This window comes from Prosopis cineraria, unplaced genomic scaffold (assembly GCF_029017545.1).
Source record: "Prosopis cineraria cultivar Desert tree isolate PC_DT_omini unplaced genomic scaffold, ASM2901754v1 PC7, whole genome shotgun sequence".
NCBI classification, from domain to species: domain Eukaryota; kingdom Viridiplantae; phylum Streptophyta; class Magnoliopsida; order Fabales; family Fabaceae; genus Prosopis; species Prosopis cineraria.
In genome coordinates, this window is record NW_026555338.1 from 7956199 (window position 1) to 8028287 (window position 72089).

The 72089-nt window shown below is 34.7% G+C and overlaps 3 protein-coding genes and 1 long non-coding RNA gene across 16 annotated transcripts; 3 read left to right on the forward strand and 1 right to left on the reverse strand.

The window, feature by feature from the left end:
- The first annotated feature begins 22860 nt into the window (after positions 1-22860).
- Positions 22861-24519, forward strand: LOC129316449 (uncharacterized). Its single transcript, XM_054960877.1, has one exon. It carries the CDS (start codon positions 22861-22863, stop codon positions 24517-24519), a length of 1659 nt encoding a protein of 552 aa, XP_054816852.1.
- Positions 24354-25457, forward strand: LOC129315390 (uncharacterized). The gene is made up of 4 exons (XM_054959037.1): positions 24354-24568; positions 24657-24861; positions 24962-25152; positions 25244-25457. The coding sequence occupies exons 2-4, from the start codon at positions 24710-24712 to the stop codon at positions 25384-25386; spliced, it is 486 nt and encodes a 161-aa protein (XP_054815012.1). The 5' UTR covers positions 24354-24568; positions 24657-24709; the 3' UTR covers positions 25387-25457.
- A 4091-nt stretch (positions 25458-29548) lies between these two features.
- Positions 29549-56015, forward strand: LOC129315699 (prolyl 4-hydroxylase 1-like). 13 transcript variants are annotated; one of them, XM_054959651.1, is made up of 11 exons: positions 29549-29567; positions 31064-31111; positions 32108-32176; positions 33322-33374; positions 34003-34068; positions 34622-34696; positions 53723-53797; positions 54293-54363; positions 54451-54505; positions 54732-54821; positions 55600-56015. In XM_054959651.1, the coding sequence occupies exons 1-11, from the start codon at positions 29564-29566 to the stop codon at positions 55657-55659; spliced, it is 666 nt and encodes a 221-aa protein (XP_054815626.1). In that variant the 5' UTR covers positions 29549-29563; the 3' UTR covers positions 55660-56015. The 13 variants fall into 13 exon arrangements, 12 of the variants coding, with proteins under 12 accessions (XP_054815626.1, XP_054815627.1, XP_054815624.1 ...); XM_054959652.1 differs by having other exon boundaries at positions 32114-32176; XM_054959649.1 differs by lacking the exon at positions 29549-29567 and adding an exon at positions 29697-29760.
- LOC129315700 (uncharacterized) lies at positions 36668-39214 on the reverse strand. Its single transcript, XR_008594565.1, has 4 exons — positions 37422-39214; positions 37184-37351; positions 36855-37110; positions 36668-36767 (listed from the first exon to the last, which is right to left on the reverse strand). It is a non-coding gene; the product is annotated as an uncharacterized LOC129315700 (long non-coding RNA).
- Positions 56016-72089: the final 16074 nt, after the last annotated feature.

Sequence of the window (72089 nt, forward strand, 5' to 3'; positions counted from 1 at the left end):
TGAGAATTTTGTGCTCCACATCAACAACTCCCTCATTCACATTTTTCACTCATCTTCCTCCTCTATTGATCTTCATCTTTTTCTCTCAAGAACACCCATGAACCCAAGAACTTCTTCCACCACTTTTCCACTATAGACCCCTCCATTTCACCATCCAAATACACAAAAATACTCTCTTAACACTCCACACCAAAAAAATTCCATCATCTACTTCATTTCCATCTTAGCTAAATCTCAAGATCTTCATCCATAGTGGTTTTCAAAGTTGGTCAATAGGGAAAAGTTATAGGGATGCTAACAAGGCATGGCTAGGCTTGTTTTCTATTCCTAAGATGCATGGATGTTCTCTCTTTGAGTTCTTGGATTTTGAGAGTTTCTCTTATCTCTTTCCTCTTATTTAATTCCTTGAATTTTGATGCTTATGACATTGTAATGATAATGGTTGTTGGAATTGAACTTTGTGATCCTTGGTTGAGTATTATATGAGGTTATTATATTGTTTATTTGCCAATTGAGGTGCTGTCATATTGATTTTGGTGCTGTCCAAATCTTATTTTATTTAATCCTTGTTGTATTTAATTTCTAATAAGGTTTATGAGCTTATAAGTCATGGTTGTACATTAAGCATACTTAGGGCTACCAAATTGTAAAGTTTTATAAAAGGAATTTCTCAAATTCTTTCAAAGGAATCCCAATTTTAGCAATTCAAATCTCGAACATTGTTTAATAATCTCCAATCAGAGTTTTGAAAGTAAAGCGAAAGCTGAAGAATCAATTGGGACCCAAAATAATGGGTTTTAAAACTCAAAAATAGATTTTGTGCAGAAAATGACACATGCGCTGCGGCTTATGGCATATGCACCAATGCTTGTCTTCTCTGTGCCATATGCCACGATGTGAGACACTGTGTGCCACGATGCATTGCATGGATTTTAACAATATCAGTGCTGTCATTTGACAACACAAGGAGCAAACTTTCGATGCGTCCTAAATCTCCGTCCGATGTCCAATTGAGGTAGTTTTGGTGTCTACATGATGCGTTCGCCTAGCTCTAGCTAATGGCACCAATTTTCCACTCAAACTCGACTTCTATAAAAAGTTAGATACCAAAACCCATTTTGATAACTTTTCACAAAATTTCACAAATGGGGTGTCGCAACTCAACCACGCGTGCCAATAGCTTGCACCAACCGTCCGATTACACTCAATAGACTCTTGTGGACTTGTGCAATGCACTACGTGCAATAAAAAACACTTATATCGCAAAATCACTAAACCACAATTTTCCTAAAACATAAAGGGGCAGGAAACGTTACACAAAATCATTAATTTCATTCTAAATCTTTCAAAATACATATGTTTCTACTTGCATAAGTATTTTGGCCCTATCCACGAGTTTACAACCAAAACTTACTAACCTAGGGCACAAAATACACTAGTTATACACAAAATCATGCAAGTAGTGCATAAATCATGACAAATGATCCTAGTTGGCAATTACATTAACAAATATACATGAAAGTAATAAAAGAGAGGCTATAGAGGATTACTCCACAATCTTAGACCTTTGTATGTTTTTCTCAACTCAGATTCGATGAGCTCAATCCAAAAAATATTAAGAATTGAGGGGATAAGGGCTAGTTAGGTTCAAGTCCCTCGTAGAACAAGTGGGACAGTCCCGAATCAATCATGGGATAAGGGCTACCTCCTAATTTCAACGGTTGGTGCCAAGGCTAGGTCCCAATTCCAATGATCACTGCCATACCATATGTATTTAAATCAATATACTCCTTTCCTTAGGTGAACTCCCGCCAATGATCATGCTATGCACATTTATCACATATTATGCATTTCAATAATTAATTGATGACAATTAATCTCATATAACCATGTAATACATCACAATTCTCTACCTATAATAACAAATCACAATCACTTTCGTAAAATACAAAGGGTGGCATAATCAAAGTTTTCTTTCCAAAAACCATTTTGCAAATCAAATGCTTTGCCAATATGCATCATTAATTTAAATTATAATTCACATTTCATAAACACAATTAACATTCACCTATAAAGATTAAGTTTTCCATGGTTACCTCAAATCTTTAAGAGGTCAAAGGTTTACCCCTCATTATACCAACTTCCCAAGCTTCTCCCAAGCTTGATTGGTGCCAAAAACAAAACTCTCTACATCCATACCACAAGAATATCATCATTGTCTAAATCTTGAAAATTTATCAACATATAACTCCACACACTCTATTATTAACTCATAGTCACTACCCATTCATACCCAATGGGCTCATTAGGTTCTATTAATGCGCATTATCACTAATAACACCTCAAATCATCATTAATGCACGTAAACCTCTCCCAACTACTATATTTATGTTAATTTTTAGATATTAAATGCTCCCATGGACCCACCACAACTAAAATCATCAAATCATCATCAATGCGGACTGACCACGCGTTGCGGCATGTGGCACAGAGGACAATTCTTCACTTTTTCTTCCTCTTTCCTTACCCAGGTGACCCGCCATCTATCCAAAACCACTTTTAGGGCTGAAATCACCACAAATACACTAAATTAAGCCCCTCTGGCCACACACTTCATTAACTCACTAATTACCCTCATTAGGTTAGTAAACCAAGATTAAATTTTCCTAGATGTTACATGAACTATGGTTTGCCTCTTCACATACTTGTGATAGAGGTGTCGTTGACTCCTAGTTGCACCCTAACTGGCACTAAGGAGTTACCAGACTGCTCAGATGTCCTATAGTAACAGTCTTATAATATGCTGTGTTAGATTACCCATGGTAATAGCCCATATAATGCCGCACCAGATGTCCCATAGTGCCCAGCCGACCATATGAATATTTCACTCGCTTCTCCACACACACACACACATCCCTACATATCGTGTGTGAACTCCAACCCACTATGATCATGCTCTTTTCAAAATGTTCACTACTCGTCTACATTTTCATAACATATACTTCCATATCATATATATGTATATATATCCATTAAAATCAATGACTGTTCAAATTCTATTTCACAAACAAATCTTCATGCTAAAACCATTTTCAATATTAAATCACACATAAAACTCATAAAACAACAATTTCTCATTTTGTATTTACTTCTACAAAATTATAATAGTTAACAAATACAATAAACTATATGGTTACCTCAACCCTTTTATCCAATAGAAACATTTACCCATGTAACGTCCTTACTCAAATCTCTCTCCGCTTACTTACGCATCACATACTAGAATTGACACAAAATTGGCATTCAAAGTCAATTTCACTATTGACAAAAAGTGTCAATTATTGCAATTAAGTACCTAATCATTATCAATTCCACAATCCACTCTCGATTATGTGTATTAACACTGATTACTCCTCACAACAAGCTTTAACCTTCACCTTGCCAAATTTATCTCACTACTCTCTCTATAGATTAGGGAAAATTGTGCTTATAGCTTTAAAGCTTTATCATTCTGACTCAAACTAGTTACTAAGTTCTAGTTTAGTTCCAGAGTATTACTATAGGGTAAGAAATCAACTCCTCAAGACTCTTAAATTTAATTTCTCACTAGTTGAAACTAAGAGAAAATAGGGTAGAATCGGAGGTTAAGGTAGTACAAGACTTACTTGATAAGTAATAGGTCAGAAATGTCGCTCTAACTCTTGATTTTACTTGCCCCAATAGACTCCACTTCTCCACTCCAAAACCTCTTCATCTTATTTCTCCCTTCTATTTCACAAGTTGAAAACGTCCTAACTTATCAAAGTTCTACATCATGCACTATAGCACACCTATCCCCTACTGCGACGCGTGGCACAGTGAGAAAAATCCTCACTATACTTACATGCTTTGCTTCGAATTTCACTCTTCTGTATATATCTATTCAAATAACATCCCAAGGAGTCAATATAACCTCTCACTGTCTAGAACCCTAATCTCATATTAAATCACAAATTTATTCCATAATCAGTCATTAATGCATGATTAAAAATTTAGGATGTTACATAAGTTGTTACTTCTAGTCACTCAATGAACTTGGCAGCTTCTCAATTAGGACCTACAATTTGATATCTTTGTCATCTTTCATCTCCCACTTATAGTAGTTACCCATTACAAGCTTTTGTTTCCTAACATCTTTAATAGTGTACTTATTAATGAGAGACTCTTAGATTTTGTTAGCCTCCTTATACACACAGTAGGCATTAAACAAATAATTAGATAAAGAACTAATTATGGTATGTCAACATACCTTATTTGCATAGACCTAAACATCTTTCATAGCTTGAAGAACATTTACAAGGGGCTCGGTTTAAGTCAAAGCAACATTAATTCTTTTTAAAATTCTTCCCATCAAACACTTCTATTTTAGAGATGTTTAGGAATGGCTTAGGTAAGGGCATTGCAATTAGAATGTAAGTGTTGCCACCACTAGAACCAATTGCAACATTCATACCCTCAAGAATAATGTGTTGTTCAACATGCTACATTACTCTTAAGATTATTCACGATAACAATGTAAAATTTGTTTCAAGTCATGCCCAAGGACAATGTCCTTAAGAGTAATTTTGGTACAGTTGTTAAAACTCCACAAGATTAAGCAAAACCCTCCTATAAAAATGAATAGGGTGACAGAACAGTAGAAATAATTCAGAAAAAAAATTGAACTAAAAAAATACAAGAGAGGAGGAGTATTGCTAAAAACAAATCAAAAGCTTTGATTTATCTCATACACACATGGCTATTTATAAGCATGATATATGCTACATGAACAGCACCATTATTTCACCGGTTTTAACAACATAAAACTCTATAATTAACCCTTAAAGAAATAATGTTCAAATAAAAACAAAAGAATAGTTTGTGAAATATGGAAATCAATACGAGCAAATCCATTTGAATAGGCATCACTACTTCACAATTTGAATAAAATAAAATATCATCAAAGCATGCATTTTGGAACATTGCAATTAAATGGCCTATTTGAATGGAATAATCAGATGGCCTCTTAGAATATAATAATAGAAAGTTAAATTGTGGCTAGCGTTTTCCCAACAAGCTAATCAAGGAAATAAATTTATTATTTTAATTTAAATTTGAAGTAATGTAAATGAAAGGTTTTCTGAAAAAACTCTTTTAAATAAATGTTTTGAATTTTTATTAGAAATATTTTCACAAAAAGTGCTAAGATGTCTCCTCTCATGTGGGCAATAGGGACTTATCTTTTGATACACTCACACAGTAATTACAACAATTTGTCATCATAATGGAAATTAAAATTTTATGGTGAAGAAAAGTTTTTCCCCACATCCAGCTATCATATAGATGTGTTAAATATTTTAATTATTATTAAAATGAAAAGTCTTGTGTTATCAAGGTGATACTTGAATGGACCAACGAACAAGACAAATAGAAAGTAAAGTATGAAGAATGGCCTCATAAAACAAAGAAATGATAATAAGGACATTGAAGATGCAACCTAAGCTAACTAAAATGTCCAAATTAATTGTTCATAATAGATGACTTTTGGAATACGTTTCTATAATATATCAATTCTTTATTTCATTAGATTGGAAACTAAAGGTTTATTATGAAGACAAGTTTTTTCCCATCACTAGGCTACCATACATATGTGTTAAATATTTTAACTATTATTAAAAGGGTTAATGGTCAAAAATATCCCTAAAGTGTAAACGAAGCATAAAAAATGACCTTAAACTCAACTATGGGTCATTTATAATCCTCAACCTCAAAAAATTGTTAGTTCTTCACCTTGCTGTTTTCTCTATTAATTTTTTGCATTAATAGGGACCATATGTGAATTTTCTTATATTTGTTTATTATAAAATATTTAAAGTGGATCCCACCATACATTTTTTTAAATATTTTTCCCTCCCTTTCTCCTCTCCCTCCCCTATAACTCGTCTCCTCTTCTTTATCATTCTTCTCATCTTTGCAACTCAACCTTGACACTAGAACCAATGCCAACTTCTAGACCACATTCATCATGCATGATCATCACCGTCTTTGGAGCTAAGATTAGCATCACTACTAATGATATTTCTACTAACACCCACCTCTAATCTTTCCCCTTATTTTCCGTGTCATCGTCACCTACCTCTACTTTCTCTATCTTCCCCCTCCTCTCCTAGCAATGAACGACCTCATCACCACTCACAACAAACCCACACACACACTCTCTCTCATGAAGAAGACATAGAAGTCAAAGTGGTGATGAAATGGGCATTGGTGTCATTGAAGCTTCATTTATGTCCTTAATCTCATTTCGTTAACTAAAGTAAGATTTAATTTAAAAATGAAGAGGAAGAGGGAATGAAAGGGGAGAGAGGGAATGAATGATGATGAAGGTCATAAGTAATGTCACACTTTTGAGCTTAGGACTTGATTGATGAGAGCAGTATGCTTTAACCAGCAAACCCTCCCCATCTATAACTTCGTCCACCTCCCATATCAAACCCTCCCCATGTACTTAATTCATTTATCTCATCCATCACTTATCCTATCATGCAAGGTTTTAACCGTCACTATATCATACTACATTTTCTTCCTTTCCTCTCTCCTCTCCCCTTTCCCTATCATCATCTTCCTCCTCTATAATATTCAATGCCACTCTCAGCTTATCATCTTGGCCAAACATGCATGCTCCCCTCTTTCTCCCCTCCCCCTCTCTTTACAACTCCCACATGCTTTTCTTCATCTGCTTCAAAAATCTCTATACAACTCTTAATGGCCTCCCTCCCTCCGACAGCAATGCCAATGCCACTGACAACCAACATGTCCCTTCTATTTATGTAACATCTTAAATTTCAATTCTAAGAACTAGTTGCTAATCAGTGGTAAATTAGTAATCAATTGATTGAATGTGGTTTGGATGTTGCATTAGTAGGATTAAAGGGTAAAACGATGATCCAAGACATAACACGAGAGCAGAAGTGACATTGGTCTCACTGTGCCACGCGCCACAGCATATTATGCAAGAATCATATAAAGCTAAGGTGATCAACTTGTGAAATTAGAAAAGGAAGTGTTGGGAAATGCAATTGGAGAGGAGAAGAGGTTCTCATTTACTAGGGCAATTAATATTTAAAGGTTTAGAGTCTGCTTCAATTACTGAATTATTAGGTAAGTATCACGTAGCTCTACACTTCATTTTTACTCTATTTTTATTGAATTTCATTAGCTGAGATATCAAATCATGAACTTTTAAGGTGTTGTAATCTAAAAGAAAGATTTAAAACAAGATATCGAATACAGAACTAAGGTTTTGTGACTAGCATGGACTTGAATGGTTAAGCTTTAAGGATTTAGGCGTATTTAGCCTAAGAAAGTCAGGTTAGATGGTGAAATTCGGTGAATGAAAATGTTAGGAGGTTGTTATGGTCATTTGAATAGCCTATAGGGCCAATGACTATAGATAATGGATTAATGAATTCAAAAGGCATTAATGACTATAGATAATGGATTAATGAATCCAAAAGGCATTAATTGGGCCATTGTGTGTGTTAAGGGATTCGATTTAGCCGAATCAATACTTATGTGGAATGTTGAGAATTGATTAAGGGGTACTGTGTTGTGTAGATTGAGCACTTAAGACATTATTCGTGAAAATCTACGTCCCTAGGAGCTTAGTGTGATTGGTAACCCATAGTAGCAAAGGTTAAAGGTAACTAGAGTAATCCTTTTACTTGTTTGTTTGTGAAATTATTTACACATATTTTTATACAACTATGTGCATTGTGTTGTGAACTGATAGAGTAGTGGCATGTGAAAGAATATGCATACGAGTGTGTGAGTATTAATTGAAATGAATTTGAGGTGGCATGTATATTGACATGCATCACATCCGCAAGAATACCCTGGATTATGGTAGGGGGACACAGCCCTATCATGAGGAGGTTTAGGAAGTCTTGTTGATCCAAAGCATAAAGCTTGACTCCATCAAGATGGACCTAAGAGAAGAATCCTGATGATCCAGAGCGTAGAGCTTGACTCCACCATAATGAACCTAAGACATAGAATGATCCATGAGGTTATCCTAAACTAAGGTAGGGGGTCGTGGTCTTACTCTATAAAAGGCTAAGAAGTCCTGATAATCTAGAGCGAAGAGTTTAACTCTGCCATGACAGACTTAGGAGACCACCCATATATGAAGAGGATTAGCTGGTCTGAGCAGTAGTATGGTGGGCCCTATTTCATGTGACTAGAAGTCTAGGTTTAAGCGTAGAGATTACTCGACTATGTAGAACTAGGAATTCATTTGCATGAGCATAATGAGATTAATGAGAATGAAACCCTATATATGTATATGATATTTATTTAATTGAAACACATGCTACTTTATTGCTTGTTTATGATTTTGCTTAATAACCGATAATTAGGGTTACCTTCGAGTTACTGGGACGTATGTTTCACTCCGTTACTTTTAAACATAGGTAAAGAGAGCATAAGAAGGCTGGGAAAGAAAGCAAGGGAAGAGTAGCTTTATTTGGTAGTAGTATGACTACCATATGTATAAATGAATATACAAAGTTTTATCTAGAGTTTGAGTTTGCTAATAGGATTTATGAGTAAGTGTATACATGAATTGTAATGCCCTCATTGATATTACTATATGCTCTACTACTTATATTACTAATCAATCCAACATCATTTAATTTGAAAACTCTAGGATCCCAAAATAAAATAATATCAACATCATTTCGTAAATTACCCAAGTTATAAAACCCTACACATAGCGAAAACAATATGTAAAAGTGCATCAAAGGCCAAGAAAACATGTGTATTATAATCAAATCAAATCAAAATAGGGGCATTGTGCCGTGGCTCATGTAACATGCAGTACAACATATGGCATAAAGACCACAACATGACTCTTTGTGCCTTGTTCTGTGGCATGCGGATACATGCACCATGGCACACACACTTGAATCTGTTGTCATTTTGCAGATTCTAGTGTGAATTTCATATATGTATCACTTCCACATCCAATGTCTGATTAGGGTAGTTCAAGAGTCTACATGAAGCTTGTTTCAAAATTTAACTAATGACACTGGTTTCATTTCAATTTGATATCTTGTTTAAAAGTTAGACACTCAAGTGCATTTTGATCATTTTATGTCAAAATTTGCCACTTGAACATCAACAATTGAAACCATATGTCATTAGCCACTTTTAGGGCCTTAATCACATCCAAATGGACAATATACACTTGATGGACCAAACACATAGACAATATAATACATATACACATATTTGGCTTGTAAACCGCCCATATCACACTTTTGGGCAAAATCACATTTTTCATTCTCAATCTCATACAAGGCCAAATTTCATATACACTTCACATATTTATTATATCTTCACACAATATACTCCATCCACTAGCTCACATTCTCATTTCACCACATTCACACAAATACATAAGGCTAGGGAGTTTAAAATCAACAAAACACAATATTCACCATATCATGCACATGTTTTGAATCCTAAGGCAACTTATACACATTCTAATCTAATAACACACAATTTCATTACATTAAATCCTTACAAAAGCTTAAATAAGAGGTCTCAACTTAGCCAATGTCTTTCCCCTTTGAAACATTAGTACCAGAACCTAAAAAATATAAATAATCATAGGTGAGATAAAAAATCTCAATAACCAATATAGTTCCTTAAATGTTTATTATCACAAATAACCATGCCAAAGTAAAAAAACTAAGGTAATATCAAATATATATCAAAGTATTTCCATATAATTACACACTAGCATGATCATCTAGCCATCAAACCTCCAATGCTCCCTGACACAAAACTATAGGCTCTACTAGATCAATCACTCATTGATTTGAGCACACTTTTGGTAGTAGAAACTCCCATCCAAAGGTAATCTAATCCACCTACAGACTATAGTTTCCCTTTTCACATACTTGTGATAGAGGCATCGTTGAATCCTAACCGTACCCTAACAGGTACTAGCGAGTTGCGAGACTATCCAGATGTCTTATGGTAATAGTCCTATAGTTTGCTATACTAGATTACCTATGGTAATAGCTTATATAATGCTACACCGGATGTCCTATAGTGCTAGCCCAACCATACAAAATTTTCACTCACTTCTCCACACACACATCCCCACATATCTTGGGTGAACTCCCACCCCCTATGATCATGCTCTTTTCATAATTTTCACTGCTTTCTTTCACATTTTCATACCATATACTTTCATAACGTATACATACATACATACATACATACATACATATATATATATATATATTCATTCATTCATTCAAAACTACAAATTCTCAAACTTTCTTTTCATAAATTCTTGTCATGTTAAACTTGTTTTCAATACAAAATTCATGCATAAAAACTAACTAAATCATAGTTATACAATTACTTCTACATAATTATAATAGTTAATAAACATAATAAACTATATATTTACCTCAACTCTTCTATTTACTAGAAATGGTTACCTGTGTTCCAACAACCCTATTCAAGCTCTTTGAATTTCATGCGTCACACAATATAACCTACACAATTAGACACCCAGAGTCAAATTTACTATTGACAAAAAGTGCCAATTTCAACAATTGAACATTTAATCACTATTACTTCCTCTAAATACATTCATTCATATGCACTGGGACTAATTACCAGCCATTAACCTTGTCACAATTAATTTTCTCTTACTACACTCTCTCTAGATTAGGGTAAATTGTGCCCATAATTTTAAAGCTTTATCGTTCCGACTCAAACCAGTCACAAAGTACTAGTTTAGTTTTGAAGAACCTTTCTATTACTATAAGGTAAGAAACCAACTCCTTAAAACTTTCAAATTCAATTTCTCACTAGTTAAAACTAAGAGAAAACAGGGTAGAATTGGATGTTAAGGCGATGCGAGACTTACTTGATAAGTAATAGGTTGAAAACGTCATTCTTGCTCTTGAAACTCAATGCCCTAGTAGAAGTCCTCACTCTTCTCCATGCCCAACCCTCTTTTCTTTATTCCTTCTTCTGTTTTCATGAGCTAGACATGAAGGTACTTAACAGAGTTATGCACCATGCACCACGGCACATCCATTCTCTATCGTAGAACATGGCACAGTAAGGAAAATTCTCACTACACTCACACACTCTACTTTGGGCCTTCACTCTTCTACTCATATCTATTCATATAATACCCTAAAGAGTTAATATAATACTTTACTATCTAATACCCTAACCCCCATATTAAATCACTAATTCTTTTAATAATCATTCATTAACACAGGATTAGAAATTTGGGATGTTACATGAATGGTGTTGTAAAACTTGGTTAAATATATATATGATGCTGCATCTCGCTGAGGGTGCCCTAGTAAAGGGTATGTGGGTAGGTCTAGATGCTAATCAAGCAAGTATATGATATTATATAACTTATTTCACTTGTTTATCTGTGAAAATTGATATGATAATTGTATTTGTGTATGTGAGAACTTAACACAAATGATGAGGTGAAGCCCCATTTGGAAGAGTCAAGTATATAATATGATTCCCAACCATATGGTGAGACAAAACCCCATTTGTAAGAGTCAGAGGGTTGAAAGTGGAATAAGTCTAATTATATATTTGAATATCTGAATATGTGTTATATATGTTGTGCCTTATATAAGTCCACAATTATATAATGTGGCATTAAGAGGTCAATTTGAGTAAATGGCATGAGATATGTGATTAGTAGTGTCAATCAGGTGTATGTGGTCCTTCTGGACTTGATTTAAGGCTCAAAATGGTCTAATTGGATAAGGAATAAGAATTGAGTGCTTAGGATGTAAGTTTTTGAAAGAAAGGTGACTTTTTGTACTCAGGTGTCTAATTTTAGATTAAATCATCAGATCAAGTCTAAACTTATTCCATTAGCTAGTATATGTTGTAAGCTTTGTGTGGATGCTTGAATTACTCTAATCAAACATCAGATGTGGAAATGGCACACGGTGAAAGTTCATCTTCCAAGCTATCATATGATAGCAGAAATTGTTGTCATATACACCACGGCACATAACGTGCTCTACCACAGCGTATGACACGGACAGAAATAGAGCATGTTGCTCTACACCACATGCCAAGCACATATGGTACAAGCTGCAGTGCATAGCCCTTTTTTAGGGTAGAGAAGTTGTGTTTATTGAGTTGTATGACTGTGTTTGCACTTTCGCTAGCCCTCTTATTTAAATATATGTCTTAAGAAGTCGAGATCCCACTATTTAAAAATAAATAAAGGGCAATTACTCTGATATTGATTTATAATTGTGTGATTGGGAATGGTAAAGTTCGGATTGATTAGGGACTTTATAATCTACAAATCCACACTGAGGTGCAGTTGATCTCTGTTCCTTATTCATGTTGATAAAGGGATGAGGAGAGAGAAGAGATAAGAATGGACGATGGGGGAAAAGACAGATGGGAAGGGTGGCAGCGACAAAGATGTAGTAGAAAAGGAGGGTGGCAACAAACTCAATTATTTCTTTGTGGCTTCTTTAACCTCAGCAACGCCTCCTTCTCCTTTATGCATGCATGAAATGCCACTTGATCACCTACTCCATGAGCTCTAGTGGAGAAGACAATAAAGTTAGAGAGAAGTTCACTAGGCTTTGATGTTGGGCTTGCATTTTTATCGAAAGAGAGAAAGGCAAGAGAGAGAGAGTATATTAATTAGTACATACGATAGCATAGAAGATGAGGAAGTGGGAAGGGAAGTTCATAGCAATTATTGTCCCTAGGGCTGAAAGTTTGAAGTTGTGTAATGCTCTCAATGACATTACCATACAATCCTCTACGCAATCTACTAATTAAAATAAAATCTCTTTAAAAACATTAGGATCCTAATATAAAACTTTTGAAAATCATTTATGTTATTTAAAATAGTATACAGTAGAAGCATTATAAGGTAGCGTCTCAAAGTCAACAAGAAAACATATGCATTTTAACCTACTTAAATCAAAATAAGGCCATGCACCATAGCAAGTGCCACATGTGCCATGGCATATGGCACAAAGACCCCAGCGTGACTCTCTGTGTTATGCACCACGACATGTTGCCCTTCATTGTCACATACACTGTGGCGCACATATTAGAATCTACTATCAAATTTTAAATTTTGATATAAACTTTAAAAATGCACTGTTTTCACATCCGATGTTCGATTGGGGTGATTCAAGCACTCACATGATGTAATATGCCTAAAACTTCAAATCTAGAAAAGTTGATTAATTAAGGGATAAATTAGTTAAAAATATAATTAATTTATTTAATTATGTTTTTGAGTTGCTAATTGGATTTTTGGGTCATATTTAGCTCTAAATTAAGATAAGATGAAAGTCGGATCAAGTCGGGTGGCATTGGGAGTAGCAAAATCAACATTTTGCTTATTGCATCGTGAGCCGTGGCTTGCGTGGCGTGTGCTGCAGTGCACGGAACAACGGACAATTTAAAATTTTGGAAATGATCAGAAAAACTCAGATTTTGTGGTGGGAAACCTAAAGCACAAAGGAGGCAACTTTGATCACTGCTAGGGCATCATTTTGGGAGAATTTTAAAGACAAATTGAGCCTTCAAACTCTTGAGTAAGTTTCCTACCCTTCTCCTCTACCTTTTCATCTCATTTTTCATGGGATTTGGAAGAGTGAGAATTTGGTCTGATTGGATTAAGCCATGAGTTAATGTTTTGAAGGTTTCTATTGACTCTAAAGGTTTAATTTAGGTTTATTGATCTTGGATATGTGGTAATAGAAAGCTACTTTCTTGTTTGGTGAATTTTAGATTAAGCCCTAACTTGAGCATAGGGTGTTAAAGTGTGATAAGTTGATATATTAAGTTTTATGTTATGATAGAGTAGAAGGAGGCTTAAAGGGATTGTGTGAACAAATTGAAATATTGAAAAGCCTATTTATTGAGAATTTGAATGAGAAGTGGGAGAATTAGGAGGTTATTGGTAGTTAATAGTGATTATGTTAATTGAAAATGTTCAATTAACATATAGTACTTGTTGATGTAGATTGTGGTGTGGGAAGGCTTACCTTGACACAAGAAGAAATTTAGTACAAGGGTAACCCTTTAGTGACAAAAGGGTTGAGGTAACTAGATAATTTTCATTATTTATTACCTTGTATAAGTTATTCTCAAGTTGCTTTTCTATGATTTTTTGAGTATAGATGTATAAAATTCTTTAAAGGTTAACTATTTTAGAAAATGAGTGGAGTATTGCTTTGTGAAATTCTATATTTTTGAAGTAAATGGTAAGATTTGTTATATTTGTTTAGAAAGTTATTTATACATGGTTAAGTAGAGATATGTAGTGAAATGTGGCATATTAGAGGGTGGGAGGTCACCCTAGTGGAGATAGTGAACATTAAGTCCATATGGCATTGCTGGCACCTTGGGATACTAGGTGCAGCACTTACTCTCCTTAGTGCCTAAAAATTGGTGCGGTGTTGGAGACTTACTCTCCTTAGTACCCAAAAGGGTGTAGAGTTGGAGACTATGCTCCTTAGCATTCGTAGGATGTGGTGTTAGAGTAACGACACCCCAATTACTTGTAATAAGGGGAACCAGTAGTTCAAAAGTGGTTTAGGACACCTTAGCTGGGTAGTCCTATCATGGATGGTGAGCTTGGGGACCATATATGTGGTTTGGTTTCATGAAATAGCCTACCAGTTTGATCGGGAGTATTGGAGGACCAGATGGTTAGGGATCATGCATGTAACTTGTGGTGATTTTATATAGTATGCTTATTTTACTTGATTTAAGGCTTGTCTATAACTTGGCATGTTAATCAATATATAAATTATCTTAGTTACTAAGATTTTGATCTCACCCCATGGATTATCATTTTATAGGTTTTACCAGTGAGATTGAGCCAGATAGGGAATTGGGCAAGGGTTAGCATACTTGCTACATTCTCATTGTAAAGCCCGATTTTGATTTGAGTCATGTACATAAACTTGTTATATGATATTATATGTTTCCAACTAAGAATGCATATCTTTTTGATTGGTTGCACTTGTTTTATACTATGTTGTTTTATATTTTAGCCTAATATTGTATATGATGTGAATATGTGGAAATTTTTGTGGTGATGGGCTAAAATACTAATACAAGTGAAAGGAATGTTTTATCTATGTGGTGATAATGTATTTGTAGTGTATTATATAGCAATAAAGGCTAAATAGTACTTGCAATATTGATTATGTGTTTTGGCCATATTGAGTGAAAGGGCCATTGAGTGGCTAAATTTTGCATTTAGTATCTTTTAGTGTGTTTGAAAGCTCACTCAAGTGTATTTTGGTCCATTGAACTTGGTTCAAGCCTTACAATGGGTTAATGGTATGAGTTATGAGTTTGGGTACTTGGATGGTTGAAAATTTATTTAAAAATTGACTTTTGCATCTGAATGTCTAAAATTCTCATACGGTGTCAGATCATAATGAAACTTATTAGTTAGCTTATTGAATAAGCTTCACGTAGGCACTTGAATCACTCCAATTAGGCATCAGATGCAAACATGGTGCACGTTTGAAGTTCGTCTTGAAAAGCTATCATGACAGCATTACTGTCATGGACATGTGAGTTGCGGCGCACGGTACAGCGAGCGAACTTGGCTTTTTGTGCTATATGCCATAGCACATAGACCACGAGCCATGACGCATAACCCAAAACACTCAAAAATGGCATTTTTGACCTTGTTTTGAAGTGTTTTACTTCCCAAAACTTTTTTATGCTTCCAATACCTTTATAAGTCATTAAGTTTGAGCTCCAACTATCAATTAAAAGGGTTTTTATGGGATTCTAATTATTCCACAATTATTTTTAAAAGATTATTAATTTTAACCCTTATATGGATAATATGAGCTTAGGAGCAATCCTTGCTCCTAATTATGATTGTTTGTTATGATTGTGTAGTGAATTTTGGTAATGTCAAGGTGGACATTACACATGAAGCTTATTTCAAAATTTAACTAATGACACTAATTTCGTATAAATCTAATATCTCGTTTGAAAGTTAGACTCCTAAGTGCATTTTGACCATTCTAAGTCAAAAATTATCACTTGATCATCTCCAATTGAAACCAAAAGCCATGCCCACTTTTTGCACCTTAACTATGTCTAAATGGACAAACATTACCTAATTGACTAATTACATATACATATACTACACATATAGACTTTTGGCTTGTAAACCCATCAATTTCACACTTTTAGACAAAATTCCATTTATTTCTTTCTCATTATCACATTAGGCTAAATTTCATAATATACATATAAACATACTCATAAACATATCTACTAGCCCATAACATCATCTCCATCACATCCACACACATATATCAATAGTGGGCTAGGATATTAGAATTCCATTTACATTTATAACCAAACATGTATATGCGCAACAAAATCATTCTTATGGCAACTTATATACAAAATTTATAACTAACAATATATATATTTATTACACCAATTCTTACAAAAGGCTTTTGAGAGATATCAACTTATCTTATGTATTTTCCCTTTACACCACTACTACTCAAACCTAAATATAAATAACCACAGGTGAGATCAAAATCTCAGTAACTAATACAGTTCATTTAATGTCTATTACCACAGATAACCATGTTAAAGTAACAAAACTAGAGTAATAGCAATTATACATTAAAGTATGTAGGAATTTCCTCCTTTCAAGCATTTCCATGTAAATACCACACTAACATGATCATCTAGTCACCGAACAACCAATGCACCTCGACATGAAACCATAGGCTTTACTAGATTAATCACTCATTGACCCGAGCATACTTTTGGTGGGAGAAATACTCACCTAAAGGTAACCTATCCCACTTACAGACTATGGCTTCCCTCATTATATACTTGTGATGGAGGCATCGTTGACTCCTAATTGCACCTTAATAGGCACTAAGGAGTTGCCAAACTACCCGAATGTCCCATGATAATAGTCCCAATATAATGCTGTATCGGATAGCCCGTGGTACAAGCCTGTATAATGCTACACCAGATATACCATGGTGCTAGCCTGACAATATAGATTTTTCACTCACATCTCCATACACACACATCCCTACATATCTCGAGTGAACTCTCACCCCCAATGATCATGCTTTTTACACAATTTATTACAGTTCCACACTTTCATACTATACATTCATATATATATATATATATATATAAATAAAGTAAAAAAAACATTCCTTTCACAAATCTAATTTCATGCTAAAATCATTCACAATGCAAAACTATGCACAAAACTAACAAAATCACCATTTCACAATTATACAATTACTTCTACACAGTTATAATAGTTAATAAACATAATAAACTATATGGCTATTTCAACCCTTTTATTTAATAAAAAGGTTTACCTGTGTTCTACAACCCTATTCGAGCTTCTTTTCGCTATTTACACATCACACGCTAGAATCTACATAAATTTAGGAACCCAAAATCAATTTAACCATTGACAAAAAGTGACATTTATCATAATTAAACATCTAATCACTACTGTTCCTCTTATATATGCCCATTTCATGCCTTACTCTCAATTACAACTCAATTAGTGCTAACACACCTACTATCAAATTTTTCCCATTCCTATCTCTAGCTTAGGTCAAATGATACCTATAGCTTCAAAGTTTTATTGTTCCAACTCAAACTAGTCATAAAAAACTAGTTTAATCCCAGATGACCTTTATATTACTATAAGGTAAGAAATCATCTCCTTAAAACTTTTGAATTCAGTTTCTTAATAGTTAAAACTTAGAGAAAATAGGGTAAAATTAAATGTTAAGGCAGTACAAGACTTACCCGATAAGTAATAGGTTAGAAATATCGTCCATTCTCTTGAAATTCTTTGTCCTAGTTGGCCTCTCTTCCATGCCAAATCTCTCCTTTCTTGATCCCTCTTTCGTTTTTATGAGCTCGATACGTTATCACTTATCAAAACTCTATACCATGTGCTGTAATGCAGCTATCCTCTGCTATAGCATGTGGCACACTAAGGTAATCCTCACTATGCTTGCATATTTTGCTTCGAAACTTCTTTCTTCTACTTATATATGCTCATATAACATCCCATTAAGTCAAAATAACACTTTACTATCCAGAATCCTAATTCTACATTAAATCACTAATTTAGTCCCTAATCAATATTAATGCAAAAACCAAAATTCAGCATGTTACAAGTTGCAAGTATGGAGAAGACGTGCAGGTATGGAGAAGAAGAAGGAGAGAAGGCAGAAATAATAAATGTAAAAAAATTGTTTTCTCCACTAATTATAAAGGGATGTTTAATATATTCAATGTGAGGGTGTTGAGAAATGGAATCTTTTAAGTTGAGGGATATAAATGACTCTTAATTTAGGGTCATTTATGGCCTTTTGTGTGCACTTCATGGACATTTTTGACCTTTAACCCTTATTAAAATGAAAATTCTTGTATTATTCAAGGATACTTAAATGGACCAAAGTACAATGCCAATAGAAAGTAAAATACCAAGAATGACCCTATAAAACAACAAACTAATGAGAAGGAGGTTGAAGATGCAACCTAAAATGACTGAAATGCCCATATTTACTTTTCACAGGAGATGACTTTTGGAATATGTTTCTATAACATATTGATGACTTTTCATTATCATCATAATGGAAATTAACATTTTGTGACGAAGAAAAGTTTTGCCCCTTATTGAGCTAAGATAAAAGTGTGTTAAATATTTCAATTTGTATTAAAATGTAAAGTCTCATGTTATCTAGGTGATACTTAAATGCACTAAGGGACAAGACCAATAGAAAATAAAGTGTCAAGAATGACACATCGTAAAATAACAAATTGATGACAAGGAGATTGAAGATGCAACATAAAAGGACTAAAATACCAAGATTTACTTCTCACGAGATGTTTTTTGAAAAACATTTCTATAATATATTTATTCTTTATTGTCACAATAATGGATTTTGACATTATGTGATGAAGAGTTTTTTTATTCACATACTAGGTGTGTTAAATATTTTAATTATTATTAAAATGAAAAGTCTTGTGTTATCCAAGGGATTCTTGAATGGACTAAAGGACAAGATCTATAGAAGGTAAAGTACTGAGAATGACCCTATAAAATAACAAACATATGAGAAGGAGATTGAAGATGTAGCCTAAAAAGACTAAAATGCCTATATTTACTTTTCACTAGAGATGACTTCCAGAATACATGATCTTTTATTATGTATTGTTAAGGAAGGTATTTCTTATTAGAATGGAAATTAACACTTGGTCATGAGGAGAAGTTCTTTTTCCTTATTATGCTACCATACATATATGTTAAATATTTTGATTATTATTAAAATAAAAAAGTCTTGTGTTATCTAGGGGATGCATGAATGGACCAAAGGAAAAGTCCAATAGAATGTTGAGTACAAAAAATGACCCCATAAAAAAATTGATGAAAAGGAGATTGAAGTTGCAACCTAAAATAACTAAAATGCCTAAATTTGCTTTCTATAAGAGATGACTTTTGGATACATTTCTATAATATATTGATAATTCTTTATTATCATCAAAATGAAAATTAACACTTTTTGATGAAGAAATATTTTTCCTTTATTGGGCTTCTATACAAATTTGTTGAATATTTTAATTATTATTGAAATAAGGAGTCTCTTGTTATACAAAGGATCTTTGAATGGACCAAAGGACAAGAACAATAGAAAGTAAAGTATCAAGAATGACCCCATAAAGCAACAAACTAATGAGAAGAAGATTGAAAATGCAACCTAAAAAAACTGAAATGCCCATATGTACTATTCACAGGACATGACCTTTGAAGTATACTTATATAATATTTTAGTGTTACTTGTTTGGGATCTTAGTTATTAAAAAAAATACTAGTTGGAGGGCATTTTAGTCACTTTAACACAATATAATTTCAAATTAATACTTTGATCTTGTAATGTCATTTTAGAATTGTTTAGGATTGGTTTAAATTAAAGCTATCTATAGTCCAGTAATGAATTTCTCCCTAATTTCTATTTTTCAAAGGAAGAATAGTGAAGGAACTATGGAGGATTTTATTTACTGAGAAGGACTAAATGATTTTGAAATCATGCTGCAAATGTAACATCCCAATTTTAATCCTTGGGTTAGTAATGAATTAATCAAGTTTAATTTGATGAAATTGATGTAGGGAATGGTTCAAGAGGATTAAGGAACCTTTTTAGGCTTAGTAATGACCTTAGGATGTGGGGTTGAGGCTGGCCATGCAGGCTAAGAAGGGAGAGAAAATTAAGGTGTATGGTTTGTAACATGCACCATGGTATGAGCATGGTCAGCCATGACGCATGGCCTATTTTTTACCAAAAAGAGACGTGAACTGATGAGAAATCAAAAGAGTTAAAAAATAGAAATGAGGAGAATGAAGAGAGCTCTACTAGGGCACGACTTTAGGAAGGATTTGAGAGGGTTTGAAACTCCTAATAACTAATGTAAGTCTTTTCTATCCTACCTCCTCCTCTCTATACTAGTTTAAAGCTAGGGTTTGAAGTGTAAAGTTGATTTTTAGTATATACAGGCTATGAGCCCTAATCCATTGACTTAAATAGAGTTAATGGGAGTTGTCTAGGTTGGTTAAAGCTAGTACTGATGATTTTATAAGTTTTTGGTTGACAAGCCTTATTAATGACTAAAAATAAGGCATTAATGACTCAATGTGAGATTTATAATGGTTAGTTGGGGATGTATATAAGTTAATACACCTAATGCATAAGCATATAGATAAGAAATGAGAGCTTTGAGTGTTTTGGAGATTGAAAGATTAGAGTTGGAAGCATGCATTTAATAATGTTGATGAATTTAGACTTGATTAATTATAGATTAATTGTTGGGGCACCACTTTGGCTTTGGAAAGCAAGTTTGGAAGCAAGATATTGAGGGGTAAACATTTAACCTCTCAAAAGTTTGAGGTAATTGGGGGAACCCTACTTTGAGTAGTATTTGTTAATTGAATTTTGAATGTGAAAATGGGTTTACTTGGATGTATGATTGAATTTTTAAATGTGAAAGCATGCTATAAACCATATGTTAGTATTATGAATCCTGATTTTGCTTAAATGTAAAGTTGAATTTGAAATGAATTTCTCCAACTATTAATGTGCTTTGAAATGAAAAATTTATGATGTGTGATATGTGAAATGATGGTGATATGGTGGTATCATTGTATTGAAAACCGGACCGGACCGGCCGGGTCAACCCGGAAACCGGTGACCCGGTCCCTTGTCCGGTCTGGGTTTACTCCTAAACCGGTGAGGGGGTGAACCGGTGTAACCCGGTCAACCCGGGGTCAACCCGGTGTAACCCGGATAACCCGATGGGTTGACTGGGTTAACCGGGTCATGATTTTTCAGACAAAAATCCCCAAAACGACGTCGTTTTGGGGGATTTGTTTTTTTTTTTAATTTTCTTTCGGTCCAAATCCAGAGCCCATGGTATGAAGCCCAGACGCAGACGGACGCCAGACAGCACCAGCTTTCCGCCTTTCCCTTTCGTGACTTACGTCTGTGTCTTACCGTCTCTCCTCAGTCCTCTCTCTCGCCCTAATCAGCGTCCTACTCTCCGACCCTCCTCTCTCGCCTTTCCCTGTCTCCGACCATCCGTCCTCTCCAGCTCTCTCTCTCTATCTCTGCTGTTCGATCTCTCCTTTAGCTCAGTGTACGACTTCCGTCTCTTAGCCTGATCGATCTGAAATCTCAGCCGGTCAGTTCGTGACAGCTCGGTGTACGCAGCTCGCATTTTGCTTCAGGTTAGTTACTATTGATCGTGCACAACTCTGTTTTTTATTTCGTGATTCAGCTTAAGTGGTCGACTCTGTTGCTAGTGATTTGTTTCTTGCTTGTTTGGCAGATCATTTTGTATGTGTGAAACTTTCTGGTGTTTTGTGTTTTTCTGGTTTTAAGGTTTCTTTACTGTTAATTTGTGCTTTTATGTTGCTTCGGAAATGAAGCTATATGTATGTACTGGTTTAGTTTCATAATCATCTGTGGCTTTGATAATATAATGTTTGATCTTGGCTTCGGATCTAGGCTTTCTTCTGGTAATGATTTTGTGTTTGATCTTGTTTGACAATATAATGTCAGTTTATGGTTCTGTTTAATATTTCAAGTAAGTATGGAGAGGACTTTGAATCTGACAGCTCAAGCCTATGCTTCATGACTTTGTAGATCGATCATGTCCAAGCCCTTTAAAATTAAATAGGGATTATTGATGGCGCTTTCTGATCTTTTCCTGCTCTGTGATCTGTTTATCTTGTTGATGATTTGGGGGTTATATATGTTGGTTGGGAAAATGAGATCTTTGCACGTGAATTGCTATTATATAGATTGCAATCTCAAGGCATATGTTTTATCCTCTGCTCAGGTTCATACTGTGTGTGCATTTTAAAAATGTTGTGATTTTCTATCTTAATTTTGAACTACGGATTGCACTATGTTATAGACAGGGCATATCTAGCTTCTTATTTTTCCTTCTTTCTTTGTGGCCAAACTTGAAAACTATGCAGTCAACACTGAATATGACTAATCAGCATTTGTGTGGAAAAATGAAATTGAAGCTTAGTCATTATTTTAGCTTGCAGGTTAAAATATAATTATTGCATTGATCATGGATATTGGAAGTAATCCTAGTAGTAGTGATAGAAATGAGAATCCTACCTCTAATTCCAATGATCCCCCTCCTAGTGGTAATGATTCAACATATGAGGCCCCATCTATGCGTGGAAAAACTGATCCTGCTTGGGCACATGTTGCCTTAAGAAAAGAAGGCAAGAAAAATATATATACTTGCCTTTATTGTGCATCAAGCTATGGAGGAGGTGGGATTAACAGAATGAAGCAACATCTTGCTGGTGTAAGTGGTCAAGTAGCTTCTTGTAAAAAAGTTCCTCATGATGTACGTCACAGAATGGTAGAGTCTTTGAAAGGTGGGAGAAAAAGGAAGGTTAATGATAGAAAAGAACAAGAACAAGAACAAGAACAAGTAGACATAGGGGACCTTGAAACTAATGATCCAATTGCTCCTACTCCAATTAAGATAGTCCTTGAGAGAGGTGCCAATAAGAGGCAAGCTTCTACTATTTCAGTTGAGAATTATTTTGCCCCTAGGACAACTCCTGGTTCCCAGCCTGGCATCAAAAGTGTGTTTGCAACAAAAGAAGCACAGTACAATGCAAAAATGGCTATTGCTGAATGGGCTATCATCAATTGCATTTCATTTAATGCATTAGATTGCCCTTCATTTCAAAAAGCCATAGATGCTATTGCTTCTATTGGGCCAGGGTTTAAAGCCCCTAATGCTTATGAATTTAGAGTCAATTTGTTGACAGATTGGAAAAAAGAATGTCAATTACTTATTGAGAGTCATCGGGCTAAATGGAAAAACACTGGATGTACACTCATGGCTGATGGTTGGACAGATGTGAGGCAGCGAACTTTGATTAATTTCTTAGTCTATTCTACACATGGAATGGTTTTTGTGAAATCTGTTGATGCATCAGATTTGGTAAAAGATGCTAGGACTTTATTCTCGTTGTTTTGTGAAGTGATTGAGTGGGTTGGTCCTAAGAACATTGTTCATGTGGTGACTGATAATGCTGCAAATTATGTAGCATGTGGCAAGTTGATTAAGGAAAAATATAAAAATATTTATTGGTCACCTTGTGCTGCTCATTGTTTGAACCTTACTTTAAAAGATATAGCAAGCTTGGACAATGTGTCAGCACTTGCAACTAAGGCATCAAAGATAACTGTTTTTGTTTATAATCATATGATCTTCTTGTCATGGCTAAGGAAAAGATCGGGTTGGAAAGAAATTGTACGTCCTGGTGCAACAAGATTTGCTACTACATTTATTACGTTGCATAGCATATATATGCATAAGCATGACTTGCAAGCTTTGGTGACTGATAAGCACTTTGTGGATCACAAATTGTCAAAGACTCAAGCTGGAATAATTGTTACTGCCATCATATTAGATAATGGCTTTTGGGGTGATTGCTTAGAAATTGTGAAGGTTGTATCTCCTCTTATAAAGTTGTTGAGAATTGTGGATTCAGATGAGAAGCCTTCTTTGCCTTATGTTTATGAAGGCATGCAAAGGGCAAAAAAAGCAATTAAGGCAACATTCAACAATAAGAGAGATTATTACAAGCCTTACACAAGCATTATTCAAGCTCGATGGGATAAGCACTTTAAGACAAATCTTCATGCAGCGGCATATTTGTTGAATCCTGCATTCTTGTATGATGAGAATTTTGTTCACAAGAGAAGGTTAATGGATGCAATGCTTGATGTGTTTGAGTCAAATGAAAGTGAAGAAATTGATTATATTGTAATGATGAAGCAATTGAGCTTGTATCGTGATCGTAAATAATCTTTTGACAAAACTTCATGTGAAAGAGCAGCTCAGAAATTAGATCCTTGTGAGTATTCATATTTATTATTTAACATGTTCATGGTAATTCTAGTTATTATATGATTAACATCTAACTAAGTGTCTTTTATTTGCAGATGAATGGTGGTCATTCTATGGAGGTTCTGTTCCAGAATTGCAAACTCTTGCAATGCGTATTCTTAGCCAAACTTCTTCTTCTTCTGGCTGTGAAAGAAATTGGAGTTTGTTTGAACGCATCCATACCAAAAGACGAAATAGATTACAACATCAAAGATTGAATGATTTAGTTTTTACAAATTATAATCTGCGATTGAAGCATAGGTAAAAATTAGAGTTTTAAATGGCAATGCTTTTATAATTTATAATTGAATATGAATTTTATTATTGTTTATCATATTTGATTATTTTATTTTTTTTCAAGGAGTCAATTGAGGAAAAATAAAAGTTATGATCCCATTGATTATGAATCAATTGACAAAATTGACTTTTGGGTGGCTGAAGAAGAGGAAGAGCCAGCTCCTGAGTTTGATTCTCAAGAAGTTGCAAATCTTGAAAATGTCATTCACAATGAAACCATAGCTACTCCATTAATCCTTGAGAGGGATTATGAAGGTTTATTAAATTTACTATCATGTTTAATACAAGTATATGAATTTTTTGAAATGCCATTCATTAGTATTAATTTCTATTTGTTGTATTGTAGGTGATGAATATATGAATGTTCTAGAGCCCCCATCTTTGCCTGATGTTGCTAGTGGTTCTGGTTTTTCTCATTCCAGTCCTAATGTCTCAATGCCTGGAGATTTGAATGAAGTTAATGATGATTTTGGTGTTGGTCAATATTAGTTACCATGGACATGTTAATCATATGATAGAAAGGTTGTCATTGTAAGGATAGATATTTGAAGTATTGTATTTGGTTGAATGTTCTTATAATTAGTTACCGTGGTATTGGTGTATGGATATGACATGTGAGGCTAAATGAGAATTCAAATTGAGTATAAAATTGAGAATGGAAGTGGATAGTGTTGTGAATATAATATTGATGCTCACTTAGGAGGTGTATTATCATAAACCCAACATGTTGATATTGAAATAATAAAATTGAGAAATAATTGAGTATTGTACATTGTATGATTAGTTGGTGTGAGTTTGCTTAAGGAGAGGAGTAGATAAAGTCTATATGGTATATACGGCTACCTTCAAGTACGTGAAAGCATAGCCTTATCCCACTATTTGTAGAGAGATTGTCCCATAGTTTGTCAAGGGATTAGAACCTAGCTTAGTGTATACCATATGGTCTTTACCTTTTTATTAACAAGGCTAGCTTAGGGTATACAACATCCTACAGATTTGAGAGTATGGGAATCCATAATCTGAGAGAGTGTTGTGATCGTTGGCTAAGTCCACCTCATAATTGGTGAGCTTAGGTAGTCCAATCACATAGACGAAGTCTTGTTTGTTATTATAGTCCATAGTTTCAGTTGGAAGATATAAAGAGTGTATAAGGTGGAATCAATTATGCATATGTATTTACCCGATGTGTCATATAGTTGTTAAGTTTGTGACAAGTTGTAATAGTGAGCGTGTCATTGTCAAATAGTTATTGGTGTTGTGGCAATGTGTATGGAATTAATAAATTAGATCATTGTTACATGTTTGTGTGTTTTGTGGCAATGTACCCTGTGATTTGAGATAAGAAGTATTAAAATTAGATAAATTGTGAAATGACAACTTGTGTGGCATGTAAAAGTATATTTGGGGTAATCAATTCCATTTATGTATATTTATTCAATTGATATACAATTGTATATGATAGGTGTACCTTAGTTACTGAGTAGCTAGACTCACACCTTTCTTTCAATACTTTACAGGCTCTAGCTCTGGTATAGAAAAAGGAAAGACTTCTAAGGCTTAGGAATCTAGGATTCCTTTTGTATAGCTTCTTTGACCTCATTTTATTTTGCGTAATAGTTTAAATATTATCAATTATGATGCATTTTGTTTACACTTGTATTATATTATTTTTAATGAATTTGAGATGTATTTTAGACCCTAGAATGTTGTATGCTTGATGTTAAATTATTAATAGGGCCAAAATACTAGTACAAGTATGGGGATATTCATTTGATTATAACTGTGAATGTTGATTTTGAAATACAATGCTAAAGTATCTCTATTTTGTTTTTGGTATTAAAGGGGGTTGAGGAGTGAAAATTTGATACTATGGTGTAATGTGCATTTGGTGTGTTACACTAGTAGTCATAAGTCCACTAAGGATGGTTTGGTATTAGGAATGACATTTGGCACTTGTATGGAGTATTGGACACCTTTGAGTTGTGGAAATGGTTTGAATATGTGTTTTAGTATTCAACTTCCTTGTATAACTAAACTTGAAAGTACAACATGCCATTATTTTGTTTATAAAAAGAGCTTTTCATAAAAAACTAGATCACCACATTTAGACCTCAGATGGAGAATTAGGGCACATCTAAAGTTTCCCGAAATTGTTGTCAAATGATAGCAAAGTGGCTGTCAAAAACATGCAACACACTATGGCGCATTGCTCTATTTTTTAGTTTTTGATATTTTTCAACTGTTTTCAAATCATTCACTTCTCTAAGATATCCTATGCTTTTGAAACATTATTTTATTTTGATTAAAAGTATAATAAGTGATTTTGATATGTTTTAAACTATAAAAATTTAGGATCCCATTTATGCAAATTACAAACTTTGCAATCTTATTTGGGTTGTTTCCTTGATTACCTTAGATTTGAATGTTAAATATGATTGGGTAAGGGAAATATTACAATAGGACCAAGGAACCAAAATGTAATTAAGTTTTAGTGTGAAAAGACAAAAGTGCCTCTCATTTTTTTAGAAATCTTCTTAGTCATTGGCTGCTGGAGCTCTAGTGCAGGTGGCGAGACCACCATGTCAAACAGGCCATTGGAGCTCAAGTGATGGTGGCTAGACTGCTAATAGGAGCTCTAGCCAATCACTAAATTGGTGAGGAAAACAAATTAATTTTTTTTTTAAGGTAGCCAAGGTGGGGTTTGAACCCACATCCTCTTGGTTACCAAAAAAAATATTAGCCACTAGGCTAACAATTCCTTTCAATCATATAATGCAAATATATATATAGCTTTGTTTCTACTTTTCATGCCAATATTTATTAAGATCACATTGGCTATTTGTCATTTTACAAATAGCTGCTTATTAAACAACTAATGAGACTTGTTAAAAAAATTAATATGCACTAATTTTTATAAATGCTTATTTGTTTTTATCATCAAAAAGACAAGTCCCCATTAACAACTTAACAAATAACCATTTGTGAGATGACAAGTCTCATTACTAGCCTTGAAAATTTCTCTTGATAATTTGATAAATAAATTTTAGTAAAATAACAAATTTATATAAGCTTTTGACATGTAAGCTTTTGGTAATAAAAACAAGTAAATATGTAAAAAAAAATCACTCCAAATTAAATTCCTTTAACAAGTTCTTATTGATAACTTAACAAGTAATTATTTTTGAAATGACAAGTCTTGTTACCACTTTTGAAAATTTCTCTTCATATATGAACTTTATTACTAAAATTTTATATGTAAAAAGTTTATATGAATTTGTTATTTTGCTAAATTTTTTTTATCAAATTATCTAGAGAAATTTTTAAAGCTAGTAATGGGACTTGTTATTTTATAAATGGTTACCTATTAAATTATCAATGGGGGCTTGTAAAAGAAATTATATACAGAGTGATTTTTATAAATGTTACTTGTTTTTATTACTACAAGCTTATATGTCAAAAGCTTATATGAATTTGTTATTTTGTTAAAATTTACTTATATAATTATTAAGAGAAATTTTTAAAACTAGTAACAAGAGTTGTCATCTCATAAATGATTACTTATTAAATTCCTAATGAGGAGTTGTCATTCCTGGCAATAAAAACATGTGCACGTTAAATTTTTAAACAAATTTTACTAGTAGTTTAACAAGTAGTTATTTGAAAAATGACAAGCAATCATTTAGCTTATGGTAAATATTGACATGAAAATTGAAAGAAAATTTTAAAATATAATGAGATTTGTGATTTCACAAACGATTACTTGTTAAATTATCAATGAGAACTTGTTAAAGAAATTTAATATGAAATAAGTTTTTAAAATATTTGCTTGTTTTTATTACCAAAAACTTATATGTCAAAAGTTTATATGAATTTGTTATTTTACTAAAATTTACTTATGAAATTATTAAGAGAAATTTTCAAAGCTAATAACGAGATTTGTTATCTCATAAATGATTACTTGTTAAATTGCTAATGAAAAATTATCATTCTTGATAATAAAAACAAGTATACATTTATAAAAAAAATGTATATTAAATTTTTTAACATGTCCTATTAGTAGTCTAATAAGTAGCCATTTCTAAAATGACAACTAATCTTTGAACTCTTGGTAAATATTTACATGAAAAGTAGAAACAAAGTTTATATACATATATACATAAAATATATATATATATATATATATTTGTATTATATAATTGAAATGAATTGTTAGCCGAGTGACTTACTATCCTTTTGGTGGCTAGAAGATATAGGTCCAAATCCCACTTTAGCCACCTTAAAAAAATTAATTTATCTCCCTTGTCAGTTTGGTGAGTAGTGCTAGAGCTTTGTGGCCTATTTGGTAGGGTAGCTTTGTTTTTTCATATTAAAATTAATTTCATTTTGGTTATTTGATACTGCAGCATAGTTTTAGAATTATTTGGTCTTTTTGGTTAAATAAAATCTTCCAGAGGTTTTTCAATATGATTTTCCCTAAAAAAATTAGCATAATTTTTAAATAAAAAAAACTATAGAAGGAAAGAAAAAACATCAAGGGGCAGCGAGGCACAAAATCTGTTGGCGTTCGACAGGATTCAATATTGGTATTTGTATGAGATCGGACTGAAAGCGAATCAAAGTGTGAAAAGGACAGGAAGAAGACATTCAACTTGACTCAACGCAAGCAATGGGTAATAAAAGCCATTTCTTCATGTTCTCAAAGGACATGCTATGTGTGCCATTGAATGAGTGTCTTCGTTTCTTTCACTCCTCTTTTAATTTTTTTTTTTCTCTGTCTCTTGCTTGGCAAGTAGTTCACAGTTCCTACCACCATGAAGTTCATCCTTGGGCTTCTCACATTTGTTACCGTCATCCTAGTCATTGGTACTGGAATAACGAAAAGAAATTATACGTCCATATGACTTTGGTTTTTTTTTTTTTCTTTCTTTTTTTGTGACTTGCAAGTGATATTCAAGCTGAATATAATGTTTTCTCAGAAAACGCGAAATAGTACATTTTGTTTTGTTTGTTTTGTCTGTTTATTAGAAGTTAGGATTTCATGATAGCTTCACAACATTCGGTTTAGTTTTGAACAGTAGTTTATCAGTTTCTTGTTCTCCTGTGGTATTGAAAATAAAAGGAGACCTAAAAATAAAAAAAAAAAAAAAGAGGAAAGAAACAAAAAGTGGGCCCCACTTGATGGACCCACACCCAATTCCTCCAAAGTAAATTTAAGTGGTAGCGTTGTGTTTGTTCAAGTTGAACCAAGATACCAGTTTTACTTTCCTTTCCATGGACGTGCTACCTTTGCCATTAATTCAGTGTCTTTGTTTCTTTCATTCATCTTTGATTTTTCATTTTCTCTCTTTTTGTTTCTACACTGGCAAGTAGTTCATGGTTCATTCCAAAAAGTTCATCGTCGGCCCTCTTTCATTTGTCTCCATCGGCTTGATCATCGGTGATGAAATGAGGGAGAAATTTTATGGTCACATGAATTTGGCTTGTTTGGTGTGACTTTTGCATGTGATTTTCAAGTTGAATATCGTGTTATTTTCTTAGCAAACAAGAAATGGTAAATTTTGTTTTAAGTGTTTTGTTTTTGCATTGCAAGTTCGAGATGGTGTTAATGAATTCATGATATCTTCTTAGCATTCAGTTTATTTTGAAGGGTAATTTCTCAGTTTTGGTTCTTCTACGGTATTGTTCACAGGGATTGGTGAACTTCCCGAGAGAAAAACACAATGTATTGGGAAAAAAAAGAGAAAGAAATAAGAAGCGGTCCCACTTGATGGGCCCACAACCCTGTTCTTCCATATTAAATTTTTCCTGATTATTATGTTATCCACTTACCAATTTGAACAAAAATATGAAAGAGGCGAAGTTTAAAGTCCAGATACATCCAAGTTGATGAAACATCTAGAACTGGTGACTTTGTGCTTTTAGAAATTCTTCTGTTTGGCCTTCCTAATAAATTTATCAGCTTCCCAAAAACAGTGCGCAAAATCCCAACTTTTGTCTGTATTTTTTCTTTTCTCTACCGCAGAATTGTATCTTCTACTTTGATGTAGAGCTAATAATAGAACTAGAATGATGATATAAAAATTATTGGGTCACTGCTTAGCAATTTCAAGAAAGCTGGGCGTAATGCGATCATATGAACTGATTGTTTTCTGTTTTGGAATTACAGGTTCTTTCTCTCAATTGGCAATGTTACGACAGTTGGAAAACTCTCACGGTAAACATGTTCTATCATATTCTGTCACATTAGGGCATAAGAATTTTGCAGATGTTGAAATTATTCTAGTTTGTTACGTATATAATGTAGACTTTCCAATGTTACATTATTGTTTGGCACCATGTGGTTATAACTATCAAAATTTTTGTCCTACCCTGTTTGTTTAAGTTGAACTAAGAGACTTGTTTTATTTACATTTTTCCTAGTGTCTGATTTCTTATTATTGTTTTGAATGATTTTGTTTATTCTTATAGAAAATGAGCCTGTCTAAGGTTTATGTTATAATGATTTCTGGTTTGAAACTTTTAGTTATCTTAAATAAGATTAGATCAAGTAATACGATGACCTGTTGGGGATAGACACAAGAGATGCAATGTCGGAAAGATTTATAGTAGATGTTTTGTTTAAATAAAACAAGAAACAATCTTGACAAGAAAATGCTTCCAAGGATTTTTAAACACCGTTATTCCAGTGCCAAGTTATCTTAAAAGTCACATTGGGTTATGACGATGAATAATTAGAGTAGTCCTTAAAGTGGAGCTGAAGTTGTAGCAGTCGCTTGAGGGCATTTTTAGCTCGATCCTAATGGAGGCTGATGCCTTTACAAATGTGTTAATGATTGTGTTAGTATGTCCTCAGCAATGAGGGGAGTTTAGAGAGTGGGAACCCATATTTAGGAGGCCTTTTGGGCTTTTTATAGGTGAATTTGGAGGTGGCCTTAAGGTAACTTCTAGTAGTAAGAATGTGATAGGGGGGGAGACACGCAGTGACTTTTGGCTAGATCTAGTGGATTTGATATAAAGCCATAGCATATGTGAAGGTTCTTATTTCTACTATACACTCTAGCCCCTTGAAATTTACATGACTATAAGAAGGTAATGATGATAATTTTATTAATTTTTGATGTAAATGTAAATTGGGATTTAAAATTTAGTTGTTTGGTGTCTAGTAGTATTTTATCTTTATCATCCTTATAGCCTAACTGTTTCATTTTAGGCACAGGCACAGGGCCTCCAAGATTTAGAAGACCGCATCAGATGGACAGTTTCCTTCAATTGCCCAGAGGTTAGGGTCTTAGATGTATGAAGCTTCTAATTGTTTCCTTACATGATTTCTTGTTTTATTTTGATGGGAAATGTTGCTATCTGTCAGAGTTTTAGTTTCATACTCTTAATTCTTTATGGGCAGACCAACTAGGTTTTGATGCACAAAGAAAGAAATAAATCTAGTGGTGCATAAGTAACTCTCGCATAGCATTAATTTACCAAGACAATGAATCATTGGCTTGAAAGAACTTTGCAATATGTTTGTAAATTCTTGGCCAAAAAGTTCCCATTTGAAATCAATGACAATAGCTGCCAAAAAATTCATTTTCTATGACCCATGGAGTAGACAAGAAAATATTTTTTCCTTAAAAGAAAGACTTGTGGGAGAAACACTAATGGTAGCCATTTGAAACTTTTATTTGTTATTGCTAAAGATATTGCTACTTCCTCCCAAACCAGAGAAAAATATGTAACTAATAGATTTTAGTGTTTACAAAGGAAAAGAACATTCAGAAAACAATCAAATTCTTGCTTTACGCCTCATCTTCCTATCACTTCATAATAAAATCCCTACCAGTGGACCAACTGTCTCACATGCACCTCACAACCCATGTGAACTAGTTTGCACTGTTATTTCCCTTTTCCCGCCAGCTTATCCAAAACTATCACATTTTAAGTCCCTCTTCCATCCTTCATCTCTCTTTCATTTTTATGGAATAAGTTAAGGTCCCTCAAAGACACATTCAGTTTATCAGTTTTAATTTTGAAAATCACAAGCTTGGGAGCACAGTAATCTTCAAAAACTGTTTTTCTCTTTGTTATGCCCAAAATCCATGAACTTGATGACTGGGAAAAGGTCTAAGTTTGCTGGAGGCACTCACTGCACAACAAAGTGACTAAATAATGTATTTATTTGCCATGCCAAGAGTAATGAGCTTCTTATTATAGTGTTACAATTACAATATGTCTAAATGCTAGATGCTCTAAGAGGTGCTAGCACTTACCATGCCCTACCTTTAATTTTCCCCCCCCTAGCCATTGCGCTACTATTCATATGACATGATTTTTCTTGATATAAATATATGTAGCTTGTATGCAGTCCTTCTCTTATTAGAACTCTTTCTTTTTCATTTTTCTTAATTTACATTTTCTAATTATTTTCAGCTTTACCATTATGGGAAAATGACAAGGAAGCAGAAACCTTACGTCTTGGACATGTATGTAGATTTCTCTTTTATTTCCACTAAACTTTTATTATCCGGAAGTTATCCAGTCTCTCTAAAAGAGTTGTCAACCTCAGATAAAGTAAAAGGCCATTGCAAGTGCTGAAAGTATACTAGGAAACTAGACACTAGGAAGAGAATATTGTTTTTATTCCTTAATCATCATTTGAACATAAATTGATAGGTTGTCATATTCAAAATGGTAATTATATATTTTTCGGTTGGATAATTCAGATTTGTTTAAGAATGTCAATCCTATATTCTCTTTGTCAACAATTTATTATGTCAAGATTTTACTATTTTCGAGATTTTTTTCTCTTAGTTTCTATGTTTATCTCCATCCAAACGAAGGGTTAGGCTAGTATATGGTCAAAATATGATGATGCCTTTTGTGTTGATGCATGGATTCAATGCATATGAGATCCGTTTTATTATCTTTTTGCTTTTTAATGAAATATGACTATGTGTCTCTATTTATTCTAGTTCTTAATTAACTCATACACTCCCTCTCAAACTTGTTTGTTTGTTTAAGTCATTTCTCATAGTTGTAAGAGTAGAGTTGATTTGCTTGATGAAATCTTTGATTTTGATTGTTCTTCTGGGCTTCTAATTGTGGTTGTAGATCAAACCTGAAGTTCTTAGCTGGTCTCCACGAATCATTTTACTGCACAACTTCCTAAGCATGGAGGTATGCCTTTTTCCTGATTGCCAAATTTTCTGTATTAACACAGTGGATTTGGACTCATTTTATAGAACAGAGGATCAAGATTATGGCCTTGTTTGTTTGTTTGCTTGTTTTTGTTTTTTTTTTGGCCTTTACCTGCACGTCTGTGCATGTTTTTTGCTGTGGCTAGCTGACTCAGTCCATTTTAAATTAGTTCAGGAAAATGATGTCACGTTACAAGTGTCACCATATTGCACTTTCTCAATTTTTCTATATATACTATAATTTCTCTTGACACGTATAATTTTGGCAAATCATTTTCTGGTACTACTCAAATGGTGCTGCTAAATGTAAATTGTGAAGTAGTATAGGGTGTTTTTATTATTTTGCTGGGAAATCCCCATATAAGGTCTTCATATGATGTGAGGCAAGAAAAAATCATGACTACTAGAACAAAAACATTAATGCTAATCTTTTTTAACAAATGTAGCTTTCGAATAAAGTTGTTGATCATAACAACTTTGCAATTGAAGGCCATTTACATATTAATTGGAATTAAGCTATTTTTCCTTTACAGGAATGTGAGTATCTTATGGCTATAGGGCACCCTTACCTTCACGATTCAATTGTGGGTGATCCAAAAACAGGAAAGGTACATTAGTATTTTATTTTTATTGGTTTTCATTTTCTAGACCATCCAAAATATGAACTTGGAGGCCTATAATTGCTTTGGTGGTTTTTTTTGATAATTTATTCATTAGATGTGATAAATGAGGTTAGCTTTACATTTTTTATGGTTAAACTAGGAAGCTATAGCGTGAGGCATGTTTGCTATGTTTCGTTGGGAAGTACTCCAAGAGACCATAGGACACTATGATTTGTAAGTCAAATGCCACTTGGAAAAGTCACACTAACAATTGAACTAGGGTTTCCTCTCCTACTGTGTCCTATCTCTTACAACGTTTGAAGTTTGAAATAAAAGTGCGGTAACCATTTGCTTTATAATATGAATCATTGGTGGAATTAGGCTAAAAAAGTATTGTAGATATAGAGTTAAAATCGATAATCATTATGACAAATATGTACAAATTTACACTCCATCCAGTGTTGCATCTGGAATATAATTAGGTTACACCTCATTTTCACAATCCTAGCTGGTGTCCACGGCTATTGTAACATGACCCAAAGAGATAATGTTTTTTTATAAATGGGGTAGCTGGTGTAATTTGTCATTGAATATTCTTGCATGTATCTCCAACTATAAACATCATAATATCTAGAAATACCACAGACAGAACAACAAAAGATCTTACCTTCCTTACATCTTAAGACAACCTTGATGATGATTGTTGAATCGAAAGCTCATCTCATCTTTGGGCAGTAAATAATAAAACCCTAGGTTGTATATGGCTGTCAATCCCTATTATCATGGGTCAATAAAACATTTTATTATAATTTATTTTCCTGATTTTTAGCTAATTGTAATTGAGGATCTGGTGGTGTGATATATACACACCATCATCATCCTTATAATCCCTTTTTGTATTTTTGATCTAGTAACAAATAAAGGAGTATCACTCTAATGTTTTTCATGGTATCAGAGCTTAAGATAATATGTTTCAAAGAACTATGAATTTCAATGCCTTCAATGCCTTTCATTGAGGTGTGGAGGACTTTGGTATGAACTCACATGAAGAGAACTCATAGAATAAGATAGATCTAGTCCACAGCACCACAAGCAATGTACTACCTCACTCCATCTTAGGGCACAAGTTGAATGGAGATAATTATCTTCACTAGTCATAGAGCATCCTCTTATTTGTTTGAGGGAGAGGAATGAAGAAGTATCTAACCGGTGAAGCAACTCAACCAGTAATCAATGATCCAAAATATGAAACATGGTATCAAGAAAATTCCATGGTTATGTCATGGCTTATCAACTCCATGAGCTTTGGAATAAGTGAAGAGTATCTTCTCACTAAGATTGCAAAAGAAATATGGGATTCATCCAGAGACACTTATTCTGCCATTGAACACATAGCAACTTTGCTCCAATTAAAAGGGAAACTATTATAGAACTGTTGTTGTTTTAGGGGATGTTGAAAGTATGGGACCTTTAACAATGGGTGGACAACTACTATTAAAAATAAACTTTCAACAACAGTTCTAAAGCCCGCTATTAAAAGTTTCGTGTTGATTTAATTTTTGAAAAAAAGGAGAGTTTTAACTCACTTTTAACAGCAATTAAAGTTGTAACCACTGTTAAAGGTTTTTTTTTTAAGTTAGTTTTGTTTCTACTTATTTTTTCAATTTGTACAAATAAAAATGTTCTATATAATTTATCGTTAGCCAGCCAATTCCAATACATATAACTAATCAAAATTTCAATATAAAATTTTATAGAAATTACACAAAACTCAAACGGTTTATACAATTTCTTAAAAAACTATCTAAGCCTCACATAATATTTGCAAAATATTGTGCCCAACGTGTGAGGATTCATCAACCTCTTTTTCAAAAAATAGATTCGCAGTATCAGATATCTAAATTAAAGTATAAAATTGTACTTAAAACATTAACTAATTCAAATAACAATAAAATTAGCTTTTAAAAAATATAATTATCTCATTTGAAAATTTAGTCATTCCCAATGTGATGATGTTGAGCATGTGCCTCATCACATATACGCCACACAAACTAGTCTTCTGTGATTGCTTACAACTCTATATAAAAACATATATATAAGCAATCGAGAATTAGCAATAAATATTGATAATTGAATAAGTTAATAAAGTGTTAGTTTAACTTACCTTTGGCTTAATCCACATAAAACCCTTTAGTTCATGTGCGTGCTTTTTCAGGCCCATTGCTTGATATGTTTTCATTGCCCAATGATGAACATCACGAGATTTGTAGTTAATACATCCATAAAAATTGATAGTTTTTGTACAAGTACACTTACGAGTCCATTGCCTTCTTTTGTCCTTGTTTGGTTTGTAATGGAAGGAGCATAAGAAAAGGACTATATTATTCTTCAATGAAAGAACAATTAGTTGACAGTAGTCCCTACAAAATAGGGTGAGTTATTAGATAAAATTCACATTTAGCAAAAAACTATCAATTGTAAATTGGTCCTTACGAGTGCACATATGGAGCCATGAAAACATCAGTTTTGAATTCACATATTCATTATTGGAGGTACCGGGATCTGATTTGTAAAGTGTTCCCTTTCTTCATCACATGATGAGGGCAAAGAAATTCAAAATTATCACCTTTGCCCAATGTAATGCACAAACGATGGAGGTACCTATGATAATACAATCATATTAGTTGACCAAACTTGATAAGTTAATTATATTCAAATAAAACATACTTACAACATAAATATCTCAGTTGACCCTGTGGTAAGCTGACTTTTCGAGAGGAACCGATTCAACTCTTCTCGTTCAATTATTATCAGATTCTCCATACCTACAATATCCTTTCCCTTTGCAAAAATTGTTACTTGGAATGATTTATCGTAAGCTAATAAAATTATTTATTGGAGAGGAGTTAACTGTGGTGGCTACGTTTGCAACGAGGGTTGTGGAAATTTCAGCAGGGGATCATTTAGTAAGGAAAGTTGAAAAGATAAGATATAGTTAATTAAAAAATAATATAAGAAAGAATTATGTAATAAAATGTATGAAATGTTTATGATAAGGATGATCTCGTTTAAGAAATCTTCAATGTCCAAAGTAGATTGTCTTCTTTCCATGTTGAAGTTGATGGTAGCATGTGCTTTTTTCACAAAGTGAACATACTTTATGATCCTTGACACTATACTCAAACAAATTCCCATAAGCAGGAAAGTCATTTATAGTGCAAAAGATCATAGCATGTAACTTAAAATTCTTCTTCCAATTTGCGTCAAACACATCCATACCTACCTCTCACAATTCTTTCAAGTCTTCAATCAAAGGTCTTAGACAAATATCACTGTCATTTTCAAGTTGTTTTGATCCTGAAATCAACATGGATAGCATCTTGTACATTTGTTTCATGCATAATCGAGGTCACAAGTTATAAATCACTAAAAGAACAGGCCATATGCTACGTATACTACTCAAGCTACCATAAGGATTCATTCCATTAGTAGAAAGTCCAAGTCTCAGTTCCTTGGCTCATTGCCAAATTCAGAAAATAATCGATCAATTTTTTTCCACTTAGAAGAATCATCTGGATGTTGAAATTTTCCATCAGATATCTTCTTATTTGCATGCCATCTCAAGTTCTTTGCATCATTAGTATTCACAAACAAACGTTTGAACCTTGGTATAATCGAAATATACCACAACACCTTTGCAGGATTCCCCTTCTCTTTGTATTGTGGTGCCTCGCATCTTGAACACTTCTCCTCACCTTCTTGATCTTTTTTGTACAGCACACAATCTTTAAGACATGCGTGTACCTTTTTGAAATTCATACTTATTGGGCACAAGATCTTCTTAGCATCATAGTTACGATTTGGTAGTACATTTTCTTTTGGAAACATTATTTGAAGTAACTCTAACAACTATGTAAAACTCTAGTCACTTCACCCAGCTCTTGCCTTCAAGGAAATCAATTTTAACACCACAGACAATAGACTAAAATTAGTACACCTTAGGTACAAAGGCTTATTTGCATTAGTGCATAAGTTATTTTATACATGTGCTTGTTCAAAAGCCTCTTTACCAACATTACAAATCATGTCCTCTAGTCAATATTCATCCATATCTACTTCATCATCAAGATTGTGATCAACTTTCACATATTGAAATGTACCACTATAATTTTCCAATCATTCATCATGCCAAATCCATACTATATAATTCTTGCAAATGCCATCGCAAATCAAATGTTCTCTCAACACTTAGTCTCTTTTCATTCAAGCAATTTACGCAAGGACAATAGAACCTCCTACTATTGTTAACAATATTTTTCTTAACAAATTTCAAAAACTCTCACCCCATTATCATACTCAACACTTGTTGGTTTAGCATTCATCTAACTATAATTCATGTCACTACCTAAAGGCGAATAAAACTAATGTTTATGTTATCATCTTCAAACTATTTTAAAAATATAAATTCCTAATTAATCTAAGATTTTAAGTAATTTAGGGAAAAGTAGAATAAATTTAAAAAAATTTTGGTAGTCTCCCCTTAAAGTTAGACCTTCAAAAACTTTTAAAATAATTTACGAGAGAAAATTTATGATTTTTCATGAAACAAATAATCACATGCAATAACCTAAGGCCTTATAAAGCTACTAGTAGCTCTACCAGGAACAATTAATATCAATAACAACTTTTACAAGCAATTAGACTTCTAACAAATTTTGGCATAATTTCCCCTAAAAATTAGACTTCCAACAAATTTTACAAACAAAAAATAAAAGTTTTGTACCACCACTTCTTCAAACAACAAAAACTTAATCACACATGCATTAATCTAAGGCATTAAGCAGTCACTAACAACACTCCAAACAAACAATTATGGTAAAAAAAAATAATTAAAAGTACACAAATAAAATTAAAGAGTAAATTAAATTGAAATAAATTAAACAAAAATTAAAATTTAAACTCAAATGAAACACTAATTAATATATATAAATTAAAAATTAAAAAAAAAATAGTACCTTTGCCAAGCTAAGGAAGAGCAATCGCGAGTAGGAGGAGGGAGGAGTTGGGGGGCCAAGAAAGGTGGGGGCTGGGGGGTCGAGAGGGTCTAGGCAAGGTTAGAGGGGTGCAAAGAGGGGTAGGGGAGGAGGGGGAGGGGAGGGGTGGTGGCAGAGTTTAGGAAGGGGGTTGAGAATGGTGGGGCGAGATTGGGGAGGGGAGGGGAGTGGATCACCGAGAAGGGTAGGGCGAGGACTTTGGTGGGTGCCGATCGAGAGGTGTGGGTTGGAGGAGTTGGGGGAGTTGAGGGGGCAGCGAGAATATGTGAAATGGGGAAGGAGGAGTGTTGATAGTGATGAAGAGATAGAGTGGGAGTTTTTTTTTTTCCCTAATTATTTGACACAATCAATAGCAGGTGTCAGCTTATCTGCTGATGAAAGTCAACTTTCAACAACTTTCAATAGTTGAAGAGTTGGCACCCACTGTTGAAAGTTGTATAATTAAAAAAAAATAAAAATAAATACTTTCAACAGTGGGTGCCAGCTCACCCACTGTTAAAAGTCTTTATAATTATTTTTTTAAAACCTTTTAACATCGGGTTAATTTATGCCCACTGTTAAAAGTATTTTCTACAGCAGTTATTTTCAACCTAATATTGAAAATCCTATCTATATTACAAAAATGTCACCGCCTTATTTTCAACAGCAGGTACCTTTGAACCAATGTTAAAAGTCCCCTATAAAATACAAATTTTATACTAGTGGGATAATAAAAGATCCCAAGTAGGAGGATTTGAAGGTAGTAGTTTACTACTCAACACTGTAGAAAATCTAGTAACAAATTGACTTGTATGATACCTGAGAATGGGCACGTCCAAGTGATCAAGCTTTATATAAGGAGCTTGTAGATCGGGAACGGACTTATGAGTTTTTACTCAACCTACATCCAAAGTTTGAAGAACTTAGATGATGAATCATGGCAATCAAACCTCTCCCAATGTTGCGTGAGGCATCGAACATTGTTAAATTTGAAAAAAGTAGTAGATTTCTAACTCAGGGAGTCACTATTCATGTCTATGAACCATCAGCTCCTGCTTATGGTAGAGGTTGAAGACAATTAAAGGGGAGGTGTGACCACTGTAACAACAGTGTACATACTTGAGACACATGTTAGAAATTAAAATCCATGGAAAACCCACTAATAGCAATAGAAATAAGTCAAGATCTAATCATCGGGGCTATTTTGTAAAAAATAAGTAGCAAACCAAATCTGATCCTGGAAAGTTGAGTGCAGTAGAACTCGAAAGCCTTAGAAATATCCTTGAAAAATATAGCCTGAGCAATCCAATGCTAGGACGCACTTGTGCTAGGAGCAATCCAATGGGTAATCTTTCCCAAACAAGTAAAGATGTTCAAGTCCTTAAGACTATGAGTATAAAACTAGATTATTGGATTGTGGATTCACGTGCTACTGACCATATGACTGATAATTTAGCTTTATTCAATGAAATACAACTATGTAGTGGGAATAATGTAAAGGTGGCTGTGGGGAAACACACTAACATCATTGGTATTGGTACTACTCATACCACAGACAAGATCACCTTGATTGATGTAAAATATGCATCAAATTTGAAATTTGACTTATTAATTGTACCCCAACTAAGAAAGGCCCTAAAATGTAGCGTTAATATGTTTGTTACTGGGTGTATTTTTTAGGAATTGTACCTGGGAAAAATAACTGACAATGCTATATTATTTCAATTGCAACAAGTCAGTGGCCAAGAAAGTTTTTTCATTAAGCACTTCTCTAAAGATTGCATGTTGATGCATTATACACTAGGACATCCTAGCTTTCATTACATGTAGAAAATGTTCCCAAATGTTATGAATAAAAAGGATATGTCTTTCCACTGTGATGTGTATCAATTAGCAAAACATACTAGAAACACTTTTCTCCCTCAGCCTTACAAATCCTTTCAACCCTTCTCATTAATTCATACTGATATATGGAGGCCATCAAACACTCCAGTCTTATCTAGTACCCATTGGTTTGTTACCTTCCTTTGTGACCACACATGGCTAACATAGGTATTTGTTATAGAAAGAAAATATGATTTGTTTGAAATTTTAAAAAATTATCATCAAATGATAAAAAATAAGGGAAAATCACTAGGAAAGACCTCCTTTGGAGGCAAATTGTGCTAAGGGACCAAGATAAATTGAAGGATCAAGTATTTACATGAATGAATCAAAATGTCCCTATGCCTATAACCTTGCATCCCAAGCCTATATATACCCTTTAGCCCCAAGTTTGTCATCTAGCACCTTAAACCACAAGTCTTTAAGCTTTCACCCAAAGCCTATCACCTTATACCTTGCAACTCAAGCCTATGCCCTTGTACCCTAAGCCTATAAGTGTACACCCTAAGCCTATATCCATGCACCCAAAGCTTATATTTTGCACCCTAAGCCTATTCACTTGCAAATTGGAGCTAATGATTTGTACCTTGAAGCTAATGCACTCATGTCAATTTTCATGATATGTGCATTGCATTTCATGAAATAACATGTGACAGGAAGATTTGTTGTCCTTTAAGTGATTACATTTTTAGAATATGTCAATCATTTATCATGGAAAAAGCTTATAGGTTTGGGATGCAAGGGTATAAGCTTTAGGTGCAAGAGTATAAACTTGAGGTGTAAGGTTTTGGGCTTTCATAGGCTCGAGGTGTAAGGGTATAGGCTTGGGGTGCAAAGGTGTAATCTTTAGGGGCAAGGTAATAGGCTTGGGGTGCAGGTATATAGGCTTGAGGTATAAAGGTACAGGCTTAAAGTGCACGGTGCAATATGATTGGCTTTAGGTGTAAGCTTATAGGTTTGGGGTGCAATAATATAGGCTTTAGGTGTAAGGTTATAAGGCTTGGTATGTAAGGCTATAAGCTTTGGGTGCAAGGCTATAGTTAGAGGAAATTTCGGTCCATTCACTCAAACACTTGGTCCTTCAATTTGTCTTTATCCCTCAGCACAACTTCTCTCCCATGGAGGTCTTTTTTGACAATGCTCCCAAAACTCAATTCCAAGCATTGATAAAAATTCTTCAAAGTGATAATGGGAGAGAGTACCTTAGTTCTCAATTTACTATTTGAATGTGATGCGTAAGATAGGAAGAATAGAGAAGAATAGAGAGAGAGGAGAGAGAAGGGACGAGAGGATTTATGAATAGTACTCAGGACTTATTATTTCAAAAACATATGGATGAATTACATAGAGTTTGTATTTATAGGTCTCTCTAGGATAGGCTAACGGTTTAGTGGTAACTAATCGTAACTGAATGAATTATCCTCTAATTATCTATTTACACATCAATACCCCCCTTCAAGAACCCTTGACCTTAAGGGTTAGAAATAACAAAACTAGGGTGCTGTTTCTGTAATTGAAACAAAGAAATCCAGCTAGCCTCTTCATTTAGAAGGTTCTTCCATTTCACAAGAACTTCCATGATAATCATGCCTTTTCTTCTACCCCTCTGTTCGTTCAATATTTCCTCTGGAATTAAATCTAAAGGAGATTTTGGCCAATCAACAGGGGGATGCCACTGCTTTGCTGAAGGATCAGGGCATGATTTGAGCAATGAGACATGAAAAGTGGAGTAAACCCTTGATTCTGGAGGTAATTCCAGTTTATATGCTACTGGCCCTATCTTTTTACAGATTCTATAGGGCCCAAAATATCTTGGGGCTAATTTCTGAGAGCTTCTCGAGGCTACAGAAATCTGATGATAAGGCTGTAAGTTCAGAAATACCCATTGTCCTACCTCAAACTCTATCACTTCTGTGCAAATCTGCTTTCTGCTTCATTCTATTCACAGCCCTATTGAGATGATATTTTACCATTGCTAGAGTCTCTTCTCTTGCTGAAAAAGTTCTGTCAACAGCTTCTACTACCACATCTCTAGGCAAATATGGAATATGCATGGGATGAACCTATCCATACAACAGTTCATAAGCAGTAGTTTTTATGGAAGTGTGATAGGATGTGTTATACCACTACTTTGCTAAAGAAAGCCATTTGTGCCACTCCTTAGGTCTTTCTCAGGACATACACCTTAGATAATTTTCCAAACAACGATTAAGTACCTCTGACTGTCCATCCGTTTGTGGGTGATATGAGGAGGTAAGTTTCTGTTCCACTCCTAAAACCTTCAAAAATTCCCTCCAAAAATTACTGATAAAGAGGGGATCTCTATCACTAATAATTTCAATCGGTGACCCATGCAATTTGTACACATGGTCTAAAAATTGTTGTGGCAATGTAGATGCTGTGAAAGGATGAGATAAAGACAGAAAGTGTGCATATTTACTAAAACGATCAATGACTACCCAAATCATATCTTTCCCATTTGATTTGGGCAACCCTTCTATAAAATCCATGGTCACACTCTCCCAAACTCGATTGAGAATAGGTAAAGGCTGTAGTAGCCTGGGATAAGCCATTGATTCAGCCTTACATCTTGCACATGTATCATAGTGCCTTACAAATTCCTTAATGTCATCAAATAATTTTTGCCACCAAAACAACCTTTTGACTTTTTGATAAGTAGCTTATACCCCTGAATGTCCTCCTTGTGGACTTGCATGAAGCCATTCTAGTATTTTCTACATTACGCTAGGAATATTCCCCACCACTAATCTGCCATTCCTTCTTAAATGCTGACCATCCCAAGAATAATTACCTTCTACACCTCCCTTTTGTTGCAAATGAGCTTTTAGAGCCCTCAAATCAACATCCTCATCCCAACTTTTTTTGGATTTCTAGAAAAAGGAATTCTGAACAGGTCTGCAGAGATACTTGGAAATATTCACCTTTTGGCATCCTTGAAAGAGCATCAACTGCATTATTGTCGTTGCCCCTTCTATAATGGATCTCATAATCATATCCCATAAGTTTGGTCACCCAATACATTTGAAATGCAGTTTTAAGCTTCTCATCTAACAAGTATTTAAGACTTTGCTGATCAGTTCTAATAATAAACTGCCTTCCTTCCAGATATTGATGCCAATGTTCCATAGCTTGTACTACCCCTAACAATTTCTTCTCATAGATAGAGAGATTCAGATGTCTAGGAGCCAAAGCCTTGCTGAAAAAGGCAATAGGTTGACCATTTTGCATCAGAACAGTGCCAATACCCGAGCTACAAGCATCAGTTTCAACCACAAACACTTGCGAAAAATCTGGAAGAGCAAGAACAGGGGCTGCCACCAGTGTTTCTTTCAACCTTTTCAATGTAGCAGCAGCCAATTCTGACCACTGGAAGTTATTCTTCTTAAGCAGTTCAGTTAGGGGTTTAGTTAAAGAACCATAGCCCTTAATAAACCTCTTATAATAACCAGCAAGTCCCAAAAATGATCTTAGTTGTTTTACTGTGGTTGGTTCAAGCCAATCCATGACTGCTTTGATCTTCTTGGGATCTGTTGAGACAACTCCTCCACTTATAATGTGTCCCAAATATTCTACTTGGGTTGCAGCAAAAGTACACTTGCTTTCCTTCACAAAAAAACAATTTTTCCTTAGAATTTCCAGAACCACCTGCAAGTGTCGTGTGTGAGATTCTAAACAAGGACTATAAATCAAAATATCATCAAAGAAAACTAAGACAAATTTTCATAAATACTCCTTGAATATACTATTCATGGCCTCCTGAAAAGTTGCGGGTGCATTAGTGAGCCCAAAAGGCATCACTAACCATACATAGTGACCTGAATGAGTACGAAAGGCTGTTTTATAGATATCTGCAGGCTCCATTTGAATCTGATGATAACCCGCTCTTAGATCCAGCTTAGTGAACCATTTAGCAGCCCTTAATTCATCCAAAAGCTCTTCCACCAGCGGAATAGGGTATTTATTCTTGACCGTCCTCTTATTCAGCTCTCTATAATCAATGCACATGCGCCATGACCCATCCTTCTTTTTCACCAACACAATTGGTGAAGAAAATGGTGAGCTACTTTCTTGAATGATTTGAGATTGTAACAGCTCCTTCACTATATCTTCAATAGCATTCTTTTGAGCTGCTGGATATCGTAAGGTCTTAAATTGACTGGATTAGAACCTTCTTGCAGAATAATAGGATGGTTGTGGCCCTCTCTCAAAAGGGGAAGAGATTTGGGCTCCTTGAATACATCTGAAAATTCCATCAACACACCTTGTACCGATTTTTCAGAACCCTTCTCGCCCTACAATTGAAAGTAACACCGTTCTTCATCCTCCTTTTCCACTAGTTGCAGCATAAACATCTATCCTCCAGCATCTAATTCATTTTCAATCTTTTTAAAATCAACAATTTTACACCCTACAGATCCTTGAGACTACAATTTACATACTTTCCCATTATACCAGAAGCTCATGGACATTTTGTCATAATCCTAATGAGCCTGATGGATGGTTTTAAGCCAAGATAAACCTAAAACCATGTCATATGTTTGACTTCCATTATTTAAAAGTCCCCTGCGAACTCTTCACCCCGCATCTTCCACTTCACCCACTTTAAAATGCCATATACTTTCAATTTTCCACCCCCTGCCACTTCCACTTCTGCCACAGGGTTGAAATCACCCTTCCACCCAAGCTTCCTAGCCAAGTCACAGTCCATGTAGGCATGAGAAGCTCCATTTTCTATGAAAATTTGTACTTACCTTCGACCCACATATCCTGTAATTCTCATAGCCGAGGGTCCCACAGTTCCTTGTATTCCATGTAGTGAAATTTGCAAACATTCAGAGTGTTCTAGAATGTATTCAAATTTTTCTGGTGCTTCAACGTCTGGATTCATGTCTTCCTCAGCTCATTGAGCCCCTCCTCTTCCAATTCAATGAGTTGCAACTGCATTCTTTGAGTCTGAGAGCAGATATGATCTTTGGAAAAAGGTTACCGACAGTAAAAACATAAGTTTTTGGCCCGTAATTCCCTTACTTCTTTTGGGGTCAGCGTTCTTATGTTGCTAGCATTTATTCTTGAAGACCCAGCCCTTGGCATACAAAGAAACAGAGGCAAAAGAAGATGTCTTGGGTGCGAAAGAAAGAGAATTAAAGGACTGGACCATTTTACCCTTACTAAAAGAAGACCCAATACTACCAGATGGAGTCTTCGCCTCTCTCCACCTAGTCGCTCCCTTCGGTTTGCTTGGATAAGTATCCAAGACACCCCCTTGCAGCCTCAACTCTGAGTTTCGACCCCCCTGAAACAGATGCTGTTGCTCACCGCAAGTGCACGGATCGTAGCAAGTAATATAATGAAAGTAAAGTATCGTTCCTTCGAGGATTTATTCAAAAACAATGATCAAGTAAAAGACTAAATAAATTCGATCAAGTTGAGCTACACAAAGTTAGGTGAAAATGATTTTGTAAATGAAATTAACACTAGAAAATTAAGAAAGTGAGTGATTCACAAACTTCCAACACAAATTGAGACCTAGGATTATTTGTTCCCCTTACATTTCATAACACCAAAATTACCTCCTCTCATAAATGCTTTTAATAAAAATAAGTGCTAACCTAGAGTTCTAAAAATACTTAAACAAGCTCTCTCAAGTCATGAACAAGTGTTTAGTTAAATTAATTGCCCAATCTCTTGTTACAATTAATAAAACTCAATTTTAAACACCAACCCTAATGTGGCTATGCAAGGCTAGCAAGTATATCTCTATCTTACTAGCAAAACCATCCATTCAACATGCAAATATCAAGTTCTTGCACAATATTACCCAAGTTCTACACTTAACCTAGCCCTCTCAAGCATCAATTAAGTGAACCCAACATCTAAATGGTGGCCAATCATGTAGAAGCATTAAGGAAAGAGTAGAATAAACATATATATATCATTAATCATAAAAAGAGAGGAGAAATATAGTGTTAATCCATACAAGGGTATCAAATAATCCTAGAACAAAGGGTTTAGCTACTCATAATCATCCATAAGTTACAACTATACAAAATAAGTGGACCCATTTCAGATTACAAGAGAGGAAAGGGAAGAGGAATAGAAAAACCGAAGAAAATGAGCTCCAAATGTCTTTAAAGCTTTAATCTCTTGATCCCAACTCTTTCAGTGCCCAAACCCTAGCACAACCAAGCTCCAAAAGTGTCTAAAAGTCTGAAGAATGCGTTCTGGGTCGAGCTCTCAGCTTATATGTATCCTACCCAACTAATTTCTGATAAATGAAACGCAGTGTTTTTCTGACAGCGGCGAAAGTCGTGAACGAAGTCACGACTTTGGGACGACTTTGGCAGTTTTGCACTGTTTTTACAGCTAACGAAAATCATTTATTTTGCTCTTGATTTCTTCATCCAAAAGCCTTCCAGAAACATCCACAAAGCTCTAAAAATGCTTTTAATTAAAACTTCAATCAAAATAACATGAAATTAGGCTAAAAATATCAAATTAAAGCCAAGAACACAAGCCGAAAACAAAATGCACATTTTCCTAATTTGGGCAATAAAAACATATACAATTGAACCAAAATGGATTAGAATCTAAGAAAAATGTGATGAAATAACATGAACTTCTAGATGTTAACAGATGCTGTCTCGAATCTATGCCACGCATCTTTGTCTGTGCTTTTTGGCAATTTACCTTATGAGTACGTGCTATGTTTCTCGCTTCTCTTAACGTTCTTAGCTTGAACATCCGTACTTGAGCTGCAAATTCTTCCTCCAAGCCCGCTGTATATGTTTGAATGAGATACTCTTCTGAAAGTCTGATCTTGAAGGCTATGGCGTCAAACTCATCATCGAATTCTTCAAGGGAACTAGTTTGTTGAAGCTTCATGAGATTTTCCATGGGAGCCTCATAGGTGGGTCCGAACCTCTGCTTCAATTCTTCCACATATTCTTCCCACATCCATCGGCCCCTTTCATCTGATGTCGTAAGTCCTTGATGCTATTGCCACGCCTTCTCATCAAGGTGCAGACTTGCCATAAGCACCTTCCAGTCTTCAGGTGTGTTATCTATTTGAAAATAGAACTCACACTTCAAGATCCATCCCAAGATATCACTTCTTCGGAATTTGGGAAACTTCATTTTTGTAAAACACGTGCGAGGCTAATACTCCTAGTTTTTGGGTCTGGGTCATCCTCTGCGCTGGTTATGACTGGCCCTTCCCTCATCGGATGTATCAGTACGATCGTGTACTATCTGAGCAACCTGGTTAGTGAGAGCTTGGATGTCACTTGGGAGATTAACCAATCTGGCAAAGGCGTCTTCCAGTGCATGAAGTCGGTCTTCACTGTTGTCTGCCATGGTAGGTTGCAATCTCTGTACTCTTGTTTTAGGCATACAGGCCGAGAACCGCCAACTCTAATACCACTGATGTGTAGGATAGGAAGAATAGAGAAGAATAGAGAGAGAGGAGAGAGAAGGGATGAGAGGATTTCTGAATAGTACTCAGGACTTATTATTTCAAAAACATACGGATGAATTACATAGAGTTTGTTTTTATAGGTCTCCCTAGGATAGGCTAACGGGCTAACGGTAACTAACTGTAATTGAATGAATTATCCTCTAATTATCTATTTACACATTAGAATGACAATGGTATAATTCACCAAACTAATTGTGTTAATACCCCTCAACAAAATGGGATAGCAGAGGGAAGAAAATAGACAACTACTTTAAATAGTGAGAAACTTTTTAATAACTAATAATATAACAAAGACTTTCTACGGTGAAGCTATTATAACTATTGCTTTTCTTTCAAATAGACTACCTTTCAACACCCGATACAAGTGTTGTCTAAATTCTATCTTGGTCATCAACTTGTTTCTTCTACATCACAAAAGGTGTTTGGGTATGCTGCTAATGTTCAAAAGGGGTACAAGTGTTGTTCTCCTACTCTTAGAAAAATGTTGTATCTGTGGATGTTACTTTCAATGTAAATATCTCTTTTTACCCCAAAAATTCAATCCAGGGGGAGAAATAAGGGGAATTGAATTTTTTACCTGATGATACAAATCAAAGTACAAACAATATACTCATATCATCTCCTATTTCATTTATACTTGGCCAACCTGAACTTGAACATGTTTTTGTCTCTATACCTAAACCAGAAACAGCACCTAAAATAGAACTAGAACCTCTTGAACAAGAAACAACACCTGAACCTCAACTCAGTGATGAGATCTTTGAAGAAGTGGGGGACACAAATCAAGATTTTGAAGAAGAAGTGCCAAAGGACATGCAACGAGTGGTGGGACCCTTGAATTTCTGAGGCAGAACCAAGAATTTGAACCTTGTCCCATTCCCAATGACTTGAGTTGGCCAATTACCATTCGGAAAGGGGTACGTACCTATAAAAAGCATCCCATAAGTAACTTTGTATCATATAGCCATCTTTCTTTTGAATACAAAGGATTTCCTACAAGTATTTCTGATGAAAAAATTCTAGCATTATATGAAGAAGTCATATTAGACCCAAGGTGGAAAGAAGCAATAAATGAAGAACTTAGAGAACTTGAGAAAAATCAGACTTGGAAGGTTACTAGACTACCTCATGGGAAATCTACTGTTGGCTACAAATGGATTTTCATAAAATAACAAACCCGTAGTATAAACAAGTACAAGGCAAGATTGGTAGCTTGAGGTTTCACACAAATATGTGGGATTGACTATGAAGTGACATTTGCTCTAGTAGCCAAATTGAATACCATTAAGGTAATAATTTCTATTACTACAAATCTAGATTGGCCTCTAAATCAATTAAATGTAAAGAATGCCTTTCATGATGGGGATTTGGAGGAAGAACTATTATTAAATGTCCCTCAAGTAGTAAGAATTTGGATCCAATTGTGTCTCTAGACTCTACGTGTCACTCTGTGGACTTAAACAATCCCATTAAGCTTAGTTTGATATATTTACTCATAAACTAGGACTTGTGCAAGGGCTAGGCAGATCATGCATTATCCGTGAAACATGCTGGAAATAAAATGACAGTATTGATTGTGTATGTAGATGATATAGTCTTGATAGGAAATAAGCTTGAAGACATTCAGAAAATGATGCAAGCACTTGCTCAAGAGTTTGAAGTGAAAGATTTGGGGAGAATGAGATATTTCCTTGGTTTGGAAGTGGCAAGGGCTAAAAGAGGTGTTTTGCTGCCTCAATGAAAATACATCCTAGACCTACTAAAAGAAAAAACGGATGCTTGGTGCAAAACCAGCTGCTACTCTAATGGAAGATGGGTTGAAACTTGTGATTAAGGAAGATGGCATGCCAATAAACAAGGAATGATATCAGACAGAAGTTACCCAGTTGGTGTGATAAATTTTCAAGCAATCCTCAAGAAGAACACGTGGAAGCAGTGTATCAAATTCTAAGTCACATAAAAATGAATCCAAGAAGGGGAATATTCTTCAAGAAGGATAGATTAAGGGGTATTGAAATCTACATGGATGCTGATCATGGAAAAGATTTGGAAAATAGAAGGTCCACTAGAGGCTACTTTACTTTCTTATGGGGTAATTTGATTACTTGGAGAAGCAAAAAAAAAATAATAATAATAATTGTTCCTCAAAGTAGTACTAAAGCTAAAGCCAGAGCATTTGCTCATAGAGTGTGTGAAGGAATATGGTTAATGAGGTTACTTAAAGAATTGAAGGATGGTTATCAACTTCCAACTCAATTGTGGTGCGATAGTATGTTTGCTTTGCAAATGGTTAATAATCATGTCCATTACGATAGAACAAAGCACATGGAGATAGATGAAGATTTAATAATAGAGAAAATTGAAGATATTACTAAGATGAGTTGCATCAACATCACTACTCAAGTTGCTGACCTTCACACAAAAGCCTATTGGAAGAACTAGATTTGATGAGCTAACAAGCAAGCTAGGAATGCTTGACATAAATTAGTTAGCTTGAAGGGGAGTATTGAATAGAAGGCTCAGCCCATATATTTAGGCCCATTCACTAATAATACCCTAGGTTGTGTATAGCTATCAATCCCTATTATCATAGGATCAATAAAACATTTTTATTATAATTTATTTTCTTGATTTATAGCTCATTGTAATTGAGGATCCGGTGGCTTGATTTATGCGCACCATCATCCTTATAATACCTACTATATTTTCAATCTAGTAATAAGAAAACAAAGTATCGCTCCAATATCCTTAATGACTTTTGAGAGAATATCAGGAAAGTATGAGAAAAGGGAGCGAAAATATGGGAAAATGCTGTGAAGCAGTTATTATATCCTTTCTACAGTAGTCTTCTCTAGCTAGTCAACTTCTCTATATTGTGTAAGATTGAGGGCACAGTGAAAACACTAAAATCAAAATCAATAAACCCTAATCACAAATGCGAGCTGATCGAATTAGTTTATGTCAAGGTGGATTAAAAAAAATACCTTTTAGATGTCGAATTTTCGAGCTTCCTTCAAGTGTTTAGACCTTAAGAGCTGACGATGTAGATTGGCTCTATCGATTGATATTCACACGAACAGCTTTCAATACGAAAAGCTTGCTAGCGCTACCAACATCTTTCCATCAGCTTGGTTGGGCATTATTTCTTTTTCTTTTTCTCTAGAGTTTTTCTGTGGCTCTCAAGAATTTTGCCATCGAGAAGTTTTTCTCTCACTTAGGAAGCTCGTCCTTCTCTATGTTATATAGATTAGGGTTTTATGTCTTCCCTTATGAATTTTCGAAAATAATCATAATTATTTTGAAAATCACATCTTGAGCCAGCGAAAATAAAATTTAATTTATCTCATAAATTAAATTTATAATATATTATATATCTTATTTGAATTTATCTTATAAATTCAAGTTATAGAATCGATATGATATCCTCTCATATTATGTTAGTCATTAAATTTAATCTATCATATAAGACTAACACAATATAATATAATATATATATATATATGATCTGATATACATACACAAATATATATATAATATTATATTTTGAATTTTATGTTTCAAAAACATAAATATATATATTTATCAGACAAATATTCAAATGCATATATATACATATAATTTGTTCATCCTGGATAAAGCATTACATTTATTGAATCTAGACATAATTCTAATTCAATAAACTTAGTTATTATAGCTCGAGTTAGGCTGTTCTTCTGTGTGACCCTATAGGTCCATATGAAGTTGGTAGTAGGCCAATAAAGCTACTAGCCTATAAATCACAAGTAGTCTTTAACAAGACATTGCGACTACTTAATTCATATAGAGATCGATGATCCAATATAACCTATCATATAATCGTATTACATCCCTTTTGTCATGCGATAGTTTGGTCAAGTGTGAGATATGGAATTGTCATTCTCCTTTTCCTGATCATTACTTTTTCGATCTCTGAGCAAAGTGACTATAGCAATGGAAAAACTCTTTCCATTGTAGTATAGCTATATATTTTTTCAGTCTTACTCATTGAGGGGACCGGTGATATTTCTCAATTAATGTGAGAGACAAATTTTATTTTGATCACTCATATTCCTTTTCATGAATATCACTAATTTTATCTTGATCACTTATATTCCTTTATGATCACCCAGTTAAAAGTAATTTTTAACTAAGTCCAAGTTCAATGGTCACTATATAGGAATTCATGATAATCTCACATCAAAAGACTTAGTGACATGGTTACATGTGAGATAAGCTTATGACTTATATCATACAGCTTTCTCATAGCAGGTTGGTCCAGCATCTTGTACCCTTTCAAGTGCTTATGGCTTTGATTTATACCTTTATAATTAATCAAAGTCATATTAGTCTTGCTTCATCTATGATCTCTTCATAGAGTGATATTTAAGACAATCATTATAGTTTGTTTAAAGATACAGTTATCATAGTGAACATGCAATTAATATGATAATAAAAGAGAAATTCATTAAATAATAATGTTCATATTATAATAATTGGTCCTAGGGCACAATTTTCAACATATTGTTTGTGTTCTTCGATTAAGAGTCATAGTTTGTAGCCTTCCAAATAGCCTCTCATATGATTTTCCTTCATCTTTAGTAGATTTTCAAGAGCAATGTCAGGACAAGCTCTGGTATGTTCTTGAGTTTGGAAGATAGAAAATACCCAATGGTGCAGGTATGTTTTCTCTTATTGTCATTTGTTTGGAAAATATTTTATAGTTTTATGATCTTCTTCAAATTTAATATCATATTTTTACATATCTTTAGGTTGTCATATTCAAAATGGCTTCTTGCTTTCATCCCAAAAATATTAAAGTCATATTATTGTTAACATTAATTGCTAAATTCCTATAACAAGGCATAAACACAAAAGACCTTACTGCACCCCCATCCCCACTGCTTAAAAAAAATACTACTACACACCTGCAATCTAAACTCTATTTGTTATCTTGACATTCCTTTCTTCTTGTGCAGTTTTTTGTTAATTATTTGTGTTCTCATTATTACAGAATAAATTTTAGTTTCCTTTAAAATCATTAGTTTGTTTTGTTTTGTGCTTAGGCTTGAGTTGTATCTTTGTTGATTGATTTGTCCATCAGTGGAAAACATTTTATTTTTAGTGAGGATTAATGGATCATTTTGGTAAAACATGTTCAACTCGCACATCCAGGCAATCGAAAAGCAAATTTCAATCTATGCTCAAGTACCAATCGAAAATGGAGAGAATATGCAAATTTTGAGGTAGGATATGAATTTAATTCCTCCATTCTTTTCAAACAAAAAGGAATGGTTTTCCTTGGACCAAGGCTAACGCCTACAAATTCATAGGTATGAGAAGAATCAGTATTATGCAACCCATACTGACTATTTTTTTGGTAAATTGGTAAGTGCTCAAACCTGATAGGAAAATGAAGGAAGAATGGCACTCTATTATGAAAAGATAGAGTAAGGATCTCACTCTACAATCTCTTAATAGCCAAATATTTTAGGAGAATCTTCAAAAGGAATAAAACTAAATTTTATTTCTGAACGACTAGCTTCTATGTTGCTAGCCTATTTAGCTGGAATAAAAAATTGTGGCTTTTTGTGCTTTTTTTTTCCCGCAACAGTACAACTTCAAAGGTGATGGGCAGCGAATAGCAACAATGCTTATGTATCTGGGTGATAATGTTGAAGGCGGTGAAACGTATTTCCCAATGGTAAACGTTTTTCTTTCTGAAGTCTTTCATTTAGATTATTTTATATGTCATTATCAAATGATTAGTTATGAAGCGAATGTGTAGATTGTCTATAAAGTGTCGCAAATATAGCTTCCTTTCTATCTGAGATAAAGAGTCATATTTGATTTTCTTTGAGACTTGAGTCATCTTTTGCCAGTGCTTCTAAACTCCATAACCATGTAGTTTCAATAAATACAAGTATTGAACTCCTTTGATAGTTTTACAATCTTCTTAGTGGCCGTTTCTAGCTGATAAAATCATTTTCACAAATGTTTGGTTGATTGCTTAAATCTATGTTTATAGATAACATAAAATCTACATGAATCTGCACTATTCATAAGCTATGATTGTTCGGCTCACCTTAAATTCCATGCAAATTATGGACCCATAATCTAGTTCTTACTTAAACATATTTGAACAAAGGGAATTCATGTGAATGTAGTTCTTAACATACATACGGCTATTTTAAACCTATCCTACTCCAGAGTCTCAAAGAACTAATTATGGATTCAGCATTTACATTTTTATCTCTTTTTAGTTCAAATCAATTATGCTAACAGATGCATTTGTTTTTTTTTTTATAAAAAAAGTTATTGCTGCTGTTGTTGTTATTATTTTATGTATATTCTACCTTTTACTTGAAACGATGACCTGGTAAGATGACTGCTATAGTATGCCGGCATTAACTAAAATTTTTATTGGAATCTCTTGTAAGAGGATCCTCTGGTTGTTATTAATATGCATAAATGTATTGCAGGGTGGTTCGGGTGACTGCAACTACAACAACAACAACAACAACAAGCCTTTATCCCACTAGGTAGGGTCGGCTACATGGATTGCGAGACGCCATTGTGCTCTATCATTTATTAAGCTTTTAGAAATATTATTAACTAAGAGATCACGTTCAACAACTTCCAAGAGTGTTCTCTTAGGCCTTCCTTTACCTCTCTTAATCGGACTCAAAGGGTTCGGGTGACTGCAACTGTGGTGGTAAAATTCTCAAAGGGCTCTCTATGAAACCTATAAAAGGAAATGCAGTACTTTTCTGGTGTATGGTTAGTATCCATATTTGCTTTGTTAGATAAAAGAAACTAGGCATATTTTTCCTTGAAATTATTAGAAATGAGTTACACTTTCTATGCTTAGAAATAATGTGATTTGCTATATATTTTACTCCCTTTTGTTTTATTATAAGGATATTTGTCATAGTTCTTAGTATAAAATATTTTTTCTCCTCCCCCCACCCTAAGAAAAAAAAATTAAACTTTTTTTCAAATTTCCTTTGCTTTGATATTCCTTAACCAATTAAACAATCTCATAATTAATCAAATAACCTCTTATAATTGATGAACTTCATTGACGGTAATTTCGATCGTTTAAAAGCAATAGCTAATTTAAATTGAATTCCTTTATTCATGAAAAAGTTGTTAATAGACACTTATAGTAAGAAGCAGATGGATTATTATATAAATTGATCATACAATGAAATAAGAGTAGCTGGGGAAACATGAACATTAATATGGACACTAAATTCAATAGTAATAGACATGGTCGCAGCATTTATGTGGTTCGAAGGATGCATCTAGTTATCCTATTTGTGCTATTACTTCCTTTTTTGGTGGTTTTGTTTTTTATTTTTGAAATATTTAATTCCTTTGAAGTCAAAAGAAATAATTGCGTCACCTTTACCTGCAAAACTAAGTTTTTGTTTCTACCAAATAGGCAAATGCTAGAAAAATATTCATTTAGAGCTTAAAATTAGCAGAAACTTTTACATGTCAAACGGGGAGAAATACAAATCCTTTAAAGAACAAAGTATGATCACACTTTTCTTGAGTGTGTCCTTGTTTTTTTAAAATGGTGAGAACTTTTCAAACCACGCTTAAGGAAACTACTTCAGTCCATAGAGTGACTTTTTAAATTTACACACCTGATTCGGTTTTTTCATAGGGAAATCTAAAGGCAATTTCATGTAAACCTCTTCCTTGAGTTCTCAATTCAGGAATGCATTTTTACTATGTTGGGTCTAGCTAGAAAAAGCAGGATTCTTACTATGTTGGGTTTAGCTACTAGTGCAAAGGTCAAAGTGTAGTCCATCCCATAGACTTGGGAAAACCCTCTTGCAACAAGTCTAGCCTTGTGCTTATCATGACTCCCATCTTCCTCGTTGTCGCACCCGGAAATGCGACATGGAAGGCACAAGAGTGGAGGTTCTGGCCTTCAGAAGAAAGATTGGAGAAATGGGAGTCGCCACCAAGATTTTGAGGACAATCTCGAAAAACTGATTAAAGGTGGATAAGAGTGGTTTGCGAAATCAAAAAATAGGTTTGGGAGTCGATTGAATATGGGAAAGGTGTTAGACACTCCACAACACTCGTTCATAAGAATGGTTACCTAAAGTTTGTTGTGCTATGTTAATATAGTTGTAAAATTATTTTAATTATCCCTTTTGTATTCGTGTATTTGATAAAAATGATAAGAATTAAGTGAGAAATATTTATTTATTTACGAGGGAGGACTTGACTCATAATCTGACTCTGAGGCCTACGTACCCTGCGGTGGGGATCAAAGTCTACATAATTCGGGCTTAAAAGTTTATTGGTTAAAATATTTTTTTTTTGAAGAGAAATTAATTAAAAATAATTTACCATTTTACAAATAAAACAATTTCTGAAATTTTTGATATGTGTGTTTTAAATTGCAAAAAGTAATTTAATTTCAATTATTTTCTTAATTTTTGAATTTTTGGAAAAGAAAAGGATTTAAAATTATTTTTTATATTTTATGATTGGGAGTTTAATCGCAGTTCCTGTATAGCCTTATTGACTCATACGATAATGCAATTATTTTAAATATCTACGAAGATTTCAAAATCTCTCACAATAAAAGAATTAAATTTATTTATATGTTAGTAATAATTTATTCAAGCATGCATATATGTGTTTTTAGAGAATTTTAATCATCATACATGTAAAGCCTTATTGACTTTTACGGTAATATGATTATCCTAAATATCTGTGGAGATTCAAAATCCTCACACCATAAAGGATTAAATATTATATATTTTAAATATATTTTAATACGTAATTGTATAATTCATATTTAATATAGAAATCTTAATCATTATACTTGCGAAGTCTTGTTGAGTCTCACGGTAGTACGATTTATCCTAAAGGTCTACAGATATTCAAAAAAAATCTTATATGACTAAAAGATTGAATACCTTAATTTGATTAATTAATTTTATTAAAAATATTTATAATTTTATTTATAAAATCATTTATTTGCTATATAAATTAATAATTGTGAAATTCTGCGAGGATTTATTATCCTACACAAATAAGACAATTAATTTAATTCTTTATGAAGATTCTTGAAATCTCTCATGAGACTTAAATATTTTATTAATTTAAATTATATAAGGAGAGTTAATTTTAATAATGGACCATTGGAATCCATTTTTAATATATGCAGGTTGGATTTTCATATCTGTAAAATCTTATTAATTTACACGATATGTGTTATTCAAAATGCCTGTGGAGATTTTTAAAATCTCACAAGGTGAACTTTGAAAAGGTGGTGTGAAGAGTAAATGCAAATTCTGATATTAATAGAACCACATTAAACTATACCAAATATGCGTAACAGCACTAAATAGTAGCAGAGATATTCAGCAGATAAGTGGAAAAAACTTTATTTCAATTTTAAGCAAACACTGAAATTTTGTCAAAGCTTTGAAATCCAGGATAGTTGATTGGACTCTATTTGTGTCACAATAAGATGAAAACCATAATGTTTCATAAATGAATAACTATTCAAAGGAAATGTATAACAAACCTGGCAAAAGCAATATGTCAATGAAGCCAAAGGTTTCAAAAAAGAACTGCAAAATTTCAGTGAATGAATAACTATTCAAGAACTTGGAAGTAATTCTTACTTGCAATTAGTGGCAAACGCAGCCAATCCATCGGTGCTGAATCCATCACAATTCAGAAGCAAAAGAACTTTGATATTGGGAAAGGAGAGAGACAGAAACTCCAAGCTCTCATCAGTCATAACCATCCTCTCTCGGACTCTCTCCTCTGTCTGTATTTTCCATTATACGTCTGTGCTCTCTCACTCTTCGTCACTGTGTTTTTTTCTTAAAAAAAAAAAGCTCGTCTCTCTCAATCTCTTGCTCCTCCTCTCCCAACCTCTTCTTTTTCTATAAAAACACTCGTCTCTCTCAATCTCCTGCTCTATTTTCTATTCTCTTTTCTTTTCTGTCTGCTTTGTTTTTTTTTTCTTCTCCTTCAGTCTCTCTCCTCTCTGTCCCAGTCTCTTCCTCTCCAAACTCCTCCTCCTTCATTTTTGTCTCAGCTTTTTCTCCTTCTCGTCTCAGCTCTCTTCTTCACGTCCTTCAGTCCTCTCCCTCTGTTTTTACGTTCTTCAGTCCTCTCTTCCTTGTCACTATCTTTTTTGTCTCTCTCTCATCTTTCATTCTTTGTCTTCTTCTCATTCTCCATCCTCTCTCAGACTCTCTCCTCTGTCTCTGTTATCCTTTCTCGGTCTGTGCCTCTCGTCCCTAGTTCTTCGCATATTCTCTGTCTATCCCTCCTCCAGTCTTTCTCTTCTTCCCTTCCTTTAGTTTTTCTCCTTTTTTTGTCTAGTTTCAGTGCTCTTTATTGCTCTCGGTTTTTCCCTCTATGCTTTGTTTTTGTTTTTAGTTTCTCCCTCTCAATCTCTCTCTTCTTTTTCTCCGTCTCTTCTCTGTCTTGCTCGTCCTCGTTGTTTTTTTTTCTTTTCTCCAGACTCCCCTCACCTTCTCGGTCTCTTCCCTCTTCTCTTCATCTCCAGTCCTTCTCCGTCCCTGCTTCTCATGATCTTTGTCTTTGTCCAAGGTTTTTGTGCTATTTTCTTCCTCCTTCCCTCCGTCTTTGTTTTCTCATGTATATCTCACTCGGTCCCCCTTTTTCTTTCAGTTTTCTTGTCTCTTTTAAAGCAGAAACAGGGAAGAGCTTACTTGTGTGTGAGGAGAGCTTACGTGCTCTGTGTGTGTCTCTTTTCTGTGCGTATCAGCTGGTGTGTCTCTGCTCTGTTTCTTTTCTACATTTTTCTTTGTGTAGCTGTGGTTGTGTGTTTACGTGTTCTGGTTTCTCTGCATGGCTGAAAGTTTCTTTTTTCTACGTCTGCTCGTGCGTTTTCCCGGCGTTATCTTCGTGCATGCATGGCTAACTGTTCTCTCTCTCGTTTTCCTTCTTTTTGTTTGTTTCATGCCTGCTATGTTTTTGTTGTTGAAGTTGGGCAGTTCAAATTGGCATGCACGTGATAGTACCTCTTTTTTTATTTTATTTTATTATTCTATCTAGCATTAAGATATCTCATTTAAAGTATTTTTTTAATCAATTTTTTTTTTCAGAGAAGGGTTATCTAAGGTAAAAGGAAAGAGGATTTTTTGTTAGATTAGTATTATTATTATTTTTTCTTGAAAATATAATCCTAAAAAGGATTAAAATTTTTTTTGTATTTTTTATATATTTTTTAGTTATTTATTATTATTTTTATTAAATTAAAAAAATGTCCGGACAAAATACAGTGTTCACACTCGTACTTTGAAGTAAACACCCACTTACAACCAATTGGTTTCTAATATATTCCCTTTTGCAGCACAGACCTATAAGAGGAAGTTTAAGAAGAAACATGAAAAGAGCAAACTACTTCATAGGCATCAAAACATTGACCTTACTATCGTTACTCTTAAGGAGTAAGATGGATAGATTTAGAGTTGACTGTAGGAGTCTAGGCCTAGTTAGCAGAAAGTAAGGTTGGGGAATGTGCAAGCCACTTTTGGGTCTTTAGTAGTCGTTGGTTCGGTGGTGTGGGGGGTAAGCCATATTTTGGTATTTTTGTGAGAGGACAAATTGGCTCTCGAAAATTAGAGGGCATGCTCATTGAGCATTGCAGTGTTCTGGTTCCTTAGTTATTGTTTGAGCATTTTAATTGTAATAGGAATGGGTTTGTTCTGAATCAATAGAGGCTTTGTAACATTGATTTTGCATTTCGGAAGTATTAATAGCAAACCTCAATATTTCCTTGGATTAGTTGGCTATTTTATGTTATTATTTCTGCATTTTCACTTGCTAAACAGTAGTTTTGCAACATTTGGTATCAAATCGAGTTGATCTAAGGGCTTGTGTAAAGAGGGATGGGTGAGAGGGTAGAATACACAGACGCTGAATTACAAGAGTTGAAAGAGATAGTGGGAAGTTTAAATAGAGATGTAACGACTCTCAGAGATATGATAAAGGACCTAGGGGGAACGTTGGCACGTTTGTCGAAAAAACATAAGAAGGGAAACGAGTTGCATGTACATCTAGGTAGGGAAGCACACCGTGAAGAATCTGCAGAGACTAGTGCAAGAATTGAAAAAGAATCTAGTAAGTCTAGACAATTGGAGTTACCGGTGGTCAATAGAGAAGACCCTCTGGGCTGGTTTTTCAGAGTAGAGAGGTACTTCCATGTCAACTCCATTGATGAAATAGAGAAGTTGGAAGTTGCGGTGGTATGCCTGGAGGGAAGAGGTTTAAATTGGTACCAACGGATTGATACTCGGGCACCATTATGAAGTTGGACAGAGTTCAAAACAAAGGCTTTGCGGAGATTCCACCCTTCTCAACTAGGTGATGAGTATGAGATGATGATGGCTGCCAAATAAGAGCAGTTTGTACTCGAATACGTGGAGGAGTTCGAATGCCTCTCGACACCGTTGAAGGATGCATCGGAGGCATGCTTGGTCGCAACATTTAGAAGAGGTTTGAAACCAGAGGTTAGGGCAGAGTTGAAGCTCACCAATGCTGTCGCGTTATGCAAGTTGATGGAGATGGCCATTCAGGTCAAGGAGAGAAACATAAAGATCGAATGGGTAAAAGAAGCTAGAGTGACTCGAGCCCATAAGTTTTTTAATGGACCCAAAACAGAACCAGCCCAAACTTACTACACTCGTGCAACTCACGTGTAAGAGACAGGGAAGAACACCATCGTGCCCTCCTCTATGTCTAACATGGAATCTACCAACACCAAGAGGAACGACATAAAGGTTTGGGAATCATGATCAGGCAGCATGACGACTGGATCTATGTCACTAGGGAAGGGAAGCACCGCTTGGAGGCTGTCAGACACAGAGATTACTTAAAGAAGGGGATTAGGGCTTTGTTTTAAGTGTGGTGACAAGTATGGACCTAACCACACTTGTAAAAATAGACAATTATAGGTGTTGGTTATGGAACTCAAATCTGAAACACTATTGGAAAACACTAATATAGCGATTGAAATAGAAGGCGTGATGCTCAAGGATGAAGATATAGGGACAAAAATGGAATTATCAATGAATTTCATCGATGGATTAGGAGGGAATCATATGATGAAGGTGAAAGGGGAGATGCAGGAGTAAGAGCTAGTAGTATTGATAGATAGTACGGCCACACATAATTTCATATTGGAAGAATTTATGACCAAAATGAAAATTTCTTCTGAAGAAATAGCTACCAACACCATTACAGTTGGGGATGGGCACATCTTAAAGAGGGACCAAAAATGCAAGAATGTGAGAATGAAGGTATAGGGTCTTGTTATTGATCAAACATTCTACCCTTTTCCCTTGGGAGATGTGAAAATGAATTAGGGACAGCTAACCATGATAATAGGAAAGAAAGGAAGCTGAGTATGTTTAAAGGGAGACCCTGCCTTGGTTAAGACCCGAGTCTCTCTCAGGTCTCTAATATGATCGGTGTAAAAGAAAGAGGCAGCATTTATGATTGAGTTTAACGAACTTTTCTAGGAGGTCATGAAAAGTCAAGCTCAAGTCATAACCCTTAAGATTCAATCAATGCTTAATCAATTCAAGGTGATTTGCAATCCCATTGAAGGGTTACCACACATGCACCCTAATAATCATGCTATCACACTCAAACCAAGAGAGTAGCCCCTAAATATATGGCCCTACCAATATCCGCATGCTCAGAAAAAATGAGATTGAAAATATGGTAAAGGATATGCTCAAGGCTGGTATTATACAAGGTAGTCACAATCCTTATTGTAGCCCGGTGTTATTGGTTAAGAGAAAACACAAGAGCTGGAGGTTTTGTGTTGATTATAAAGCGTTAAACAAAATCTCTATTCCTGACAAATTTTTGATTCTGGCCATTAATGAATTACTTGATGAGCTCAAAGGCATCACAGTGTTTACAAAGCTGAATCTTAAATTAGGGTATCATCAAATTAGTATCAAGGCTAGAGATGAACTAAAAACTGCTTTTTGAACACATGAAGGGCACTATGAATTCAAGATCATGCTCTTTGGGCTAACCAATGCCCCCTCCACCTTTCAATCATTGATGAATAAGGTATTTCATGAACATTTACACAAGTTTGTACTTGTTTTTTTTTATGACATACTCGTTTATAGTAGAGATTTTGCAACTCACCTCAAGCACTTAGAGGCTGTATTTTCTATTTTAGAAAGGAACTAGTTAGTAATTAACTTAAAGAAGTGCATGTTTGGCCACTCAAAATTGAATATCTTGGGCATATCATGTCTCAAGAAAGGGTACAAGTTGATCCGTCTAAGATTGAGAGCATGATCAATGGCCCAAGTCTCGAAATGTGAAATCATTGAAAGGTTTCTTAGGGCTCACTGACTATTATAGGAGGTTTGTGGAAAATTATGGGAAGATAGTTAGCCCGCTCATGGATATGCTCAAAAAGGATGCTTTCAAGTGGACCACCGACACTGAAGAAACCTTTGAGAGACTCAAAACAGCCATGAAAACTCTTCTAGTATTGACTTTATTAGATTTCTCAATCCCATTAGAGCTCAAAACTAATGCTTTAGGGACAGGTGTGGGTGCTGTGCTGATGCAAGAGGGCAAACCAGTCACTTATTACAATCAAAAGTTGTCAAACAAGGGCTCGAGCAAGAGCTTATGGCGATTGTTATGGCAATGAAGAAGTGGCATCACTACCTATAGGGCCACAAATTTACCATGTGTACAGACCAGAAGGCCCTAAAGTTCTTGCTAGAATAGAGAATTGTTGATGAAAATCAGCAGCATTGGACCTCCAAATTGATGGGATACAAGTTTGAAATTGTATACAAACCAGGAAAGGAGAATAGGGGTGCCGATGCACTTTCAAGACAAGAGGATATCCTAGAATTGTGTGGGTTTTCCTTATGACAGTATGATGACATTGCAAATTGGGAAAAAGAGGTGATGGCTTATCCAAAATATAATACTATGATGCAGCAGCTTATTACTATGCTTGGGATTGTGGAAGGATATAGCATGAAAAAAAGGGTGTTTACGCTATAAGGATAGGTTGGTGCTTCCAAGAGAATCTTGTAGAATCCCTTTATTGCTTAAAGAGTTTCATGATTTGCCGGTGGGGGTTTATTCAGGATACTTAAGGACTTATAAAAGGTTGGCTCATGTAGTATATTGGGAAGGCATGAAGGACATTTAATAGTATGTAGCTCAATGTGATGTATGCCAAAAAAAATAAATACCAAGCACTTGCTCCTGTCAACCTGTTAGAACCTTTACTCATTCCACAACAAATATGGGAGGACATTAGCAAGGATTTTATCACTGGCCTTCTAAAAGCCAAAAGGTATGACACTATTATGGTGGTGGTAGATCAGCTCACTAAATATGCTCATTTTCTAGCTTTATCACATCCTCTCATAGTCGAAGCTGTTGCTATAAAATGTGTAAATAAGGTTGTCAAATTGCATGGCTTTCCCAAAAACCATCATTTCTGACCGAGATAGAATCTTTATAAGTCAGTTTTGGAGAGAAGTATTCAGTAAGGCTAGAACTCAACTATGCATTAGTTCAGCTTATCATATAGAAACCAACAATCAAATGGAAGTGCTGAATAGGGGGCTCAAAACATATTTGTGTTGTTTCACAAATGAGAAACCCACTTAATGGGTTCCTTGGTTGTCATGGGTTAAACATTGGTACAATATGTCACATCATAGTGCCTTTGGAGTGACACCCTTCAGGGCTATTTATGGGCAAGATCCACTTGTGTTTTTCAAACTCAATGATGAACCATCATCCATCGAGGCTGTTCATGAGCAAATTCAAGCTAGAAATCAAATCATTGTTGTTTTGAAGGAGAATCTCAATTTGGCTCAACAAAGAATGACGGAGCAATGAAATAAGCATAAACAGGATGTGCAACTAGAGGTTGGTGACATGGTGTATGTGAAAATTCAACCCTACAAGTTGAAGACTTTGGCTAAAAGGCTCAATGGGAAACTTGATCCTCATTTCTATAGACCCTTTAAGATCACATAGAGGGTTGGGAAGGTGGCATACAAGCTAGAGCTTCCTCCTACAGCTCTAATTCATTTTGGCTTCCTTATTTCTCAACTCAAGAAGTCCGTGTCTTCCTTTGTGATGGTTCCTACAATTCCACTCGCTCTCTTAACTGAATGGGAACTACAAGTGCAACCTCAATAAATTTGTAAGGTCCGCAAACTCATGAATGGTCAGCTGAAAGTTTTAGTCAAGTGGAAAGACTTACTGGAGTTTGAAAACTTGTGGGAAGTTGCTAATGTTATTTCTACACAATTTCTTGATTTTTCCCTTAAGGACAAGGTGAAACTTTGTAGGGAGGGTAATGATAAATTCCCTTTTACAGCACAGACCTATAAAAGGAAGTTTAAGAAGAAACATGAAAAGAGCAAACCACTTTATGGGCATCAAAACATTGACCTTACTATCCTTACTCTAAAAGAGTAAGATGGACAGACTTAGAGTTGGTTATAGAAGTCTAGGTCTAGTTAGCAAAAAGTAAGGTTGGGGAATGTGCAGGCCACTTTTGGGTCTTTAGTGGTCGTTGGTTCTGTGGTGTGAGGGTAAGTCATATTTTGGTATTTTGGTAAGAGGAGAGATTGGCTCTTGAAAACCAAAGGGCATGCTCTTTGAGCATTGCAGTGTTCTAGTTCATTATTTATTGTTTAAGCATTTTGATTGTAATAGGAATAGGGTTTGTTCTAAATCAGTGAAAGCTTTGTAACACTGATTTAGCATTTTGGAAGTATTAATAGCAAACCTCAATATTTCCTTGGATTTGTTGGCTGTTTTCTATTATTATTTTTGCATTTTCACTTGTTGAACAGTAGGGTTGCAACAGTTTCTATCCTTTAGGAAGATCACCAACTATCCAGGTGTGCATCATTCCTTTCTAGAGCCTTCGTTTCTTCTAACACTGCTTGTCTCTACTGAGGTACTAACATCACTTCATCAATATTCATTGGGACCCAGACATTGTCAAGGTGAGAAACAAAGATACGATACTTTGAGTAAACAGCTTGATTGGAAACAAACCTCTTAATAGGGTGTTTTGTGCAACTTCTAGGCTTCTTTCGTTACTGTAATCAAAAGATCCAATTCATCTACCATTTCCCTTTCCTTCCCTAGCATCTGTTCATCACCATCTCCATAATTCTATTCTCCATGTAGAGGTATAGGTTCAAGGATAGGTTGAGGTTCAAAGTTGATGGTAGTGAAAATTTGAAAATCACTCCAAGTCTCCCTTGAATTGAAGATGCAGGGTGATAAGTAGCATTACATGTGATGTAGAGGCATTTTGTAATAGGATCAAAGCATTCATATCCTTTTTGTAATGCAAAATATCCAACGAAAATACAAGCAGCCTTAGGGATAAGTTTGTTACTATGATGAAGATTAACATAAGCAATGCAACTAAAGACTTTCAACGGAAGAGTGTTCTCAAGATAGGGCAGATTATAGGTATGGCACAAGACCTACAAAGTGGTCTTGTAAGACAAGATTTTGTTAGGTAGATGATTGGTAAGAAAGAAGAATGGCATCATCCCAATGGTGCTTTTACGATATAGCTAAACAATAGAGCTTAAGCAATTTCAAGGATGTATCTATTTTTTTGTTAAGCAATCCCATATTATTGTGGGCTATAAAAGCATGTCCTCTTCTGAATAATTCCATAATTAATGAGGACAGTAGGAAGGGATTTATTGAAATACTTAATGCCATTGTCCGTGTGAAGAATTTGAATGCTCATTTGAAATTGAGTTCAAATCATATGCTAAAGTATATAAATGCTTGGCATACCTCTGTTTTATCTTTAATTAGAACTTCCAACTCACTCGTGCATGATCTTCAAAGAAAGTGATGAACCACTTAGAGTGCATTAGATTAGGAGTACAAGAAGGACCTCACAAATTAGTAAAACATTGACATGTATGATACTCAAGCTGAGGAAACAATATTTTATGGTGTTTGGCTAATTCATATGATTCACAATAAAACTTTGAGCCACCTTTGTTAGAACAAATGGAAGAAAACATTTAGGACATATCATAAAAGTTAGATGCCCTAACTGTATTTTCCATAACTCCAATTCATTAGATCTAGGGAAAGACACTTTATTTTTTGAATGGAAAGAGGAAATTCATTGATCAAAGAGGAAAACACTGTACAAGGAATCAATAATTACATCAAGATCCTAAGATTGGACTAGGACTGAAGAGTGTGATTAACAATAGCTCTAATTTGAAATAACACGCTATCAATAATAAACATTTTGTTTGTGAAGATGTTGCAATTTTAAATGTCTTAAAGCTTCCAGCAAGTAATACTAATGCCAATCTTCCATGAGGTGTCTAGAGAAGTAGTGGACATACATTTAATGATCCATGAGTCAATCTCGGTACTATAGAACTCTGTTTTTATATCAGCAGGTATGATCTTCCTCCATACAGCAGTGCTCAATCTTTGAGCACATGATTGATGTTCTCATTTGAATGGTTACAACATTAATACTATTTGTCTTGAGTCATATGTCTTCTGAATCTTTCAGCATTGGTCAATAGTCTCCCTTTGAGTAATAACTAGATGAACATTCTAACTCTTTACACCATGGGTAGTGTGGTTTGGAATCTCTCAAAAGCATGTGTATCATTCACAGATGTACAGTACATATATAGTTTACAAATAACACCTATAAAGGAAATAAAATAAAATCAAGAGTAAAATATTAACTCCCATGATCCCATCAAATTATATTCCTAAGTTTAAGGAATAAATCTTTCTAATATATTAAATATAAGTTTGACTATTCTCACACTCCCCCTCAAGTTGGATCATAGATACTAAGTATGTCTAACTTACTCAAGCAACTTTCGAAAGCGGGTTTATGCAACCCCTTAGTCAACATGTTTGCTGCTTGAAGATTTGTTAGTAGGAAGGTTAGGCACATGATTCCATCTTGCACCTTTTCTCTAATGAAGTGTCTATCTATCTCCACATGCTTAGACTTCTCATGTTGGATAGGATTCAAGGCCATGCTGATGGCAACCTTATTATTGCAATAAAGTTTTAGTGGAAGATCGAGTTGGACATGGATTTCCTCTAATACCCTCTTCAACAAAAGTTCTTCCGTTATGCCTTAAGCAAGTGCCCTTAACTTAGATTCAACACTACTTTTGGAGACAACTCTTTGCTTCTAACTCTTCCAGGTAACAAGATTGTCCCATACAAATGAGCAATAGGCTGAAGTCGATCTTTTGTCTAGGTGATGTCCACCCCAATCTACATTTGTGTATACTTCTATAGTTCTTTGACCATGCATTTGGAACACCTAACCTCTTCCAAGGGCACCCTTTAGATACCTTAGGATCCTACATACTGCTTCCATGTGTTTTCCTTTAGTTCAAACATATATTGACTATACTCACAACAAATGCTATGTTAGGTCTTATGTGTGAGAGGTAGATAAGCTTCCCAACAAGCCTTTGATATCTCTCTTTGTCAACTAGCTTTTCTTTTTCCCTATCTTCCTCTTCCTCTTCCTTAGTTGTGTTGTCTTCTTCCTCAGAATTGCCCTCTTCCTTCTTGGATTTTTGCTTCCTTTTTAGAACAACAATAGGGGTTTCTACAGGTTTACACCCTAATATACCTGTCTCTTTTAAGAGATCAAGGACATACTTTCTTTGAGATACATAAATACCCTGTTTTGATCTGGCAACCTCCATGTCTAGTAAATACTTCAGATGTCCAAGGTCCTTGACCTTGAATTCTCTTCCCAAAGCAGTTTTTACTTGTGTTATTTCTTCACTATGATCACTAAAAATAATTATATCATCAACATATACAATGAGAATACACCTCTTACCTTCTTCTACTTTAACAAACATGGTATGATCCAATAGTCCTTGTTGGTAGCCTTGTAATTTTAAGACCTTTGAGAATCTATCGAGCCAAGCTCGTGGGGACTGCTTCAGACCATATAAAGATTTCTTTAATTTGCATACCTAGTCAACCCTTCCCTCAGTGAAGCCAAGGGGCAAAGTCATATAAACTTATTTTTATTCTCCATTCAGAAAAGCATTTTTTATGTCCAGTTGGTGTAATGGCTATTCAAGGTTGGCTGCTATAGATAGCAGTACTCGGATAGTATTTCATTTTGCCACTAGTGCAAAAGTTTTTTGGTAATCAACACCATTAGTCTGTGTGAATCCTCTAGCCAGCAATCGGGCCTTCAACTTATCGAGCTCCCATCAGCCTTATATTTCAAGGTAAAAACCCATTTGCAACATACTAGCTTCTTGTTCTTCAGCTTCTGCACAATCTCCCAATTCCCATTTTCTTCTAATGCTTTCATGTCTTCTAGAATGGCCTCTCTCCATCCCCTTGTTTTTAGGGCCTTATAGATGTTATTAGGAATGCTAACATCATCTATATTAGCAATAAATGCTTGGTAACTAGGAGACAAGACTTCATATGACAAGTATTTTTGAATGGGATGTTGTGTACAAGATCGGGGTTTCTTCTTGAGGGCAATTGCCAATTTGAGATCATCTTTTGAGGTCTTGTCCATATCAAGATTTTCATCAATACTCTCCCTTTCCTTTCCAAAACTTTCTTTTGTAGAATCTCCCACTGGTTCTTATTCTATTACTACCTCAGGTATGACAGCCTTTATATCCTGTGTAAACTTTGATCTCTTTACCCTTGGTACTTGCATCCTTGTCTCCCCCTAAACCTGCATTTTCTTTTGCTTTTGGCATAAAAGTTATAGGTATAAGATCAAGAGGAGTATGGTGGTTAAGAGAGTCAATAGGAGAATACTCATGATCAAGAGTCAACTAAAATTCACTTCAAGTCTCCCCCTGAATTGAAGGAGATGGGTAAAAGGACTCATGTTCAAACAAAGTGACATCATGGCTAACAAAAAAATGCTTGGAAGAAGGATCAAAGCATTTATAGCCTTTATGTGTGGAAGAGTAACCCAAGAACACACACTTGACAGCTTGAGGCTCAAGTTTGGTGAATTAATGGAGATGAACAAAGATAGAGCACCCAAAAACTTTCAAAGAAAGATTGGTCTCAGGACGAGAAAGAGAATGTGTTTGGCATAGACACTCAAGTGGAGTAGAGTAGGACAATATTTTACTAGGCATACGATTAATAAGGTAAGTGGCAGTAAGAATGGCATCTTCCAAGAAGTATTTAGGCACATTTGTGGTAAACAAAAGGGAAAGAGCAACTTCAAGTAAATGTCTATTTTCTGTTCAGCTACCTCATTTTGTTGAGTGCTGTTGGCATAGGAAGTCTTATGAATGATTCCCTTAGACTTAAGAAAGTCATTCAAGGATTTATTAACATATTCGGTGCTGTTATCAGTTTGGAGAATTTTAATAGATGTGTGAAATTGGTTCAATATCATTGTAAAGAATTCGATGAAAATAGATGTCACATTAGACTTATCTTTCATTAGATATACCTAGCACACGCGAGTATGGTCATCAATAAAGGTAACAAACCACTTGGCATGGGTTTTATTAGGAACACGAGAAGGACCCCACACATCACTATGAACAATAGAAAAAGGTTGAGAGGGCTTATATTCAGAGCGCGGAAACAAAGATTGATGATGTTTGGCTAACACACAAATATCACAATGAAAACTAGAAATGAGGAAACAGACGACTCAAGTAGTGGACATTGAGAAGACTCATTCTTTTATGCCATAACAAAATATTAACATTTTCAGAGGTAAATGTAAGGTTGCAACAGATATGAGACCAGAGATTACTCATGGTTGACTTATCCAGGTAGTAGAGTCCATCACACTCCTCAGCATTCCCAATCATCTTCCTCAATAAAAGATCCTGGAAAATACAATGAGTAGAGAAAAAATGAGCATTGCAATGGGCCTATTTGGTCAACTTGCTTATAGACAACAAATTACAAGCAAGATAGGGAATATGAAGGACGGAATCCAATTGTAAAAATTCAGAGATAGTAATATCCAGCTATAGTAGAAGAGGTGCCATTAGCTGTATCAATTTTCTCACATCCACTACATAGGACATATGTGTAAATAATGTAGAATCCGTAGTCATGTGATCAGAGGCCCCAGAATCAACAATCCATTTAGACTTAGAGGAGAAAACATTAAACGCATAATGAGAATTACCTTTCTTAGCCACCAAAGCATTATGTGATGGAGGGGATGACTAGATGGATTGTAAGGATTGAAGCATTTCTATGAGCTTATTTAACTGGTCCTTATCAATAGCCAATAAAGAAGTAAGTTTGTCTTGTGTGGATTTGGATGTGGCCTGGTAACCACGAGACTTACCTTTATGAGGTTTCCAATCAAGGGGCTTCCCATGGAGAACCCAACACTTATCTTTCGAGTGGCCAGTCTTCTTCCAATGGTCACACACAATTTTGCCTTTTGCATCTTTTTGTCCTTGATTAGAATGCTTGCTTACCAAAGCAGAAGATTTAGATGAAGGAGGAACAAAAGAAGGACTAGGTAACATCACCTTACGATGAGAAGCCTCTCGGCAAACTTCGTCAAAAGCATCACGAGTTGATGGTAATAGGGAACGAGCCAATGTGCGACTCCAAACATCATCTAGTGAGTGATGAATGCCAGACAAGAACTAAAAAATCTGCTCATCTTCAATGTGATGCTTGTACCTTACTGCATCGTTGGAGCAGGACCATTCCTCTTCTGTGTTGAGATCAATTTCTTGCCATATAGCAACTAGGTCCAACCAGAATTCTGTAACCTCATTCACCTTGTTTGATCTGCCAACTTCGTGTCTTCAAATCATAAAGACGGGCACCATCTTCACCATCCAAATATGGCTCCTTAACTGCTTCCCAGATATTTCGTATTATTAGAAGAAAAATGAAGGAGCGT

What these genes read in the sequence shown, in the direction of transcription:
- LOC129315390 (XM_054959037.1), top strand. Translation starts at nt 24,710, where the DNA reads ATGCGTATTCTTAGCCAAACTTCTTCTTCTTCTGGCTGTGAAAGAAAT. An exon ending in AATCTGCGATTGAAGCATAG is followed by an intron (nt 24,862 to 24,961) that starts GTAAAAATTAGA and finishes TTTTTTTTCAAG; the next exon opens with GAGTCAATTGAGGAAAAATA. An exon ending in CCTTGAGAGGGATTATGAAG is followed by an intron (nt 25,153 to 25,243) that starts GTTTATTAAATT and finishes GTTGTATTGTAG; the next exon opens with GTGATGAATATATGAATGTT.
- LOC129315699 (XM_054959647.1), top strand. Translation starts at nt 30,271, where the DNA reads ATGGTTCATTCCAAAAAGTTCATCGTCGGCCCTCTTTCATTTGTCTCC. An exon ending in TTTCCTTCAATTGCCCAGAG is followed by an intron (nt 32,177 to 33,321) that starts GTTAGGGTCTTA and finishes AATTATTTTCAG; the next exon opens with CTTTACCATTATGGGAAAAT. An exon ending in ACTATTTTTTTGGTAAATTG is followed by an intron (nt 54,506 to 54,731) that starts GTAAGTGCTCAA and finishes TTCCCGCAACAG; the next exon opens with TACAACTTCAAAGGTGATGG.
- LOC129316449 (XM_054960877.1), top strand. Translation starts at nt 22,861, where the DNA reads ATGCGTGGAAAAACTGATCCTGCTTGGGCACATGTTGCCTTAAGAAAA.